Source organism: Gorilla gorilla, chromosome 4, assembly GCF_029281585.2.
Source record: "Gorilla gorilla gorilla isolate KB3781 chromosome 4, NHGRI_mGorGor1-v2.1_pri, whole genome shotgun sequence".
NCBI classification, from domain to species: Eukaryota; Metazoa; Chordata; class Mammalia; order Primates; family Hominidae; genus Gorilla; species Gorilla gorilla.
Window position 1 is genome coordinate 47,096,875 of NC_073228.2, and position 61,019 is coordinate 47,157,893.

General features: G+C 54.4%; 4 protein-coding genes across 34 annotated transcripts; 1 reads left to right on the forward strand and 3 right to left on the reverse strand.

Annotated features, from left to right (window-relative positions):
• Positions 1 to 2,503: 2,503 nt before the first annotated feature.
• Positions 2,504 to 12,391, reverse strand: HEXIM2 (HEXIM P-TEFb complex subunit 2). 8 transcript variants are annotated; one of them, XM_004041516.5, is made up of 4 exons: positions 11,315 to 12,391; positions 9,929 to 10,076; positions 9,702 to 9,811; positions 2,504 to 3,529 (listed from the first exon to the last, which is right to left on the reverse strand). In XM_004041516.5, the coding sequence occupies exons 3-4, from the start codon at positions 9,765 to 9,767 to the stop codon at positions 2,735 to 2,737; spliced, it is 861 nt and encodes a 286-aa protein (XP_004041564.1). In that variant the 5' UTR covers positions 9,768 to 9,811; positions 9,929 to 10,076; positions 11,315 to 12,391; the 3' UTR covers positions 2,504 to 2,734. The 8 variants fall into 8 exon arrangements, with proteins under 8 accessions (XP_004041564.1, XP_004041566.1, XP_004041563.1 ...); XM_004041518.5 differs by lacking the exon at positions 11,315 to 12,391 and adding an exon at positions 10,624 to 10,869; XM_004041515.5 differs by lacking the exon at positions 11,315 to 12,391 and adding an exon at positions 10,532 to 10,869.
• A 9,619-nt stretch (positions 12,392 to 22,010) lies between these two features.
• On the reverse strand, positions 22,011 to 26,459 carry HEXIM1 (HEXIM P-TEFb complex subunit 1). The gene has a single exon (XM_055387866.2). The coding sequence runs from the start codon at positions 23,473 to 23,475 to the stop codon at positions 22,396 to 22,398; it is 1,080 nt and encodes a 359-aa protein (XP_055243841.1). The 5' UTR covers positions 23,476 to 26,459; the 3' UTR covers positions 22,011 to 22,395.
• A 2,013-nt stretch (positions 26,460 to 28,472) lies between these two features.
• Positions 28,473 to 39,010, reverse strand: ACBD4 (acyl-CoA binding domain containing 4). Of its 23 annotated transcripts, none has more exons than XM_004041510.5 (12): positions 38,957 to 39,010; positions 36,342 to 36,593; positions 35,969 to 36,092; positions 35,690 to 35,814; positions 35,302 to 35,422; positions 35,146 to 35,230; positions 34,783 to 34,903; positions 34,468 to 34,554; positions 34,092 to 34,162; positions 33,934 to 34,009; positions 32,757 to 32,896; positions 28,473 to 29,208 (listed from the first exon to the last, which is right to left on the reverse strand). In XM_004041510.5, the coding sequence occupies exons 4-12, from the start codon at positions 35,775 to 35,777 to the stop codon at positions 29,080 to 29,082; spliced, it is 918 nt and encodes a 305-aa protein (XP_004041558.3). In that variant the 5' UTR covers positions 35,778 to 35,814; positions 35,969 to 36,092; positions 36,342 to 36,593; positions 38,957 to 39,010; the 3' UTR covers positions 28,473 to 29,079. The 23 variants fall into 23 exon arrangements, with proteins under 23 accessions (XP_004041558.3, XP_030866679.2, XP_063562404.1 ...); XM_031010819.3 differs by having other exon boundaries at positions 34,092 to 34,200; XM_063706334.1 differs by having other exon boundaries at positions 33,934 to 34,012; positions 36,338 to 36,593.
• A 72-nt stretch (positions 39,011 to 39,082) lies between these two features.
• On the forward strand, positions 39,083 to 59,918 carry PLCD3 (phospholipase C delta 3). 2 transcript variants are annotated; one of them, XM_031010821.3, is made up of 15 exons: positions 39,083 to 39,394; positions 50,246 to 50,407; positions 50,488 to 50,716; positions 51,109 to 51,238; positions 52,519 to 52,747; positions 53,073 to 53,274; positions 53,427 to 53,571; positions 54,781 to 54,933; positions 56,075 to 56,224; positions 56,324 to 56,474; positions 57,201 to 57,317; positions 57,962 to 58,128; positions 58,310 to 58,445; positions 58,555 to 58,704; positions 58,863 to 59,918. In XM_031010821.3, exons 1-15 carry the CDS (start codon positions 39,232 to 39,234, stop codon positions 58,949 to 58,951), a joined length of 2,373 nt encoding a protein of 790 aa, XP_030866681.1. In that variant the 5' UTR covers positions 39,083 to 39,231; the 3' UTR covers positions 58,952 to 59,918. The 2 variants fall into 2 exon arrangements, with proteins under 2 accessions (XP_030866681.1, XP_063562398.1); XM_063706328.1 differs by having other exon boundaries at positions 39,084 to 39,394; positions 58,796 to 59,918.
• The last annotated feature ends 1,101 nt before the right edge of the window (positions 59,919 to 61,019 follow it).

The window sequence follows — 61,019 nt, forward strand, 5'->3', positions numbered from 1 at the left end:
CCCACTCCCTGGCAGCTTCTTCCTGCCCCAGCCCACCAATCTCTGCCTACCCCTCCCCCTCATTCCCTGACCCTATTGCAGGCAGGGTCTGTCCACTGGGCACAGGAGTTTCCACCTGGGGTCGGGCAGTTCCTGCTGGGGAAGAAAGAGGGATCCTAAGACAGGCTGGGCAGGGGTGGTGGGAGGCTTCAACAGTCACTCCCATGAAACATATGTTCTCTGCGCTTCCCTCCCCCGGCCCAGTTGACCAAGAGGGTCCCAGAAAGCACAGGGCGTGAGGGCAGCTGTGGAAAGGCCCAGGGAGGCTGTGTCCAAGCCCAACTTCCCCAGCTAGGGCGTGTGATGTGGGGGTGGGGGTGTCTTGTAAACTGGAGCTTCCACCATTGCAGTAGGCAGAGTGGAGGCCCAGGCTTCAAGACCAAGCAGCAGGTGTGGGAACAACTGGAAGCAGCGAAGGGGGCGGGGCACCGAGGGACCCAGGCCTGGCTCCCACCCACAGCTGAGCCGGTTCTCTCCAGTGCTAAGCCCCAGCTCTGGCCCCAGGACGATCTCCTCCCTGCACACCCCTTACCCAGGAATCAGGGAGCCAGACAGGGGGAGGGGCAGACAGGGACCCTTTTCACGGACCCCTCCCATTTGGGTTCAGGCCCTCCCACACTCCCGGCTAGCATCCTCTCCTTTGTTCTCTTCTTGCCCCACCCGCCCTCCAGTGGGGTGAGGTGGGGGTGCGGGAATTAACCCACCGAGGTGCTGCCCTATTTGCGCCCTTCAGCCTTTTATGTGTAAGGGGGATGTTGGAGGAGCAGCTGGCAGCTTCCCTGCCTCCAGGCTCCTCAGCTTCTGGGCCAAGAAAGGCCAAACTCTTCACCTGCCCCTCCCTGGCATAACCAGCCCACAATGAGCCCCCAGCACCCTCACCCACACCCCTCCCCCGACACTCCAGCAGCCCTCTGGAATCTTCTCTCACCTCCTAGACACACACACACAGAGGCACCTCCGGGTAAACAACCTTTGTCCACCTTTGTCCCGGGCCTCCTCTCTCCCTTGGGCTCCATGCTGAGGAATGCAGCTGGGAGGCTGCCAGCAAATGCCAAGGGGCCTGTGGGTCCCAGGCTAGCACCCCACAGCACCCCACAGGGGCAGGCAGGCCTCCAGAGGCTCTCCTGGAATCCAAAAAGCCACTTCCTCGCTAAGCCTCCAGTTTCCCGTCTGCAAAGTGGCGATGATCATTCCTGCTGCCCTTCCTGACTGAGCTGTCTGAGGACCCAGGGTTCCAGGGGCAGGTCTCCCAGGATGGGATTTTGCTTTCTCTTGAAACCCATGCGTTCCTAGAATCTGTTCTGTGTTTCATTGTAGGAGGCTCTGGCCAGGCCTGGGTGTGGCAGGATAGAAATGAAAGTTGTCCTGGCAACACACAAGATTTCATCAACATTTCCATCCCCAGCAGCTCCTGGGCCAAGCCTCATCTTGCCCAATGTGGCCTGTCAAGATGAGGGCCTGGAAGAGAAGCCAGACTGGGCAGCCAGGCCTCTGCCCCTCCCCTTGCCTGGTGGCACAGCCAGCACTGGCTCACTGGTGAGTTGACTAATTTCCTCCGCCACCATTAGTTGTCCATGTTTATTGCTGCCTGACACCCAACACCAGTCTGCAAGGGCACCAGGAGGGGATGGAAGAGACAGGGTGTCTGGGGAAGGGTGGGTCTGAGTGCGAGGGGGTGGGTGAGCTTGTCTCAGAGCCTGACGCTGGCTGGTGGTATCTGCGTTACCCAGGCTGACCCAGCTCTCTCTGATGCAGACAGGCGAGGGCCTCACACACTTCAGAGAATTCACACCCACATGATGAGGCTGAGAGGAACAGGACGGACAGACACATGGCAGGCACCAGGAGAGCCAAGCTGCTCTGCTCTGCTCTGCTGGGGATCCATGTGCTGTCCCCCTCTGTCTCTTGACTTTATTTTCCATCAGGAGAGCGCCTCCCTTAGTACCCTTGGGAGGTAAGGGACAAACACAAACACATGATGACTAACCTCAGGCCCAACACCCTGCAGAGAGGGGTGAGGGTTGGGGGCTGTCAAGAACAAGGAGGCACAAGGCACCCAGCACCCATCTAGTCCAGCCTTTAAACTGTGGGGAGAATACAGGGAGCTCAGGAGCAAACTCTGAAGGAACCCCTGGGCCTGGGTCTTCTCCAAAAACCCCCGTTCTCTCCTCCAGGGAAAGCTCACAACTCCTCACAGCGATCTGCTATCTTGAGCGTCAGTTTCTGGCCGAAACTGGGGGCTCCTGACTGAACTCCCTCCCACCTAGAAAACCTTCTGTGCAGTCTGATTGCTCCAACACCCACAGAGCAGGATTCAGGTATCCTGGAGACCTTGGGAGGTCCCCATCCAGAGGTCTGCTGTCCTGCCAGGCTTGGGGCAGCAGGGACTGGGACCCCACTCAGACCTCTCTGGGGCAAATGTTTTGGTTCTCACAACAGCCCTAGTGAAATCAATCCTAGATACTCCCATTTGGTCCCACCAAGGCCATTTAATTTCTCTGTAAAGGGTAAGATGACACAAAAGAGCCAACTATGGAAATGGTGAGGTGGGAGTCTGAACCGATTTAGCTGTTCTCAGGGCGCACAGGGTGTTGACGGTGGTTTTCATCTGCCACCTGCCTCCTTGAGACCCAGCTGGCCTGAGTGTGCACGAAATGGGACCTTCTCCTTGGGTCCACCAGGCTGGGAGGCACCCCTAGGTACCCGGCTCCTCATCACAGCGGCAGCCCTCTCGGTTCCACATCTGGTTCTCCTGACGAAGCCGCTGGTTTTCGGTCCGGAGCCTCTGGACCTCGGCAGCCAGCTCCTCCACCTGGCGGCAGGACTGCTGGCCGGTGCACGCCTGCAGCTGCTGCAGCCTCCTAGTCTCCTCCTCCGCCTGCGACAGCCGCTTCTCCAGCTCCAGGTAGTCTCGCACCAGCTCCTGCTTGCTGCGGCCCTGCAGGCTCTCGGTGTGGAAGCGCTCGTAAGTCTCAGAGAAGTCCTTCCGCTGGAACTCACCGTGTGCTCGGCCCCGCCCATCACTGTCCCCGGCCTCACTCTCCCCACTGGAACCTGGGTGGGAGATCCCATGGGGCACATCCAAGTTGGGCTCCTCCGGGTCTCTGTCATTCATCAGGAACTGGGTGGTGTTGTAGGGGGCCACGGGCTGGCCTTTGGCGAACATCTCTTCGCGGACCCGGGAGGCCCTCTGGCTCTGCCTCTCATCCCGCTGTTGTTTCTCAGCCCAGCTCAGCTCCAGGTAGGGTCGCCAGTGCCTTTTGCGCTTCGATGGCCGCCGACGGTGTTTCTTCCGGGCCAGCACAGCCTCCGCTGAGCAGCCCCCTGGGCTCTGGGTCCGGGGACTCCTACTGTTCCAGCCCAGGCCACCGACAGCCCCAGCAAGATCTTCATCCTCTGAGTGGCTCTCCATCCGCGGTGTCAGGGGCAGGGAACCACCAGAGTCATGACGCTCAGGGGGTGTTTGGGGGCTCCCCGGGGCACCAGAGGTCTAAAGAGAGGGAGGAGGAAGAAGGATGGATCAGACAGCCTGTCCTTGGAGGTGGAACCTTTCCCTCTCTACCTAGCCTGAAGCCTACTTTCCCACACTCAGCTAACTTGGTCACTCTTAGCCCCTCAACCTTTTGCAACCATTTGTTTACAAAGAGACCTGTCTACTGTCTGTCCCCCAACCTTCCCCAAGTAAACTCATGGTGAGAGCAGGAATTTTGCCTGTGTGTTTCACTCTGTAATTTCAATGCCTAGAATAATACCTGGCACTGAGTAGGAGTTCCATAAATACTGTCCAAATGAGTAAAGTAGGAGAAGAAGAAAACTGGGATAGAAGATGGATCTTGATGCATTTGCTTGATCAGAAGCCCAAATGGCACCGGCTCTTCCCTCTTCCCAGAAAACCTGACTTTCAAACACCACTGGCTTCATGGGCAGGTGACCTGTGAAGTCCCACAGAGGCCCCACACCTGGCTTCATGCTGTCCTTGTCTTAAACATGTTATTCAAAAAAAAAAAAAACCTTATTTTTATTTTATTTCATTTTTTGAGATGGAGTCTCGCTCTGTCACCCAGGCTAGAGTGCAGTGGTGCAATCTCGGCTCACTGTAACCTCTGCCTCCGGAATTCTCCAGCCTCAGCCTCCCACGTAGCTGGTTGCACGTGCCACCACGCCTGGCTAATTTTTTGTATTTTTAGTAGAGACAGGGTTTCACCATGTTGGCCAGCCTAGTCTCAAACTCCTGACCTCAGGTGATCCACCCGCCTCAGCCTCCCAAAGTGCTGAGATTACAGGTGTGAGCCACCGCGCAAGGCCTAAAATAAGTTTTTTTAGGCTCAGCATGGTGGCTCAGGCCTGTAATCCCAGCACTTTGGGAGGCCGAGGTGGGCGGATCACCTGAGGTCAGGAGTTCGAGACTAGGATGGCCAACATGGTGAAACCCTATGTCTACGAAAAATACAAAAATAAGCCAGGCGTGGTGGCACGTGCCTGTGATCCCAGCTATGCAGGAGGCTGAGGCTGGAGAATGTGGGCGGCGGAAGTTGCAGTGAGCCAAGATTACACCACTGCACTCCAGCCTGGGTGACAGAACGAGACTCCATCTCAAAAACAAACAAACAGGCCGGGCGAGGTGGCTCACACCTGTAATCCCAGCACTTTGGGAGGCCAAGATGGGTGAATCACGAGGTCAGGAGATCAAGACTATCCTAGTTAATGTGGTGAAACCCCATCTCTACTAAAAATACAAAAAAATTAGCCGGGTGTGATGGCGGGCGCCTGTAGTCCCAGCTAGTCGGGACACGGAGCTTGCAGTGAGCTGAGATCGCGCCACTGCGCTTCAGCCTGGGCGACAGAGTGAGACTCCATCTCGAAACAAACAAACAAACAAACAAAAAAGACTCTTATTTTTAGAGACAGGGTCTTACTCTGTTGCCCAGGCAAGAATGCAGTGAGGTGCAATAATAACTCCCTGCAGCCTCAAACTCCTGGACTCAAGCAAGCAATCCTCTTGCCTTAGCCTCTCAAGTAACTGGATCTACAGGCATGCACCACCACACCTGGCCACTGTCTTTAACTTTTTAATAATTTTTGAATAAGGTGCCCTTTTGCACTGGGCCCCACAAATTATGCAGCTGATCCTGCTTCCAGCTATTTGCATGGCTTTTTTTTCATCTTTTTGTGTGTGTGTGTGTGAGTCTCACTCTGTTGCCCAGGCTGGAGTGCAGTGTTGCCATCTCGGCTCACTGCAACCTCCGCCTCCCGGGTTCAAGCGATTCTCCTGCCTCAGCCTCCTGAGTAGCTGGGACTACAGGTGTGTACCACCATGCCAGGCTAATTTTAGTATTTTTAGTACAGATGGGGTTTCACCATGTTGGCCAGGCTGGTGTGGAACTCCTGACCTCAAGTAATCTGCCCACCTTGGCCTCCCAAAGTGCTGGGATTATAGGCATGAGCCACTGCACCTGGGCTTTTTTTTTTTTTTTTTTTTTTGAGACAGAGTCTTGCTCTGTCACCCAGGCTGGAGTGCAGTGGCCTGACCTCAGCTCACTGCAACCTCCACCTCCCAGGTTCAAGCGATTCTCCTGCCTCAGCCTCCAGAGTAGCTGGGAATCACAGGTGCCCACTACCATGCCCAGCTAATTTTTTGTATTTTTAGTAGAGATGGGGTTTCACCATGTTGGCCAGGCTGGTCTCAAACTCCTGACATCAAGTGATCCACCCGCCTCGGCCTCCCAAAGTACTGGGATTACAGGCGTGAGCCACCACTGCCAGCTACCTTTTTTCATCTTTTAGAGCTTAGTTCCAATGTCACTTCCTTAGGGAGCCCCTCCTTGACCACCCTACCTAAAGTAGACTCCCCCATCTCGCCTCCCTAGTGATTCTATCACGTCACACAGTTAGCACATAGCATTTAGCATATGGCCATTTAACATCTGTCTTCCTCATGTGAGAACGCATCTCGTCTGTCTGTCCAAGTCACCACTATATTCCTATGCACAGCACAAGGGCAGTGCTCAGTAAATATCTGTTAAGTGGACTAAAGATTATAGGATAGGGAGATCCAAAAGATATTGGGAAATAAGACTTACGGCCGGGTGTAGTGGCTCACGCTGGTAATCCTAGCACTTTGGGAGGCCAAGGAGGGTGGATTGCTCAAGCCCAGGAGTTCAAGACCAGCCTGGGCAACATGGCGAAACCCCATCTCTACCAAAAATTACAAAAAATTAGCCAGGCATGGTGGTGAGCACCTGTAATCCCAGCTACTCGGGAGGCTGAAGTGGGAGGATCACTTGAGTCCAGAAGGTTGAGGCTGCAGTGAGCTGTGATCGCGCCACTGTGCTCCAGCCTGAGTGACAGAGCTGGAGTCTCCAAAAAAAAAAAAAAAAAAAAAAAAGACTCCCCTTCTCTATCCTTCTGGCATAAAGAAGATGCAGCGGGCCAGGCGTGGTGGCTCACGCCTGTAATCCCAGCACTTTGGGAGGCCAAGGCAGGTAGATCACCTGAGTTCAGGAGTTTGAGACCAGCCTGACCAACATGGCCAAACCCCATCTCTACTAAAAATACAAAAAAATTGGCCGGGCGTGGTGGCACGTACCTGTAATCCCAGCTACTTGGGAGGCTGAGGTAGGAGAATCGCTTGAACCTGGGAGGCGGAGGTTGCAGTGAGGCGAGATCATGCCACTGCACTCCAGCCTGGGCAACAGAGTAAGACTCTGGCTCAAAAAATAAAATAAAATAATTAAATTAAATTAAATTAAATTAAATTAAAAATAAAATAAAATAAAATGATGGAACATATTTATTCCAGGCAGAAGTTGGTAGGTGGTATCACTCTCCAATATGAATGGCAGGAAAGAGATCCTCTCCAAAGAGAGGGAGGGTCAGCCTCCAGTCTGCAGTGAGAGAGTTCCAGAACTTATCTAAGAGGTATAAAGGCTGTCAAGAGAGTGTATGTTCAGGGCATCTGTTTATCTCTGTTGTGGGAAGGGTGGGAGTACTGGGTGTGGGAGATGGGAAATGAATTGCTCTAAGTTTGTGGTTTGGGCAATTTCTAATAATAACCACTACCACTGGTATGTTGTTGAATAATATGCAACGCAGTTCAGAGACATGTGAGCATGGTCCATGCACACAGGGTGTGTACTGAGGAATGTGGTGTATGCGCGGCCCTTAAGAGCCAGGCATATGTCATGTGTGTTTTGCAGACCCTGAAGAGAATTTCAGGGAAAAGGAGGTATGTCAGGGTGTGTATGTGTGTGGGGTATGTATGTATGTGGAGTTTGTTGTGTTACTTCACCTGCAGGGAGATCACGAAATAAAAGCAATAGCCCTTGTTTCCACCAGTGGCTTGGGCCAAATGAGACAGAGCTGTTGCCCCAGCTGGGAGAGGCAAGGCCACTGGGATGCCAAGGCATGGTGGCTTGTTGGTGTGCACAATCAGTCACATGCTCCCAGCCCTCAGTAGAAGTACCCTATTGATCCTCCACCCTCACCCAAGCGAGCCCAGCCCCCAGCCCTACCTGCTGTCTCCCTCCTGAAGACTTGGCCCTCTACCACCATGACCACTACTGTAGATACACTGTGTGACCTGGCTGAACATTGCAGCCCTGACACGTCATGAATTCCGAATTCAGTCAATCCAGAAAACACGGAATAGGCTAGGCAGGGTGGGTCAGAAGCTCTCTGACCCCTGTCCTAAGCCCCCTGCTCATCTACAGGGAGTCGTGGACTAAAGAAGAATGGGTAAGGGCAGGTAGTGAGAGAACACGGGCTGAACAAGCATGGGTTCCTGTTGCCAGGTTGGGAAGTGCCATCCTCTGAGGGCCTGATATGATCTTTCTCTCTCCTCTTTCGTGGGTTATATCCTACCCCCACCTCCATTACAAATTATTATTATTTTTGAGAAAGTCTGACTTTGTCACCCAGGCTGGAGTGCAGTGGCGTGATCTCAGCTCAGTGCAACCTCTGCCTCCTGGGTTCAAGTGATTATCATGCCTCAGCCTCCCAAGCAGCTGGGATTACAGGCATGCACCACCACGCCGGGCTAATTTCAGGTTTTTTTGGTTTTTTGGTTTTTTTTTGAGACGGAGTCTCGCTCTGTTGCCCAGGCTGGAGTGCAGGGGCATGATCTCAGTTCACTGCAAACTCCGCCTCCCAGTTTCAAGCGATTCTCCTGCCTCAGCCTCCCAACTAGCTGGGATTATAGAAATGTGCCACCACGCCTGGCTAATTTTGTATTTTTAGTAGAGATGGGGTTTCTCCATGTTGGTCAGGCTGGTCTCGAACTCCTGACCTCAGGTGATCCGCCCACCTCGGCCTCCCAAAGTGCTGGGATTACAGGTGTGAGCCACTGCACCCACCTTCCAGCATTTTTTTTTTTTTTTTTGAGAGAGTTTTGTTCTTGTTGCCCAAGCTGGAGTGCAATGGCGCAATCTCAGCTCACTGCAACTTCTGCCTCATGGGTTCAAGTGATTCTCCTGCTTCAGCCTCCTGAGTCGCTGGGATTACAGCCGCCTGTCATTACGCCCATCTAATTTTTGTATTTTTAGTAGAGACAGAGTTTCACCATGTTGGCCAGGCTGGTCTTGAACTCTTGACCTCAGGTGATCCACCCACCTCAGCCTCCAAAAGTGCTAGGATTACAGGCATGAGCCACTGCGCCTGGCCTGTTTTTGTTTTTGTTTCTTTTTTGAGATGGAGTATCACTCTGTCGCCCAGGCTAAAGTGCAGTGGTGTGATCTCAGCTCACTGCAACCTCTGCATCCTGGGTTCAAGTGATTCTGGTGCATCAGCCTCCTGAGTAGCTGGTATTACAGGCAGGTGCCACCATGCCCAGCTAATTTTTGTATTTTTAGTAGAGATGAGGTTTCACCATGTTGGCCAGGCTGGTCTTGAACTTCTGGTCTCAAGTGAATTGCCTGCCTGGGTCCATTCCAAATTATGAACCAAAAACTCTTCTTCCTGCTTCAGACTTGGTTCTTAGCCTGGACAAAATGTAAACATTCAACCCAGTCCCTCCATGCCCTCTTGGACTTGAGGTCAAGGCAATGTTCTGTTGTCAGAAGGCCCTAAGTTTAAACCCTGGGTCTGTTGCTTGTAGACAGCATGATTCTGGAACAGGTATTTCAGGTCTCAGAACCTTAGCTTCTGGGAATTGGAAATAATTCCTACCTGAAAGGGTTACTAGGATTTTTTTTTTTTTTTTTGAGACGGAGTCTCGCTCTGACGCCCAGGCTGGAGTGCAATTGCGAGATCTTGGCTCACTGCAACCTCCACCCCTGGGTTCAAGCGATTCTCCTGCCTCAACCTCCCAAGTAGCTGGGATCACAGGCATGCGCCACCACTATGCCAGGCTAATTTTGCATTTTCAGTACAGCCAGGGTTTTGCCATGTTGGTCAGGCTGGTCTCGAACTCCTGACCTCACGTGATCCACCCACCTAGGCCTCCCAAAGTGCTGGTATTACAGGTGTGAGCCACCGCACCCGGCCAGTTACTAAGATTTCATAAGCTAGCATAGACTGGGATTCCGGCCTATTGCCTAGTGCATAGTACGGACTCGTCAAAATACTGGTTTTCCAAATCTACCAACACATCTGGGACAAGAAGTTTGGATCTCAGCTGTGGGACCCATGCTCGTGGTGCTCGGGTGGGCAGGAGGGCAGGGACTTACCTTGGCCTCCTCCAGGGCCACTGGTGACTCTGCATTACAGGCGGTCTGGTTCGGAGTGGCCATCATCTTCCGTTTCAAATCTTTCAGCAGACGCCTGGAACTAGTGACACCTGCTTTGAACAACAACAGAAACCTAAATCCTGAAGGAACGTTCTCAGGAATACTCTGGCTGCCCAGAATTGTTTGCCCAGGCAGTGGCAGCCATTTTGTACCCCAGCCCTTCATACCCTTATTCTCAAATGCAGGCCCCGAAGGCTGCCTCCACCGCTGGTTTTCACACCTCCAGCCAGCAAGGGGCCAAATGGGATTCAGGGGCCGTCTTCTCTGTCCTGCTCCTCGGGTCCCTCACCAGGACTCATGTCCTGTACTGTCCTCCTGGAAGTCACCGAGGTCCAGGTTGGCAGCCAGGAAGCCAGGTGTAAGTTTTGCTTCCCCAACCACCAAAGGGGCAAAGGAGGACTGCCTGGGGAGGCTGGGAGTGCAGCGGCGCTGCTGCTGCCACAGGAGAACATGGAGCAAGCTCACGAGTCCTTCCCCACTGTCTCCAGTGGCCCCAATCTTGATGCAGCCCTGCACCCCCAACCTTCTCCCCAAGCTGGGCTCCAAAGGCCAGAAGCACAGCTGGGACCTGGGCCAGCCTAGTGCTGAGGACTTTTCCTCTAAGGTCCTGGCCTACCTCCCTCCTTCCTCTCAGAAAGGGAAACAGGAGAAAGGGGAAAGAGGTCTTTGCACTACATGCAGCTGGGAGGGAAACCCAACTAGGATAAGGATGGATTTCTTGGAAGAGGGGAGATAGTCATGGAAAGAGGTTTTGCAAAGGTGGAACTGACCTATTCGCTGTCAAGGGCTATGCACACCACTACATCTGTGTGCCTTTCTGTGCGACTGCCTGTCGGTGCAATTCCCAACGCCTGAGCCCTACCTCTTGCTGCAGTTGCAGCAGCTCTGGTCAAGCCGCTCAGGCCACTAAGATGGGGGGGAGGAGAGAGCCTGACCGCGCGGTGCCTGCTGGGGATTGTAGTTCTTCTAGCCTGAAAAGCGATCCAAGGGCCTGTAACGTCAACAGCCACACCCGAGACTCCAAAACCCATCTACCCTTGCGCGGGGGCAGACCGCGCGCGCATCGCTGCCTTCTTTGATTGGTCAAGCCTTCTGCCAATATTCTCGCTTTTTTGGCAACGATTAGCTGTGAGGAGGCACAACTGGACCCGCCTTCTCCGAACTCAATCAAAGAGTTCATTGATGGCGTTAATCTTTACGGGGCAGAAAATAGATCCGGCTAAGATGGGCGGGGCAGTAGGCGCGGAGGGATCCTTGGCCTTTGAGGAAGGCGACGAGAAGCTCGGCGGCCATCGCCGCCATTTTGGGCTGGGAGGAGGCAGCGGAGGGACTCGCTGCGCAGTGAGAGCACCCCGTGGGGGGTGGTCCGGGCGCGGGGAGAGGCCGGGCCGAGTGGGCTGCCTGAAGTGGCGGCGCCGGGAGACGGCGGGAAGTGGGACCGGGGGCCAGGGAGGGTGAAGGTTGGAGTCTCCCCGGCCGAGCCCGGTCCTCAAACCGTCCCGGCAGCCCCGCAGCCTCGCCTCTCACAGAGTGCGGGGTTCTTCGGTAATTACCGCGTGTTTCCCGAGACCCCAGAAGGGGAGAGGCTGGTGAAACGGTTTCCCTCTGCCGTCCTTCCACAGGGGCGCGGATCCTGAGGCCGAGCTCTGCCAGCTTCCCTCCCCACCCCCATTCGGCCTGGGTATGGCGGCGAGGCCCCGCACAGAGGGACTCCCACTTCGACTGGAGAGGTGGGGGCGACGCCAGATTCCAGAGGCTGGCGCCGCGGGGGAGGGCGGAGGTCGCAGGTCTGGCCACAAGTCGGCGTGGCAGTCAGCTGGAGGCTCCGAGAGCGGAGATCCCAGTGCACCCACCTTACCTCGCTTACACCAAAGTGCCATCTCCCCGCCCGGGTTGCGAAAAACCACGGCCCTCTTAAACTATTGTAGCAACCACTAATTCCCCCTGGGAGCAGCTAGAGAGGGGCACGTGGAAACCTTCACGACCTCGGTGCCTGAAGGTCTCTGAGGCTCTTGCCCTCAAGATCTCTCCCATTCAGCCCCGATTCTCCGGACAACCTGACCTAGCATGTCGCCAGCCTCTTGGTGAAACGCCTAAAGTGTGCTGCCCCACTTCTCTTGAAAGTTTACACCGAAGGGATGAGGTTTTGCCCTTTACAGGGTTGGGGCACAAAGTCGGAGTCGCTGCGGCTCCGAAGTAGAAATGGAGTTGCCCATTTCGTATGCTTCATCAACATCTGCTTGCATTTTGAAATCCTAGTCTTAACTTTTACAAAACTTTTAGAGAAATGGCTGCCCTCCTAGAGGGAAAAACGAACTACAGTAATTCCAATTCCAATGTAATCTTTGTAAGACTACAAAATCTTTCCAGCTTAAAGATTTTTCTTTTCCCACAGACTAAACAAAATCAGAGTATTTTGTGTTCTACTGGTGCATTGTTACTAGGTAACCTCTATTTTTTGAAATTCCAAGTAATTGAAGGATCACTTTTGTAGATCCTAAATGCTACCAAAAAAGAAACTGCAGTTTTTATCTACTTCATATGTATAGCGTTTAAGAGATGAGGAGACCTGCTTTGAAAGAATAAACTCTTAACCTTACATTATAGCTGTAGCAGCTTCTTAAAGATTGAAGTTTGATGTGAAGTTCTTTTATTGAATTGCAGGTTAAACCATCTTACTTCCTACTGCTTGAAATCTAAATCCAGAGAGATTTGTGGCTCAAGGATATCTTCAAATAAAAGTTTTATTGCTAAAATGTCAGTTAAAATTATGCCTAGGTAGGTGCTGAAGTAGGAGAGGCTTTGACGTAGCAGGGTGACTGGCAGTGAATTTTGTGGGTACCTTGTGATGAGTCTCATTATCAGTTACAAATGGTCAAAACATGTCTAAGCCTTCAGCCTTACTAAAAGTTTAACAGAACTTGGCCTGGCGCGGTGGCTCACACCTGTAATCCCAGCCCTCTGGGAGGTGGAGGCGGGTGGCTCACCTGAGGTCAGGAGTTTGAGACCAACCTGGCCAACATGGTGAAGCCCCTTCTCTACTAAAAATACAAAATTAGCCGGGTGTGGTGTTGCGTGCCTGTAATCCCAGCTACTCGGGAGGCTGAGGCAGGAGAATTGCTTGAACCGGGGAGGCAGAGTTTGCCATGAGCCTCTCACCGTTGCACTCCAGCCTGGGTGACAGAGTAAGACTCTGTCTCAAAAAAAAAAAAAAAAGTTTTCCAGAACTGAAGTTCTGCTCCTCCTATTAATAATTTTTCTTCAGTTGGAGTGACAACTCCATAGCATTAACTTTTTTCCCTCTGCTCCCCAGATGTCTTACAACTGGATTACAAAATAGGATCATCATTGACTAGGGTCCTCAATCCAAAGGTGGAACCACTTACTCCTAACTGAAGCTTCAGTACACTTGATGCCTACTGTGGGTTGATTTTTTACCTACATATGACATGTTGGCTCTACACTGATCAAGAGATGTGAGTTTAAAAAAGCTAACTAACTTGGTAGGACTTAAGGCTTTTAAAGATGGTCTTTGTGGGTCTTCTGTCAAGAATTTAATGGGGGAGGATCCTAGACACTTGGGATTCATTCTCCATTATGAAGTAATCTAGTGAAATTTTTGGATGCTAGTGAGTGGCAAATACTGTACCAGCAGCAGAAATTTGTTACTCATTTGTAAATGAAACTTACTATCCTTAAGGTTGACCCACAAGCTTTTCCATTCTTTGCTAAGAAAAATTGGGAATAGGCCGGGCACAGTGGCTCACGCCTGTAATCCCAGCACTTTGGGAGGCCAAGGTGGGCAGATCACGAGGTCAAGAGATTGAGACCGTCCTGGCAGACATGGTGAAACCCCATCTCTACTAAAAATACAAAAATTAGCTGAGTGTGGTGGTGCGCACCTGTAGTCACAGCTACTTGGGAGGCTGAGGCAGGAGAATTGCTTGAACCCCGGGGCTGGAGGTTGCAGTGAGCCGAGATCGTGCCACTGCACTCCAGCCTGGGTGACAGAGCGAGATTCTGTCTCAAAAAAAAAAAAGAAAAGAAAAAGTGGGAATAAAACCAGCTTATTAGTGGCCTCCTGGTTATCTAAGGAAAACACAGGACTGTAGGACTGAAAATTAGGAACTCCGAGCTCTGTTTCTGTGTGTGCTGCCCTTGACTTGGCCAGAGGCCAAATACTGATAATGAGGCCAAACTGGTCATTTTGCTGCTTAGTCTATTGTTCATCTACTGTTCAACCAGACTTTCAACTTCCTTTTCAGCTCTCCCCTCTCAGATGAGTTGCATTATGCTTTTATGACAAATTCTACAAACTCTATATTCATTTGAAAATGGTATCAGCACTGTCTCCCTCATAAATACCTAGAGGAGTAACTAGTCTTAAGTCGCTATGTAAACACCTACTCCTTGTAACTTTGTTATATGAGAACTTCACAAGGAATGCTTCAAAGATCATTGGGGCAGTTGGAAAGCCTGCCTTACCACAGTGTGGCCTTAGTTGTCCATAGCATCACAAAAGAGCCATCCAAGTAGGCTGAATGAGGATCAATCTCTCAGGGCGCCCACTGGTTGTGGCTGTGAAGTCCTGGACACTCATTTTGCCTGATGGCCAAATCCTAGGGACCAGTGACTATGTGTGAGTAGGATTCGTTGACAGGTAGGAGGGTTTTTTTTGTTTTTTTTTTCCTGCTGCTTGTATAATTGCAGAAAAGGAGTGATTCTTTACAGTAATTCCCCCTCTTCGGGATGAAGATGCTTGCTTCTGTTTGGTTTCCACAGTTAAATCAATTTTTTTTCCTTTTCTTTTGAGATGGTATCTTGCTCTTTGCCCAGGCTGGAGTGCAGTGGCGCGATTTCGCCCACTGCAACCTCCACCTCCCAGGTTTAAGCAATTCTCCTGCCTCAGCCTCCCACGTAGCTAGGATTACAGGCACTCACCACCATGCCTGGCTAATTTTTGCATTTTATTTTTTTCTGGAATGGAGTTTCACCTGGTTGCCAAGGCTGGAGCGCGATGGCGTGATCTTGGCTCACCACAACCTCTGCCTCCTGGGTTCAAGCGATTCTCCTGCCTCAGCCTCCCGAGGAGCTGGGACTATAGGCATGCACCACCGTGCACGGCTAGTTTTGTATTTTTAGTAGAGACGGGGTTTCTCCATGTTGGTCAGGCTGGTCTTGAACTCCCAACCTCAGGTGATCCTCCCGCCTCGGCCTCCCAAAGTGCTGGGATTACAGTCAATGAGCCACTGTGCCTGGCCTGTATTTGTATTTTTAGTAGAGACAGGGTTTTACCATGTTGGCCAGGCTGGTCTCCAACTCCTGACCTCAGGTGGTCCGCCCACCTCGGCCTCCCAGTGTGCTAGGATTGCAGGCGTGAGCCATGGTGCCTGGCCAGTTAATCAATTTTTTATGCTCCTGTGTTTAGGCCCCAACATCCTGTTCTTGATCTTTTTTGGCAAAAATTTGGCCAAAGATTGAAATTTTGCCTCCTGGACCATATATTTTGCAAAGTATGACTTTTATCCTTTGGTCAGCAGTTCCCATGGCGTTTAGGGCCTGAATTTGACATTCTTTTTTTTTTTTTCTTTTTGAGATGGAGTCTAGCTCTGTTGCCCAGGCTGGAGTGCAGTGGCACGATATCGGCTTGCCGCAACCTCTGCCTCCCGGGTTCAAGCAATTCTCCCTGCCTCAGCCTCCCAAATATCTGGGATTACAGGCGCCCACCACCACACCTGGCTAATTTTTGTAGTTTTGTTTGTTTGTTTGTTTTTGAGAGAGTCTCACTCTGTCACCAGACTGGAGTGCAGTGGCACAGTCTCGGCTCACTGCAACCTCTGCCTCCTGGGTTCAAGCGATTCTCCTGCCTCAGCTTCCCAAGTAGCTGGGACTACAGGTGGGCACCACCATGCCTAGCTAATTTTTTTAATGTATTTTTAGTAGAGACGGAGTTTTACCATATTGGCCAGGATGGTCTCGATCTCTTGACCTTGTGATGCGCCTGCCTCGGCCTCCCAAAGTGCTGGGATTACAGGCGTGAGCCACCGTGCCTGGCCAATTTTTGTAGTTTTAGTAGAGACGGGGTTTCACCATGTTGGCCAGGCTGGTCTCCAACTCCTGACCTCAGGTGATCTGCCCACCTCGGCCTCCCAAAGTGCTGGGATTACAGGCATGAGCCACCGTACCTGGCAACATTCTCTTTTTTTAAAAAAATAACTTTTTATTTCTAGCCTCAACCATTTACACTTTGCTTGAGAAAGAATAATAAAGTGGAATTGTTATTCCAGTGATGTTGTGCAAATGTGAGAAATAGTACTTCCCCCAAAAAAACAAACCTCGAAACCCCACAAACTCAAGTGTACTTAAGTACTTAACGTTCAAGTACTTTTTAACTATAACCAACTTTTCCACCACACTGTTGTGAATATTTGTTGCTAGCTGTTATGGGTATAAGTGATCAAGGGAAGAACTGATGCATTACCTAATGCTTGACTAAATATAGCCAGCCCTTAAGTAGGTAGAGTATTTGGTTGTGGGTTTTGTTGTTTAAGTCTGTGGAGTCCCTCTTTGGTTTCTTTAACTTTTGCAGTCGTTAGGACAGAGTATATTTATTTACATTTCTCCAAGCAAAGTCTTGCTCTGTTGCCCAGGCTGGAGTACGGCGGCGCGATCTCGGCTCACTACAACCTCTGCCTCCCAGGTTCAAGCAATTGTCCCGCCTCAGCCTCCCGAGTAGCTAGCTGGGATTACAGATACCCGCCATGATGCCTGGCTTATTTTTGTATTTTTAATAGAGACGAGATTTTGCCATGTTGGCCAGGCTGGTTTCGAACTTTTGACCTCAAGTGATCCATCTGCCTTGGCCTCCCAAAGTGCTGGGATTACAGGCGTGAGCCACCATGCCTGGCCTAAATTTACTTTTTAATAGAGACGAGGCTGGTTATGTTGCCTGTGTTGGTAACTATGTTGCCTAGGCTAGTCTCAAGTGCCTGAGCTCAAGTGACCCTCCTGCCTTGGCTTCCCAAAGTGTTAGGATTACAGGCATGAAGCCACTGCGCCTGGCCTGTCTAATCTTTATTATGCTTCCCCTCTTTAGAGATACTTAGTCTGTTTTTCAGAACTAAACCAATCTGGAACTCCCTGGCTCTCTCTCCTAAAACTCTGAAGTCTAAAGGACCCTGTCTCCTGAGGGCTCTAAGAAAAGCTGTCCAGCTAGCTGTGTCAGTTTGAGAAGCAGTTTTTCCTGATTGAATACCTAGGCCCCAGTAGGAAAAAGGGAGCAAACTGAAATTGCTAATTTGTAAGCCTGGTCTTTTGAGCAGCTCAGTTAAAATGCTTGACAGAGGACTTAAGTGAAAGGCTAGAGTGGGCTTGGGGTTCATTTATCATCAAAGCCCCCTGTTCAATGTAGGTAAATCAGCGGGGTGTGTTGGTATCCACCTTTAGTCCCAGCTACTCAGGAACCTGAGGTGGGAGGATCACTCAAGCCCAGGAATTTGAGGCTGCAGTGAGATATGATAGCGCCACTGCAGTCTAGCTTGGGCAACTGAGGGAGACCCCAGCTTTTTTTTTTTTTTTCAACTTTTTTTTTTTTTTGAGACAGGGTTTCACTATGTTACCCAGGCTGGTCTCAAACTACTGAGCTCAAGGATTCTGCCCACCTTGGCCTTCCAAAGTGCTAGGGTTACAGGTGTGAGTCACCGGGCCTGCTGAAAAGTTTTTTTTTTTTTTTTTTTTTTTTTGAGACAGAGTCTTATTCTGCCGCCTAGGCTGGAGTGCAGTGTGGCGTGATGTTGGCTCACTGCAACCTTTGCCTCCCAGATTCAAGTGATTCTCCTGCCTCAGCCTCCCAAGTAGCTGGGATTACAGGCACCCACCACCATGCCCAGCTAATTTTTGTTTTTTTTGTTGTTGTTGTTGTTTTTGTTTTTGAGACGGAGTCTTGCTCTGTTTCCCAGGCTGGAGTGCAGTGGTGTGATCTCGGCTCACTGCAAGCCCTGCCTTCTGGGTTCATGCCATTCTCCTGTCTTAGCCTCCCGAGTAGCTGGGACTAAAGGCGCCCGCCACCACACCCAGCTAATTTTTTGTATTTTTAGTAGAGACAGGGTTTCACCGTGTTAGCCAGGATGGTCTCGATCTCCTGACCTCGTGATCCACCCGCCTTGGCCTCCCAAAGTGCTGGGATTACAGGCGTGAGCCACCGCACCTGGCCAATTTTTGTATTTTTAGTAGAGACAGGGTTTCACCATGTTGGCCAGGCTGGTCTGGAACTCTTGACCTCAGGTGATCTGCCTGCCTCGGCCTCCCAAAGTGCTGGGATTACAGGCGTGAACCACTGCGCCCGGCCTTTTTTTTTTTTTGAGGCTGAGTTTCACTCCTGTTGCCCAGGCTGGAGCACAATGGGGCGATCTCGGCTCACTGCAAACTCCGCATCCCGGGTTCATGCCATTCTCCTGCCTCAGCCTCTCAAGTAGCTGGGACTACAGGCACCCGCCACCATGCTCGGCTAATTTTGTATTTTGTATTTTTAGTAGAGATGAGGTTTCTCCATATTGGTCAGGCTGGTCTCTTAACTCCGGATCTCAAGAAATCCACCCACCTCAGCCTCCCAAAGTGCTGAGATTATAGGCATGAACCACCACGCCCGGCCCAACCTTTTTTTTTTAAATTAAAATATAGGTAACTAATTCTTCTCTCTGCCAGGAGAGCAATATGCTAGTTAAATGTTTCAATAGAAAGTGTAGAAATAGGAGGCCGGGTGTGGTGGCTCACACCCATCATCCCAGCACTTTGGGAGGCCGAGGCAGGTGGATCACGAGGTCAGGAGATCGAGATCATCCTGGCTAACACGGTGAAACCCCGTCTCTACTAAAAATACAAAAAAAAATTAGCTGAGCGTGGTGGCGGGTGCCTGTAGTCCCAGCTACTTGAGAGGCTGAGGCAGGAGAATGGCATGAACCTGAGAGGCGGAACTTGCAGTGAGCCGAGATTGTGCCACTGCACTCCAGCCTGGGCGACAGAGCAAGACTCCATTCCCCCGCCAAAAAAAAAAAAAGAAAAGTGTAGGAATAGGCTGGGCTTGGTGGCTCACAACTGTAATTTTGGGAGGCCGAGGAGGGCGCATTGCTTGAGCCCAGGAGTTTGAGACCAGCCTGTGCAACAGGGTGAAACCCTGTCTCTCCAAAAAAAAAAGAAAGAAAGAAAAAAACAGCCAGGCGTGGTGGCAAGTACCAGCTACTCAGGAGGCTGCAGTGGGAGGATCGCTTTAGCCTGGGAAGTGGAGGTTGCCATAAGTCCAGATCGCGACACTGCACTCCAGCCTAGGCAACAGAGCAAGACCCATCTCAAAAAAAAAAAAAAAAAAAAAAAAGCCAGGCGCGGTGGCTTATGCCTATATTCCCAACACTTTGGGAGGCTGAGAGGGGCGGATCACTTGAGGTCAGGAGTTCGAGACCAGCCTGGCAACCATGGCAAGACCCCGTCTCTACTAAAAGTAGAAAAATTAGCCAGTCGCAGTGGCGTGCACCTGTAATCCCAGCTACTCGGGAGGCTGAGGCAGGAGAATCGGTTGAACTCGGGAGGCTGAGGCAGGAGAATCGGTTGAACCCAGGAGGCTGAGGTTGCAGTGAGCTGAAATCATGCTACTGCACTCCAGCCTGGCGACAGAGTGAGACTCCGTCTCAAAAAAAAAAAAAGTATAGAAAGTGTTAATACAAAACTGAAATTTTGAATAAACCTCATCATTGTGAGAATATAAATGCAAAAAAAAAGGTAAAATGCTAGTGCCTTTGAAAGCAAAATTCAGACATACTTGCATAGCTTAAGGTAAATTGATGTATGAGAGTTATTTATAATTAGATATTTGTGTATATATATATTTTTGAGACAGTTTCGCTCCTCTTGCCTAGGCTGGAGTGCAATGGCGCGATCTCCTCTCACTGCAACCTCCACCTCCCGGGTTCAAATGATTCTCCTGCCTCAGCCTCCTGAGTAGCTGGGATTACAGGCATGCACCACCACACCCGGCTAATTTTTGTATTTTTAGTAGAGACGGGGCTTCTGTATGTTGGTCAGGCTGGTCTCTAACTCCCGACCTCAGGTGATCTGCCCACCTCAGCCTCCCAAAGTGCTGGGATTACAGGCATGAGCCACTGTGCCCAGCCTAGATATTTGTATATTTGAAGACTGGACTGAATTTGTCTTCTAAAACATACTTTTTCTGATGATAAATGCATTTATAGTCTTTCTAAGATTCATTTTCTAAATATCATTTTTCTAATAGTAGGGGAAATAAGATTTTCATAGATGAATCCCTCTTTAAGAAGAGGGTCTGGGCTGGGCGCGGTGGCTCATGCCTGTAATCCCAGCACTTTGGGAGGCCGAGGCGGGCGGATCACCTGAGGTCGTGAGTTCGAGAGCACCCTGACCAACATGGAGAAACTATGTCTCTACTAAAAATACAAAATTAGCTGGGTGTGGTGGCACATGCCTGTAATCCCAGCTACTAGGGAGGCTGAGGCAGGAGAATCGCTTGAACCTGGGAGGCAGAGGTTGCGGTGAGCCGAGATTGCGCCATTGCACTCCAGCCTGGGCAACAAGAGCAAAACTCCGTCTCAAAAAAAAAAAAAAAAGAAAAAGGGTCTTATGTCAGAGATAATCACTGCTGCACCTTACAGTTCAGTCAAAATGAGGCTTCAGCTCTGCACTGTAAAGCCAGAGGGCACTGTTGCTGCCTTTCCAAGCAGCTGTTTTTCTGGGGCTGCTGCATGACGTCATAGCAGAAGAAAAAAACACGAAGAAAACTATTTCAAAATAAATGTTTAATATAATTTTTAGACCAAAGAAAAACTCAATCATACATTGTCTCCAGTGGACCATATGTGCCAGAACAGGACCAACTCAGTCCAGCTTTGAAGGCCCTGATTCAGTCCTACTGGTATAATCTCCCTTGATTTATTGATTTGTGTATGCTTCTTATGCAATACAAGGTGCATTTTACTCTTGAAGTCCCTATCACCTCCACCATCGCCATTTAACTGCAAAAGCATGCTTCCTAATGGGAGGGTTTTCTTCCCCCTTCCCTGCAGAGGTTCTGAACCTTCAAGGAGTTTGACAATCTTATGAATCTCTTGAACCTTCTCCCCAGAAAAATGTACATACAAGTCTACAAATAATTTCATGGGGTTCATGGACCCCAAGGCCCACAATGGTTTCTAAGGCCCCAAATTAAGGAACCTCTGTGCTAGTGATTTGAGCAACGCAACTGCCCTCAGAAGACACTGACACAGGGCAGGTGAAGGACTGGGTTAACCAAAGTGACAGGAGGGAATCTCTTAATTTATATTTTTATTTTGGGGCAAAATTTAGTTCTCAGGGCCTCCCTACGTTTAAGAGCAGAACTACTCAAGAACCTAAGCAGCTATCAGCATAGTTTAAGCGATTTAGAATAGGGCTGTGCAAGGGAATGTACAGGGTTCCTCATTCAGCTGAGGACCTCATTTAGCTCCTTAACTGGAAGCTTTACATTTGATCTGCAGTGAGGGGACATTTCTAATTTTAGTTTGACCCACATGGAAAGGTGGATAGCTTTTTTTTTGGTTTTGGTATAGAGAGCATGTAGAATTGGACAATTAGGTAAATCCTTGGAATCCCCCAAACAGCCATTTGCTTTATAAATCCAGTATATCTTACCTCTGAACGTCTTAAAGAGCTGCCTCACAAATTAATCTAACCATTGCTTGCACTAAGAAGTTTGCCAAAAGCCTCTTCCAGCCTTACTGGGGGGAAGGAAGAGATTACTGAAAACCAACTTGTAGGAATGAAATGAGGCTGTCAGTTGTCTAACCTAACAAACTGCCAAATTAGGTTTACATTTTTTATTAGACTTTTGAATGGCCGAGGCAGAGTTAAATTTAAAATTTTGGATTGTAGCCACTTTCCACTCGCCTAAACACTCAATACCGGTTTGTTTATTTTTCCAGCATCAAGAAAGAAAACCAAGGCACTAGAAAGCAAGCACACTTAAGTATTGAAGATAATTACATCTTAAATTTTGCCTGAACTGTATATTGTAGCATACTTAAACCCATTCAAGGAAAAAATTGGCAAATTGAAAATTCTCCCATTAAAGATTGATATTTTTGTAAACTGACAAATTTAACGATTTCGGTACCCCTCCCCAAAAATGCAATCACATAAAATATATCAATACTATTTTGAATTAGCTCTAGAAATCACACTGAAACTATGTTACGTTTACAAATATTAAATTTATTATAACTAAAATGAATTTAATTGTTCTCAGATTTGGCCACCTTATAGCTCCGTTTAAGGAGGGGATTTGTTAAAAACAAAAATGCATTATAACTTGGTCAAATTACTTTCACATTAAGGAAAAAAACTTCTAAAAAGAAAAACAAGAAAAGCAACTCTTCAGTTTCACATAATTAAAAGAACAGGAGAAAGCACGCAAGCTACATATAGCTAAATTTACGAAACCAACCAAAGCCAGGGGGATTTCTCTTCTGATTATGTGTCATAAAAAGGTCCACTGTCTTATATACACATGTATATAATGTTACATTCCATCACTGTAAAAAGTCCCCTTTGCCCCCTCCCCCAAAAAAGTTTCAGTCTAGTCTCCAAACTTGGAAAGCGGCGCTCGCTCCTGCTGCCGGTGCAGTTCGTTCTCGGTCAGCAGCTGGAGGTTCTCGGCGCGCAGCCGGTCCAGCTCCAGCTCCAGCTCCCGCACACGCGCGTCGTCGCCACCCAGCCGCTTGCTCTCCAGCCGCAGCCGGTTGTTCTCGTCCTCCATGCGCGAGAGGCACTTCTCCAGTTCCAGGTACTCCTTGATGAGCTCCTGCTTGCTCATGTTCTGCAGGCTCTCCGTGTGGTACCGCTCGTACGTCTCCGAGAAGTCCCGCTGCAGAAACTCGCTGCCGTCCCCTCCCATCCCATCGCTGCCCCCATCCTCCTCACCCCCTTCTTCCATGAAGTCGTCATCGCTGGTGTCGTCGGATTTGGCGGCGGCCCGCTTGGAGTACAGGCCGGTTTTGAGATCCGGCTCCTCCTGGTCGTGATCATCCATGAGGAACTGCGTGGTGTTATAGGGCGCGACCGGCTGGCCCTTGGCGAACATCTCGGCTCGGATCCTTGAAGCTCGAAGGCTCTGTTTCTCGTCGAACTTTTTCTTCTCTTCCCAGGTCAGCTTGTAGTACGGTTTCCAATGCCGCTTCTTCTTGGACGGGCGTCTCCTATGTTTTTTCTTCCCCAGCTGTCTCTGCTGCTGTCCCCACTCCTCTTCGCCCCCTGCGGCAGGAGCCCCCAACTTACTGGCCTCGGAGTCATGACAAGGCTGGGCGAGCAGCTCGGCCTCGGGCGTCGGTTCCACTTCTGCCGGCGGCGGGAAGTCGCCGCCAGCGGACGAGTCGTCCCCATTCTGGCCCTTCTCGCCCTCTCTCAGGCAGCTAGATTCTGGACAGGCCTGGGTCTGCAAGGGAGGTGGTTGGGACTCCAGGCTCCCTTCCCCCTCCGGCCCCGGACGGCCACCCAACTGGGGGAACGCTCTCGATTGCCACCTACTGTCCTCCTCGGGCACCCGCTCCTCCGCGCCTGGAGGGCGCTCAGGGTTCAGCTCTTCCTGGACAGCAGCAGCACCTGTACAGTTGCTAGTTGGAGGCTGGTGTTGATATTCTGACAAGAATGGCTCGGCCATGGCTAGTAGAGTCCTCGAAGTTTAAGAAATTTTGGCTAGTAAGTCCTTAAGGAAAAAAATGGGTTTTTCTTAAAAAAAAAAAAAAAAAAAAAAGTCCAACAGAGTCCTCTTCAGTTTGTAATTCCTGCAGTGACGCCTTTAGCTAGTCCTTCTATCAGCAAACTCCAACTGCAATCTGGGGAGCTCAAGTCAGTAAAGGGTTAAGCGCCCACAGTGCGGCCAGCTAGCGGGTCCAAGGGGGTGCAGCGGCAGGAACAGTACGTAATGGGCGGAGGTGGGCCTCAAACCTCCAAGCGGAGCACCCCAATAAAGGAGTTGGTGAGCAAGGTGATGAGGGTAAGTCCAGTGCGTGAAACCCAGCCCCGAAGGGGTTAAAACTACCGATGACGCTGCCTCCGAGGGGCCAGATCCACAAAGGGTTAAATCCCCTGCCGCAGAGCCCACAAGGGGTTAAAGTCCCGGCGCCACCTCCTCCCACTTCCACGGGTGTCGCTTCCACCCAAGCTCCCAGTTCCCTAGGCCCGGCCGTAGCCTCAGCAGAGGACAGACAAACTCATCTCCCCTTTGGCTCGATGCTCTGCTCTGCTCAGTTCTCCTCCGCCTCCTCCTCTTTTCCTCCCTCCCTCCTCCCCCTTCCCACAGCTCCTCTTCCGCGTCCTCCCCCGACTTTCCCTCCCAACCTGCCTCTCCACCTGCCAACTTCCAACTGCTGTCTCCCAGTCCTCTGCGCCCCTTTTATATACAGGCTTGTTCGCCCCGCCCGTGCGCATGCGTAACGGAGTTCCCTTTGCGGGGCGCCGGGAGTCGTAGTTCTTTTCTTTCGGGCCCGCCGCCCTCGCGCGCCGTGCGACGTAGCCAATCCCGGGACGCGTTGGGGGCGTCTCCCTGGCCGACACCTTCCATCTCTTAGACCTCGCTAAAGAAACGCGAGCGGCCATTGGTGAAAAATCACACGACTCGCTGAGGAAGGACGGCCAATCGCAGAGAAGATGGGGCGGGTTCTGGACCGTACCATTCTGTTTCAGGAATACGAGAAGATTCGATGGCCTATGAGAGTCCACACAGAATATTTTTATGAAAAGGTGCGTTATAAAGGCTATTATCGTATTTTGTTCTCAGCGGAAGGGTTCCGAAGGTTATGAACCTTTATTAACTAACGCAAGAATGGTTTATTCCTAAAAAGTAGTCCCTAAAATGTAAAAGAATTAAATCCTATAAAGAGAGACGTCGGCCCACGGCTGCTAACTCGCGAGTCTTAAGATTATAGAAATGGCTTCAAAGCGGGTGGTGAGTGCCTGAGACTGACACTTGCGGAAGGATATGCGAGCACATTTTGTAAAGAACGAAAAGCGCATGAAGAAGTAAACAAATGAAGAATAAAAAGTGCCGCCTTAAAGGGACAGTGTGACTGCGTTTAGCGCCGCAGGCTCGCACTAGGCCTCGGAAGACGAAAAGGCGGGTTCGAGTCCCGGTGACGCCGACTCCCGGACTGAACTCGGTACCCTTAGCGGAAGGTGGCGGGGTCCCACCCCCAGCCTGGTCTCAGAAAGCCGCCCCCGCCCCAGGGGCAAATGCAAACTGGTGATTCGCGACCAAGGCTCTTCCCTGGGCCGAGATCGGAAAGCTGGGGCCGGGGGCGGGCGGGGGAGTGGAGGGGGAAGCGGGGGAAGGCCTTGCCCCCACGCCTCAGCTTCTGTCGAAGAAAATGGCCTCCTGGGGCCGATTTGGTCTTTTCACTTCCGAGCGAGATCATTTCCTGAGCCGGGACAGAGGAGGTCCGGGACAGCCATGAGGCTGTTTGTTGGGAAGAGTTCGGAATGATTAATGAGTTGAAATCATCAGCCCTGGCTATCCGAGAGGGAAGCAGGTCTCTCACCCGCAGAGGCCCTTCCTCATCAGTGGGCGCTGGGCAAGACTGGGAGGGAAGCATGGAGGAGGCCTTGCTCCGAAACTTGCGGCAGGGGATTCTGGCGCAGGGCTGGGGGGGCCGATTCCCCCGGGGGCTTAGTTTCTCAGAGAGAAATTATCTAGACCCAAGCCCCCAGCCCTCCATAAACAGGGACTGAGAGGACCCAGAGAACCCTCCATACCAGTCACTGAGGCCTAAAATCTTGGCGCCCTTTCCACTTCTCCTTCGCCACACACCCAGTGACCCTTTCTTCTTATTGCTTCCTTAATAGCATCCCTGACATTCCAGCACGTTTGCACTGTGCACCTTTTACGCACAGAACCATGTGACCTCACCACAGCCTGGCAAGTTAGACACGATAGGAATGAGTGTCTCCATTTTACAGATAAGACATCTCTAAGACACTGGAAAATAAGTGACTTGTCCAAGGTCACATGACAACCATGGGGCAGTTCTGGCTAGAGCGCTGGTCTTTGTGACCCCCCCCATGCCAGTTTTTTTTTTCTGTCACAAACACAAAACCCATTTTTTCTTAAAATCGGGGAAAACTCTGGATTTCGTTCTTTTTATTCCCAACAACTTCAACCTTATTCAGCCCCTATATCATTTGGCAAACAGGAGGGTACAAAGAGGGGTGGGATGCCATTCTTGCCTTCAAGTTGCTCCTGGACTGTGGAGAGGCCATCAGACCACAGCCAGCCTAAATGGCAAGTGAGGGAAATCCCGGTGGGAGCTGATGAGCCGAGTGCATGGGAGCTGGGAATTATGGACAAGCGTCAGGAGCAAGTGACTTCCTGGCTGGCTCTGAAGGATGAAGAGCTTTCACGCAAAGTGGCACGAAGAGGGGCATTTTAGGAAGACCAAGCATCATGTGCCAGGAAAGGGCTAGTCTGGGACTTCGGTGGCTCTGGGCAGTGTGAGATATCGGGGGTGGGGGCCAGTGGTGATGGGCATGGCCAATGTAGATGCCTCTAAGGGGAGCCGCAAGCACGCGGGCCTCTGGGCACAGCTATATGTTCTGAAAATGAACACCTTCGTTTGTTTTCTCTGGGCTTCCAAGAATTCGGGTCCACCTGAAAAGTTCCCCACTCCGTGTGGCTTCATCCCTTAGGAGGCTTCCTGAGAGCAACAGCTGCCCCTCAGAGCGCTCCTGGAGGAAAAAGGGATTTTGCAGAGAACTTGGTTATCACAGAGAGTTATCCCAGAGACCTCCAAATTGTTACCCCATCTTCAGACTCCAGAGGATTCTGGGGTACCCCCAGTCAGGGCATTTGGAAGGCACTGCTGAGCCTAGCCTCAGTGTCCTGGACTGGGCTCCACTGTATGGTTTCATGTGTTCTACTGGGGGAGAGGTGGACTGACGAATAGGTTGTGGAATTCTAGAATTCTGTCAAGGGGCCAGGCAACCTTACTGTTAGCTGGGTTCTAACCCTTTGCCAGGCATTTAACATGCCCCATCACTGGTAAACCCCAGGACTGCCTTATGAAAAAGAGATCAACTCTATTTCACAAAAGAGGCCACCCAAGCCCAGAGCAGTTAAGAATCTTCCCCAAGGGGGCCGGGCGCGGTGGCTCACGCCTGTAATCCTAGCACTTTGGGAGGCCGAGGCGGGCGGATCACGAGGTCAGGAGATCGAGACCACCCTGGCTAACATGGTGAAACCCCATCTCTACTAAAAATACAAAAAATTAGCCGGGCATGGTGGCGCCCGCCTGTAGTCCCAGCTACTTCCGGGAGGCTGAGGCAGGAGAATTGCTTGAACCTGGGAGGCAGAGGTTGCAATGAGCCGAGGTCGCGCCACTGCACTCCAGCCTGACAACAAAGCGAGACTCGGTCTCAAAAAAAAAAATCTTGCCCAAGTTCCACAGCTACTGTGCAAGTGGTGGAGCTGGCTTCAGCTCCAGGCCTGCATCCCCCACCAAGGTGGCCCTGCTGTTGTCTGTCCTGCTTGCTGCAGTCCAGCCTTATCACAGGGGCTATTCAGCCTGTGCTTGTGACCCTGGGCTGAGCCGTGCAGGTGCAGAGCGCACCGTCTAGCCTCAGGGATGCCTTCCCGGCTTTGAGAGGACTGACGACTAAAGAGTGACTGTGGCTTCCAGTGGGGCCAATGATGGCGAAGCCTGAGACGGTGGTCGAGACTAGAGGCTGACAGGGAACTCAGGAGTTTAAGGATCTCAGCCAGGGGCCTTCAGAACTGCCTCTTCCTTACCCAGGGGTAGGAAGGTCCTAGGGCCCAGGTGGTGGCAGCGGCGGGGGACTCCGGTAGGGACCCTGGCCAGTGGACTTGGAGGCGCTGGCACCAGGCGGCGCTCAGAGCGGCCAGTTTCGCCATTGAATACAGGCCGGACCGAGGCTTGAGCCAAGACGGCCCACGGACGACAGGGCTTGTGCTGACAGAGGGAGGCCAAGGCTTCTGGCCCGTGCCCCCGAAGGCGACTGCACGCGGGCGCTCGGCCCACCCCGACAGGGGCTTCCAGGCGCGCAGGGCCCTGCTCCCTACTCAGGGCGGGGCGAGGACGAGGCTCTCGCTGGGCCTTGGCCTCCCAGAAAATCCCCTGGGAAGGCCCAGGCCCGGAGGTCAAGGTGGGGCACCGGGAACTGAGGCAGCTGAGGAGGGGGCAGCGGACATTTCTGGGGCCGGGGGCTCGGAACCCCATCTCTACGCCCGGGGCGCGGAGCTGGAGCAGCTGCGGTCCGCTTTGGGCGGGGGCCAAACCAGCTCCTCGGCCCCGCCCAGCCGTGCTCCGCTCCTCCCCGCCACCCCCAGCTCGCTCGGACCCCGCGTCCCCGACGGGGCGGCAGGCAGGGCCGCGCCCTCGGCCCCCCGCATTGGCCCCGCCTTCCCAAGGGCGCCCCGCTCCCAGCCCGAGCCACCGTTGGTTCCCTCCCTCTCCCCTCCACACAGAGGCCTGTTTTCCCTTCGCTTGCCCGGGGAGGAGGGAAAATATTCCCCATTCAGAAACACCAACCGCTGGCTTCTTTCAGGGCCATCAGGGGGGCATTGGGTGGGGAGCAGGAAAGGGACTTGTGCCTCGCTCGCGCCGGGCCCCGCTCCCCGCTCCCTCCGTAGGGGACCAGACAGCAGAAGATTATGGTTTTCTTTTATTTAGTGAAACATTCGTTTGTAAGTGAATCTTCAATGAAGACGTCCCGAGTGTGTGTGGGGGCGGAGGGGGCCGGCAGGGGAGGAAAGCGAGAAAACTGCGCTCATCCCCCTCCCCCGGAGCCTGCTCACTCCTCCCAACTGGTCCGGGCCTCCTGGCCTCCCTCCCTCGGCCTCCCAGCCAATCATTCTTCCAGGCCCCGGCCCAAGTCCCAACTTGCTCAAGAGCTGAACCTCCTTGGGGAGAAGCAGGGGTGGGAAGAGTCAGGTGACCCAGAGACTGGGGAGGGCAGGGGCTGAGACCCGATAGCCCCGCCCCCGAGTCACGGCCAACCCAGCACCGGGGACGTGTACCACAACAGCAACCTCCCAGGGGAGCCTGGGGTGGTTGCGGGGAGGGAACGAAGCGTCCCTGTGAAGCTGCAGGGAGGGGTGGGGTCTTATTTGCCCCCCGCGCTGCTTTAGGGGAGGAGGTGCGAAGGCAAACACTGACAGGAGGGGGAATTTTGAATGCTGTTCTTCTAAACCCTAGGAAGGCTCAGGGCACAGCAAGATAGTCTCAGTTGGCTGCAGAGACCCCTCCACTGACAGTCACCTCTTTTGGGTCCGAAACATTCGGAAGAGCCACTGGACGACGAAGGGCCACAGGAGGAAGAAGAGCAGCGCGGGCCCCGGGAGCCCAAGGGGCCATGGCCGAGCACTGGGCCTGGGCTGCGGCCTCTGCAGCCAAGAGGGAGGGAGTCAGAGGCCAGTCCAGGCCTCAGCACAGCCTCCCTAGGAAACTGCTTCCAATTCAGTGAAAGATTGGAAAGACCCTGCCCCTAAGTCTGCACCACTAGAAGGGAAGTGGCCCCCAGGTGGTCCTGACAGGTTGAATGCCAACTCCCTCCCACATCTTCCTCCCCAGGGCAATCCCAGTATCAAGAGAGGCTGGAGGGGCTGCGGGTAGAGGGAGCAGCTTCCATGCCATCTTCTCTGGGCCACAAAGCAATGACCCTTGGTATGACCTGAAGACCTGTGTTGTTAAGGATGTGCCACATATGTCAAATGAGGACCCTGGGTACCTAGATTTTAGTTTCCAAGTATCATTCTCCACTAAAAAGGAGCCAAGGCTCCTTGGAGAAGTGGCTGATTCCAGGCCTGGGGCAGGGAAGGTGGGAGTGAATGTGGGGCGCCTTGTACCAGGAAAGCAAGGTCGCTTTTAAAGATTCATCAGGTCGTGTTATAAGAACATAAGATCCGGTATGAAAGGGTCTTGAATGGCCAAAGTTGTGACTGTCTGAGCATCAAAAAGAATGACTGTGGCAGACCGGGTGGGGTGGCTCACGCCTGTCATCCCAGCACTTTGGGAGACCGAGGCAGGTGGTCACGAGGTCAGGAGTTCAAGACCAGCGTGGCCAAGATGGTGAAACCCCGTCTCTACTAAAAATACAAAAAAAATTAGCCGGGCATGGTGGTGGGCGCCTGTAATCCCAGCTACTCGGGAGGCTGAGGCAGAGAATTGCTTGAACCCGGGGAGGCGGAGGTTGCAGTGAGCCGAGTTCACGCCACTGCACTCCAGTCTGACCGACAGAGTGAGACTGCATCTCAAAAAAAAAAAAAAAAGGAATTACTGTGGCTCCTGGGAATACTGAATCTGTGAAATCCATAAGCCCACAGTGATACTCAAGAGAAAACTGGAATTTTGTCACCATTTAGGTGGCTTTTAAATTAATTTCTTTCTTTTTCTTTCTTTCTTTTTTTTTTTTTTTTTTTTGAGGAGTCTTGCTCTGTCTCCCAGGCTAGAGTGCAATGGCGTGATCTCGGCTCAGTGCAACCTCCGCCTCCCGGGTTCAAGCGATTCTCCCGCATCAGCCTCCTGAGTAGCTGGGATTACAGAAACCTGCCACCATGCCTAGCTAATTTTTGTATTTTTAGAAGACACAGGGTTTCACCATGTTGGTCAGGCTGGTCTCGAACTCCTGACCTCGGGTGATCCACCCACCTCAGCCTCCCAAAGTGCTGGGATTACAGGCGTGAGCCACCGTGCCCAGCCCAAATGTTTAACGTGACTCTAATCTAGTGTTTAGATCTAACCCCCAGTTCACAGGAAATGTGTATCGAGGAACCACCCATGAGGATGTAATTAGACCCAAAAGGTGGAACATTCTACAGGACACCAGCCCAGACTGGTCAGCAAGTCAATAGCAAGGAGAAGGACTGGGCTAGATTAAAAGAGAATTGAAAGGGGAACAGATGCAATGTGTGGTCCTAGCCTGGAAAAACAGAGCAGCTGGAAAAGGCGGTTTCAGGATAACTGGAGAAACTGGAATTTAGATTGGATATTTGATGATATTAAGAAATTAATAATTGTGTGTTATAAAATGTTTGGGCTAGGTAGAATGTTCTTATTTTGAGAGATGTGGTTTTTTGTTTGTTTTTGAGACGGAGTCTTGCTCTATAGCTCAGGCTGGAGTGCAATGGCACCATCTCAGCTCACTGCAACCTCTGCCTGCCAGTTTCAAGTGATTCTCCTGCCTCAGCCTCCTGAGTAGCTGGGATTACAGGTGCCTGCCACCTCGCCCAGCTAAGTTTTGTATTTTTAGTAGAGACGAGGTTTTGCCATGTTGGCCAGGCTGGTCTGGAACTCCTGACCTCAGGTGATCCACACGCCTTGGCCTCCGAAAGTGCTAGGATTACAGGCGTGAGCCACCACGCCCAGCCTATTTTGAGAATATGAACCCAACTCTTTCGAGGTGGAACATCATGATGTTTAGAATCTTTTTTTTTTTGAGGCAGGATCTTCCTATGTTGCCTAGGCTGGTCTCGAACTCCCAGGCTCAAGAGATCCTCCCTCCTCAGCCTCCCAAAGTGCTGGGATTACAGGTGTGAGCCACTACGCTGGCCTGTAATCTACTTTAAAATCTTCAACATTTAAAAGTAGTAAATGGTAGGAAAAAAAGAAAAGGGGGCCAGGCGTGGTGGCTCACACCTGTAATCCCAGCACTTTGGGAGGCTGAGGCAGGTGGATTACGAGGTCAAGAGATTGATACCATCCTGGGGACCATGGTGAAACCCCGTCTCTACTAAAAATACAAAAAGTATCTGGGCATGGTGGTGCTGCCTGTAGTCCCAGCTACCCCGGAGGCTGAGGCAGGAGAATCACTTGAACCCGGGAGGCGGAGGTTGCAGTGAGCCGAGATCATGCCACTGTACTTCAGCCTGGGCGACAGAGCAAGACTCTATCTCAAAAACAAAAAACAAAACAAAACAAAAAAACAGAAAAAAAGAAAAGAAAGAAAGCCCTGTTGAGGGGGAGGGGCAGTGTTGAAAAGTTAGCCATCGTGGATCTGAGGAAATCCTGCCGCTGTGGGCTCACACCTGCTGTGCTGAGTGGGTTAGGGGTCACCCCAGAGATGCCTCACATCTGGGAACCCAGCCCTCTCTGCCCCCACCACCTCAGGCTTTTCAAGAACAGACCCACTCAGAGTTAATGGTGGGTATCAGCTTTGCAGGGAGACAGAATAGGGGCCACTGCCAACTCCATCGCTTAATGTTAATATTAACAGCAATAGTAGCAACAGAACCGACTGGAGAAGGATGTGTGGTGGGCACCACGGAAGCACCAACATGCATGGTTGAATCCTCACAGTAGCTCAGAGAGGCTCTCCCAGGCTGTGTGCCCTCAGGCAAATTAGCCCCTTGGAGCTTTAGTTTCCCTCTCTAAAAGGGAGGTGAAAAGAAACTCTATCTCATAGGGCTGTTGTGTGGATTCAGTGGGAAGATGCCCATGAGTGTTTGGCACCCAGCGGGGCTCCAGCAATGGCAGCTGTTATTTAGTTTGCAGGAGCCCAGGATCCCAAGTGTCAGAGGCAAGCAGAGCTAGGAGTTGAGGAGAGGGATGCAAGGGCTGAACCATTTGGGGCAAATCCTAATTCTGGGAATGGAAGTCCTGACTGAGGGGCAATAGGGACCCGCATCCTCAATGCCCAGAGCAGACACATCATGGCCCTTCCCACACGGGATTAGTCCTGAGGCTTAGCTTCTCTCCAGGCAGAGGGAGGGGAGAACGGCAAAGGGCCCCACCCACTGTGCCTTCAGAGTGGAAGCATGTCAGCCCTCTCCACCCTCACCCCCACCTCCTGCCTGTAGCAGGAGCCATGCCATTCTCTGGAGAGAGATGTGGGCAGGTGGAGGCGTGAGGACAAAAACAAAAGTGGCTGGAAGAGGAGCCCAGAATAAAGACCCGATTCTGCCATCATCTTGTCCTATGGGGTGGGGGACTCTACCTGCTCAGGGGGCCGGGGCATGCTCTCCAGGCTCTGCACCCTCGCCTGCACCTCCTGCATGCTCTCCTGTAGTGCTCGAACTGTCCCCAGCAGCCACACGTCCAACTCCTGGGGCCCCGGCGGGCTGCCCCGCAACCCCTCTGAGGAGCACAGACACACAGGGAAGGGGGCTCAGGAGGCAATTCAGCTCTGGGCAGGGTGGGGGCAGGCTGGGGCAAGCCCAGGAAAGTGTAGGAGTGGAACCCAATCCCTGTACCAAGCGTGATTCTTGCAAAGTCCATCTATGTAGCTGAGTAATGGGCTGCTATGGGTTTAATCCCAGCATGGCCGCTTATGACACAGATCAAGTCATTACCTTTTTTTTTTTTTTTTTTTTTTTAGACAGTCTTGCTCTGTCGCCCAGGCTGGAGTGCAGTGGCACAATGACCTTGGCTCACTGCAACCTCCGCCTCCTGGATTCAAGCGATTCTCCTGCCTCAGCCTCCCGAATACCTGGGATTATAGGTGCCCACCACACCCGGCTAATATTTGTATTTTTAATAGAGACAGGGTTTTACCATGTTGGCCAGGCTGGTCTCAAACTCCTGACCTCAGGTGATCTGCCTGCCTTGGCCTCCCAAAGTGCTGGGATTACAGGCGTGAGCCATCGTGCCCGGCCAAAGTATTAACTTCTCTGGGCATCATTTTGTCTTCTAAAAATTAGGAGAAGATGTCATTTCTCTCACAGGGCTGCTTGCTCAGAGGAAAAAAGGAGAAACTTTTCAAAATGTCCATACAGGACCTGACACACAACAGGAGTTCTAGAAGGGAAGAGGGCAGAACTCATTGTCTTCTGAGATTTCCAAACGGGGGAGTCCAGAGAATATGGATGACTTCCCAAGGCTGTGCAGCTGTAGGTGGGAGAACTGGGCTAGGACTCCCATCCCGCTGGCATTACTCAGCACCTGCAGAGGGTGCAGACTCCTGGGTGCCCTTTGGGGAGAGGAGGGAGGGCGGGGACTTTGCCCATCCAGGCAGGTATCTGGCTGGTTGGCAGCCCTTCCTGGACAGAGGCTTCTCGCTCAGTGCCCAGCAATGGACTTTCAACTCTGCCCTAGGAAGGCAGCCAAGAGAAAGCCTGGGGTGCCAGGACCACGGGAAAGGGCAGAAGTGGGTGAGAGGTTGGGTAGGAGCTCACCTTTCTCTGTGGGGGGCACGGGGCTGTTCCTGGGATCACGCTTTCCTCCAGATGCTGCCCGCTGCTCTGTCCAAACCTGCTGAGATGAGTCAGAGAGCTGAGGGTGGGAGTGGGAGCACAGTGGGGTGGGAAAAGGGGGGAATGGGGACTGGGCTCACCAGCTCAGGCTCCAGCTGCTCCAGGGAATCACAGAAAACCTCGGAGTCCAGGTCCCTGGGTGAATGGGACTCTGTGGAGGGGTTGGTAGAGTTACTGCCCAGAGGGAAGCTGTGGAGGGAGAGCAGGAGTATGCACTGGGCAGAAGCACCTGTTTAGGAGACACTAGAGATACGAGGCACTAGAGATATTAACACCTGAGGCACAGATGGGCGCCAGAAGCAAGGCCCTGGAACAGGAATCCTAGACCCCGGTCCCCACCTTTGGGAGCACAGGAAGTCTCAGTGTCTGTGGAGGGCACAGCGTGGCATCCAGCCTTCTCCCCTCCAGCCCTCCCCCAGCCTGAGTTTGGTCCACCCCTCCTGCTCAAGCACTAACCTGGGCTTGGGGATGCCGGTTCCTTGGGGAGGCAGGGAGGCTCTGAAACAGCCCCAACATCTCCATTCACAACCTGCTCTTTCCAACCTGCCAAGACACAGCACCCAGAGGTGGGCCTGGGGAGAGGCTGGCACCTCCCAGTGTGATCAAGCCCCTACTCGGGATGAGCCGTGGATGCTGCCTGGGATCCACCTCTCGGGGGCTTGGGGGTCCTAACAGGGATGTCCCCTGGAGCCCTCTGCCCCCAGCCCACCTCAGCCTAGACCTAAGACGGTTCACTCAGCACTTTTGGAGCTCCCAGCTTGGGAGTCTGACCTGTGACCCTTCTCAGGAAGGTCTCTGGGGGCCTCGGCATGTCAGGGATCACCTGGTACAGGGGCTCGAAGTAACCAAACATGTCCTCTGCCACCTCACCCAGGGGCACTGTGTCGATCACCTGTAGGGGAGGGGGTCTGTTGGGGACAGAGTGGCCTCCTGTCCCTTCCACCCTGCTCCTGCCCTGTCACACACCTCCACCCTGTGCCCAGTCAGGGGCCAAAGATAGGCAGGGCTGGGGGTAACATGAAGGTGGTGATTCCCATGAGGGGGTCCATGTGTAGGAAACGTAGTGGGGGTCAGAACTGGAAGGGTGAGGCCACCTGGCCAGGAGCCTGGGGACAGAGAACCTGCAGCCCTTACCTTCTGTGCCACCAGTTTCATTTCAGTGATGTAGGCAGACATGGCCTCCTCCCTGCTCATCTTGCCCAGACTGTTCCAGGCGTCCCTGGGGGCAGAGGGCTGTGAGAGGGCTGCTTGACAGCTGAGGCTTGTTTGCCCAGCCAGCAGGGAGCTCACCACTTATATCGTCCAATGGGGTCCCAGAACCCGGGCCGGGGGACCAGGCAGGGCCCCATGGTGGCCTGCTTGTAGTAACTGTAGAATCGCAGCATCTCTTCATAGGAGGGGCGGTAAGAGCCTGGGCAGAGAGTTGGGAAGCCAGGGCAAAGCATCACTCCCAGTTCCAAGGGGCGGAGGGGCGGGAGAACCCCGCTTGGAAAGGGCAGAAGTGGGGATGGGTCCCACCCAGGGCATCTGGACTAGGATAGGAAGCGGAGGGAACCCCCAGGACAGCCCAGGCAGGGGCTTGTCTGCAAAAACTGCAGTGATCAGGACCATTCTTTCTTCAGAGTCAGACCCCAGGCGTCCTGAATGCGAGTCCAAATGCGAGTCCCCGCAGCCTCACCGTTCTTGGGCAGGTTCTGGATGACGCTCACTGCAGCCTGGAACTGTTTCTGGCAGTCGGGCTCTGGGCTTTCTTTCTCGGTGCCCATGCTGCTGCGAGCCCTGGGGCCCTACTTTTGAGCGACTCTGCAAGAAGCAGCCTTCGTGTGAGGGGGCCTCCAGGGTCCCCCCGGCACCATAAGCCAAGGATTCACTTCTCAGAGGGGCAAACTAAGCTCTTTAGAGGCCTCAGACACCCTGGGAGGTCAGAAGTTGTGGTTGAGGAGCCTCCTTTTCCTACCTCAAGGCAGTGTTGTGGGGTCAGGGTCGCCAGGTGGCGAGGCAGGTGGCGAGGCAGGTGGCGAGGGCCTCAGTGCTAGATGTGTCCGTCCCCAGATGCGCCTCCTTTAGGTGCACATCTCCAACTCCCGAACAGGTGGAGAAGCAAGAGAGGAGGAGTCAGGGCGGGGCGAACAGTCTCCCACCCTGGCCGCCTGCACCTTGGCCCAGCCTGTGCCCCGCGGCGCCCACTGCCAGGACACCTGGTTCCTCTCTCGCCACCACCCCGCGGCTTCCTACTGACCCCGGGGTCCAGCAAGGCCGGGATGGCGACGCAGATCGAGGGGGGGGATTTAGGCCAATGAGAGAGCCTGTTTCACATTCGGCTTACCTACCTCAACCATTCAGCACGGCCCTTTCAAGATCATGCAAATAGTTTCTCAGAGCCTTTCCCAATCAGGCGGGGCTTAATCGAAGGGTCGGACTTCCCAGCCCGGGATGGCCAAGGCGGGCGGCAGCGCCCCCTGGTGCACATAGTGAAAGGTCGTGGCGTCCTAGCGCCCCCTGGTGGAAATCCGCATCTGTTCGCTGATATCCAGGCCTGGCCGATCCGAGGCAACCCACTCAGCTCTCTAGACACTTAGGCACTGGGGATTTAAAAAAGTCATGTCCTGTGGTCAGGTGTTCTAGAGGAAGGACATCACAGCTCAGTTTTGGAAGATGGTCGGGCACGGTGGCTTATGCCTGTAATCCCAGAACTTTGGGAGGCCAAGGCGGGCGGATCACCTGAGGTCAGGAGTTCGAGACCAGCCGGGCCAACATAGTGAAACCCCGTCTCTACTAAAAATACACAAATTAGCCGGGCGTGGTGGCGCGCGCCTGTAATCCCAGCTACACGGGAGGCTGAGGCAGGAGAATCGCTTGAACCCGGGAGGTGGAGATTGCAGTGAGCCAAGATTGCCCCACTGCACTCCAGCCTGGGCGACAGTGAGACTCCATCTCAAAAAAAAAAAAAAAAAAAAAAAGAGTACGCAAAATGGACATCGCAGAATGATGGTTACCAGAGGCTGGGAAGGGTACTGGGGAGGGGGGGAAATGGGTACAAAATACAGTTAGAATGAATGAGATCCGGTGTTCGGTAGCACAATACAACGATTATAGTTACCAATAATTTATTGTATCTTTTTATTTTGTTTATTTTATTTTATTTATTTATTTTTTTGAGACGGAGTCTCGCTCTCTCCCGGGCTGGAGTGCAGTGGCGTGATCTCAGCTCACTGCAAGCTCCGCCTCCCGGGTTCACGCCATTCTCCTGCCTCAGCCTCCCGAGCAACTGGGATTACAGGCGCCCGCCACCACGCCCAGCTAATTTTTTGTATTTTTTAGTAGAGACGGGGTTTCACCATATTAGCCAGGATGGTCTCGATCTCCTGACCTCGTGATCCGCCGACCTCGGCCTCCCAAAGTGCTGGGATTACAGGCGTGAGCCACCGCGCCCGGCCTATTGTATCTTTTTAAATTAATTATTTTAAAAACAATTTTTGTAGAGGCAGAAGTCTCATTATGTTGCCCAGGCTGATCTTCAATACCTGGACTCAAGTGATCATCCCACCTGTGCCTCCCAAAGTGCTGGGATTACAGGCGTGAGCCACCGCATCCGGCCAATTTATTGTATATTTCAAAATAACTGGGCGGAAAGTGGTGGCTCAGGCCTGTAGTCCCAACACTTTGGGAGGCCAAGGCAAGAGAATTGCTTTGAGGCTGCAGTGAGCTATGATCATGCCACTGCACTCCACCCTGGGCAACCAAGTAGTGAGACCTTGTCTCTAATAAACAAATAAAATACAAATACAAATAACTAAAAGCGGAATTGGAATGTTCCTAATACAAAGGAATGATAAATGCTTGAGGTGATGGTTACTTCAATTACCTTGATTTGATCATTACACATTTTATACCTGTATCAAAACATTACATGCCTCTCCATAATTCTCTGCAACTATTAAGTATCCATAACAATTAAAAGAAATGTAGACTTAGCCTATCCAACAACAAGAATAACAAAAGGGTAAACCAGGAGAATAAGGAAGGTTGTTTCTGGAGGAAGGAACGGCAGGATCAAAAGCACAAAGGCGAAGACGATAATCAAGAAGAAAATTCAGGACCCCAGAGTGGCGTAGGGACCCAAGCCAGTGTGCAGAATCTCTGGGCCTGGGAGATCTGAGAATGGGGTAGAGCAGGGCAAGTAGGTGGCAAATCCAGGCCCTGAGCACTAGCCTCTCTGTAGGATGCCACGCCGCTGGCCGCCGCAAAGTGGCGGTGTGCGCCCATGTCTCTGCCGGACCCAGGCCACCGGCTGCAGAAACGCTGCCACCTGGACGTCCCCCACTTCGCGCACGCACTCTGGTGCTTGCATATAAATAGTAAGTGCACACCCGACTCGGCCACCAGAACCTGCACACGGATGCCCACCCACGGGTTGACGTCGCGGACAACTACACCGCGGGTGCCGGGCTGGGGTGCCGGCCTGTCCGAGCCTCGAACCCAGAACCAGTTGCTGGGGACTCCAGGCTCGGCTCCGCCTCACGCTCCCCAGGTCCGTCAGCTCCGAGACTGTGGCTCTCCGAGGGGGCAGCACTTGGCCTGGCACAGGGAGGTTAATCCTATGACGTCACTGCCAACCTCCCCACCCCCGTGCCCATCCCTTCGGGTTCACGCTGCCCCGAGCGGCTCAGCTCCCCGGGTTCTGCCGTCGCTCCCGGCCCTGCGTCCCGTCCCGGCTCCGGTTCCCTGCTGAGGCCTGCGGCGCGACGGGGACGCGGAAGGGAAGGAGGAAGGGGTCCTGCGTCAGCCTCGAGTCAGGGCCCCCGGGAAGGAGAGGGTGTCTGTGCCAGAGGATGGCCCTCGTCCCCGGTGCCGGCTCCCACCCCCAGCCCCGCAGCATGGGGGCTCTAGTCACCCTTGCGGCCAAGATCAGAGGCTCGCCCGGACTAAGGGGAGACGGACTCACGAGCAGGGGCGAGCGCTGAGGCTCCGGGCTTCCAGGCCACCGCCTGGCCCCGCCCCCGCACCGCCCCGGCCCCGCCCCCGCACCGCCCCGGCCCCGCCCCCTTCCCTTCCCGCCCCGCCCCGCCCCACCTCCTGCTGCCTCCTCCGACTCCCTCCCGCGCCGCTAAGTTTCTTCGCTCGCCGCCTCGCTCAGAGCCGGGGCCGGGCCAGAGCGGCGCCCCGCTGCCCTGTACCCGCGTGCAGACCCCGGGCCCGGCCCCGGCCCCCCGCCAAGCCATGCTGTGCGGCCGCTGGAGGCGCTGCCGCCGCCCGCCCGAGGAGCCCCCGGTGGCCGCCCAGGTCGCAGCCCAAGTCGCGGCGCCGGTCGCTCTCCCGTCCCCGCCGACCCCCTCCGATGGCGGCACCAAGAGGCCCGGGCTGCGGGCGCTGAAGAAGATGGGTCAGTGACGGGCAGGGGGCGGTGGGGTGGGCGCGGACCGTTCCCAGAGGCCCAGTCTGGGGCGCTCCAGGGAGCAGTTCGTGGACTCCCCAGGCTGCACGGGGCTGGGAGGCTATGGCTAGGGGCGGAGGGCCAGCTCCCTCCAGCCGGGGGTCGCACCTGGGGTCATCCGAGGGTCCCGGGGCGAGCCGGGCGCCCAGGGTGTTCTTTGCTTCCCACCAGGGGGCGCTCGCGGGGCGTCTGGAGCGCGAATTCGGGCACGGGGCGCTGGTGGGGTCTCCAGGGAGAATGGAGTGGGAGAGGGAGGCTTGGGGTGTCCCTCGTCCGGCTCCCCAGCAGTATCTAGGTTCTGCCAGGGTGTCTCGGGGTCTTGGCAGCCCTTAGGAAGGATGCGAGTTTGCGGTTGGCCTCCGCAGAAGAGGCTGGCCTCCGCAGCAGCCCTCCAACCCACGGCCCCACAGAGGCGGCCACAGCCACACTGCTCTGGCAGGACTGGTCTAACAGCCTACGTCCGAAAGCCAAGGCTCTCACCTCAGATTTGGGGAAGTCAGTCGTGGAGAAGGAATGTAACTGTGGCTCATTGGAACATCACAGAGGCAGCTGGCACTGGGTGGGTTACACAGGTGGTGTCTTGCAATCTTCCTCGACTTCCTAGGTGGGAGGTGAATCCTCATTTCACAAGTGAGGAAACTGACTCAGAGACGGCAAGGAATTTGCCTGTGACCACACAGCCAACAAAGGGCAAAGTGTGACTGGCACCCTGGTGGTGCCCCACCACATGGGCCCTGGTACCCTCTCAGAGTCTGGGAAAAGTGGGACCCGCAGGGCGGTGGAGGGCTTGAATGAGAGGGTGTGTGTGAGAGTGTTGTCTGACGTGGAAAGGACCGCGCCACTGAAGTGCTGCGTTGGACCTGCCATTGGTAGAATAGTCAGTGATGGAGAGGCTAGGTGTGGAACTCCGGAACAGAAGGACAAGGCTGCCAGGGACCCCGTGTAGAACTTGGGGCAGAATTCAGGGGTCCTGATTGCCAGTTTTGCCTTCTTGTTACCTTCACTCATTCCACCTGAGTGCTGACTATGTCTGGGCGCTGTGCCTGGCACTCTGGTTAGTGAGACATAGGACACCATCTCTACCCTGCCATCCATTCAACTGTGCATGCATTGGACAAGCACTTATGCAGTGCCCATGGTATGGTACTATGGTACAAGCACTTGTGGAGTGCCTATGGTATGCTCCACCCTGGGGCTCTTGCATTAGAGAGCTGAGGTTCCAGCAGGGAGATCAGACAGTGAAACAAAGGAACAGGACCTTGGGGGTGGGGAAACAGGGGGCAGCACATGAGGGGCTGGGGAGCCAGCAGGCCCTGGCTGGCCCCAGCTGAGGAAGATGGGAGTGGCAAAGGGGAGAGGCTGGGGGTGGGAGGAGCTCCTCCAGGCCCTCCCTGGAGAGTCATGGACTTTATCTGGAGGGCATCAGGAGCCCCAGAAAGGGCTTGGGCAGGAGTGAGTGTGGAGAGTGGGGGGCAGGTTGGACGAAGGCAGGGGCGAAACAGGGAGACCCAAGGAGGGAGGCTGAGGAGTTAGTTGGGCAAGGGGTGGGGACCGGACTTGGGGGACACCCAGGATGGACCCCAGAACTCCCAGGAGATAGACTGGGCTGGACTCTGTGATCGACAAGTGTCATTCTCTGGGCTAAGAAATGGTGTGGTTTGGGGATGGCTGAGGGCAGCCCTGGGAGTCAGCCCTGGCAGGGTCATGGGTGCCGTGGAAGGGCTGAGGGGAGGCCCCGTGCCCATTGGCCTCTTCATCCCACACGTTTGCTGAGCGCCATTAGTGGGCCAGGGTGCTGTGCCAGGGGCTGGGGCTACAGAGATGAGTAGCACGGAGCTTTGCCCTCAGGGAGTGCACAGTTTAGTGGGCAGAGTCACATGCAGACAAATAATTACAGCTGAGCCCAGGCCTCGGTACTCATCAGCTGAGTAAGGCTGCATGGGAGCTCTGGGCACCTCATCAAGGTGACACTCTCGGGAACTACATAGATATCAGAATGTCATCTAGGTCACCCTCATTCCTCACCACTGCCCTGTCCTGCTGAGTGACTGCAGAGAGAGGAATGTTGAGTCCGAGTCTGTTGGGAATGTCCCTTCCCCAGGCCATAGGGAGTCCAGGGACAGGGTGGAGAAGGAAACCCAGTCTTGGGGCCCAGCCCCTTGGGCCATCAGAGGCCAAGGCCTAGGCCTGTCACCCAGGTAGCCTCCCCCGCCTCGCTCTGCCCCTGCCATCACCACACCCCTTAGCCTAACAGAGAATAGATTTTATATCAAATCAGGTCAAGGGACTAGGGCAGGGAGTGGCTCAGAGGGGCCTGAGGAAGGAAAATCCTTTAGGGCCACACTAGGGAGACCCAGATGAGCGGGGAAGGAGGAAGAAAACACCCCCACAGTGAGTGGGAGTCCTTTGTCCCCCCTCCAGTCCCCTGCTCCTGGGCTGGGCTGCTGACTTGCAGGGAATCATTGAAGAGAGAGGAGCGCTAGAGCCCAGTGAGCACCCGCCATGCGCGAGGCACTGTGCTGAGCTTGCATCAGACCTGATCCTGCTTAATCCTCAGGCATCCCTGTGCGGGAGGTGCTGTCCTCATGTCACATTACAGACGGGAAGCTCAAGGCGGAGGGGTGAAATCACCGCCCAAGGCCACATGCCTGCCTGCTGCCAGAGCCTAGTTTTCCATGATGGCTCCCAGTGAATACTTTTTGTTGTTGCTGTTGTTGTTAGTTGTTTATGAGACAGGGTCTCATTCTGTCACCCAGGCTGGAGTGCAGTGGCATGATCATGGCTCACTGCAACCTCAAATTCCTGACCTCAAATGATCCTCCCACCTCAGTCTCCCAAGTAGCTGGGACTCAGGAGACTGGGAGACTGGGTACCACCACATCCAGCTAATTTTGTTTCTGTTTTTGGTAGAGTTGGGGTCTCACTGTGTTGTCCAGGCTGCTCTTGAACTCCTGGGCTAAAAGAATCCTCCTGCCTTGGATTCCCAAAGTGCTGGGATTACAGGTGTAAGCCACCATTCTTGGCTAGCCTGATGAATACTAATGAACAATTTTGTCACTGTCCCAGGCGCTTTTCGCATATTATCTCATTTAATGCTCACACTAATATGAGGTAGGTGGTACCAGTAGCCTTCTCTTACAGATGACGAAACTAAGACTCAGAGAGATTTGGTAACTTGCCTAGGGTTCAAAGCTGGGAAGTAGCTGAGAGAAAATTTGAACCCAGGCAGTGTGGCCCAGAGTCCGTGCTTGTCACACAGTGACTGATAGAGAAGCTGATACCTGCAGGGGGCCTCCTGGCTGCTCCTCTCCCATGGGGGCCCTGCCAGCCCCCAGGAGTGTCCTCACAGGGCTGCCAAATAAAATACAGAACACCCGGTTAAGTTTGGAATTCCGCTAAACGCGCAATATGGAATGTATTTATACTAAAAAATTATTTTTTATCTGAATTTCACATTTAACGGGTGTCCTGGATTTTCTCTGGCCGCCCTGTGTCCCCAGAGCCCTGTGTGTGCCTGTGCCCTGATGCTCCGCCCCTGCCCCTCATCCTCCCCATGGGCGGAGGCCTGAGTGGGCAGAATCCTGCCCCCTTGCCTCCCCGGCCTACACACACTACCAAGTGCCCCTGAGCGAGAGGGCTCGGCCCATGGCCTGCCTGGGATGTCTTCCGCAGGGTGAGTGGGACTGCTGTGGGTGACTTGGCAGGTGAGGGTCTTCAGAACAACCCCCAGCCCTGGCAGGTGCCTGGCCTGGGTGGTGGGTAAGCTGGGTGGCCCTCCAGTCTAAGCAGGGGCATGCCAGGTGGGACTAGGGGGCTGGCTCTGCCAGGCCCTGTGGTCCCCCTCACATCTTTCCCTGTCCCCTACCCTGACTTCCACACCCAACCAGGTTTCATGCCTGTTCTGGCCCCAGAGAAAAGGGTGCTGCCACCCCCCCTTGCTGTGTCCGGCCCGGGGCCAAGGGAAGCACCGCCTGCCTTTCCTGACTTCGTTGATTCTCCAAGGAATGTTATGGACTCTGGCACCGAGCCCCCGCCAGGCTCCAGCCCTGGGTGTGGCAGCCAGCTAGGTCACGGGGGACATGCTTGGTGCCTGAGGTGTGGAGGCTGCCTGCTGGCTAAAGGATTAGGGTGGGAGGGTCTTTGGGACCCCTCGCCACTGTGTGTCCTCTCCTAGAGCCTCACAGCCCCGGCCACCTGGAAACGCTCTTTCTCTACTCCCTGCTCGGCCTTGGCCACAGCTGCTGGCTGTAGCAGTTCCCTGCATGACTCGCATTCCTGTGGAGCCCTGTGTGCACCTCCCGAGTGCGAGCCGCCTATTTCCCCCTGGCTGGCCCACCTTCCACCCTCTCCACCCATGAACCCTGTACACACACACACTCACACGCACACACTCACATTCACTCACACTCATACACACAGTCTCACGCACACACACACTCCCCACCTATGCACACACCCCACACACACCCTGCCCTGCCTGCATGCCACCCCTCCGGGACACGCCTGGACAGAACTCCCACCCTCCCTGCCAGCTGCCCTGGCGCCTGTCTCCACCGCACAGCCTCTATATCCATCCCTGCCTGGGGGCGACCTGCACTATCTTCAGCACACAGGGCTTGTCCTCTCTGAGCTCAGTGGTGCACCTGTGAAAAGGGTGGGATTTGGGGCCCCTTCCAGCTCTGACATGAGGTAGTTTCTGGTCCCTGGTCTTGGCTACCCTTACAGAACTGCTCAGGCCCCAGACCATCCACGCCCCAAACCTCCCGGGCTGCAGGTGGAAGTTGAGAAACTGGGCCTGCCCTTTCCTCAGCACGCCTGACCCCTCTCTGGAGGCTGAGATAAGCGGGCAGCTTGGGAAGGTGTCTGAGCCCCAGCTGACAACACTGAACTGGGCAGGAGGTGCCGCTGTCCTGGTCTGGGGAAGGTACCCCCTGGAGGCCATGGGACTAAGGGGACAGATGGATCAGAACACGTGGGTGCCTCTTTCCACCCGGGGCACTGACTCACTTCCCCAGAGCCCTGCCTCAGTTTCCTTCTTTGTGATCATTTACTGAGCACCCACTATGGGCCAGGCCTAAACCAGGTTCCATGTGCTTGTGCCTGTTGTGGCCACACACAGCCCTTTGGGGTCAGACTCCCCCAACTTCCACCACATTTCAGCCCCACCGGGTGCCAACCTGGCTGTCTGCCTCTTTAACAGCATTTTTGAGATATTCATTCACATACCTTATAATTTATCCATTGAAAGTACACAGTGCAGAGCACTTTGGGAGGCAGAGGCTGTTGAATCACTTGAGGCCAGGAGTTTGAGACCAGCCTGGGCATCATAGTGTGACCCCAACTCTACAAAAAAACTTAAAAATTATTCAGGCCTGGTAGTGCAAGTCTGTAGTCCCAGCTCCTCGGGAGGCTGAGGTAGGTGGATTGTTTGAGCCCAAGAGTTTGAGGCTGCTGCAGTGAGCCATTATTGTGCCACTGCACCCCAGCCTGGCTACAGAGCAAGACCCTGTCTCAGAAAAAAAAAAAAGTATACAATGGTTTCCAGCATATTATATCATTAAACTTTAAAAATTATGGTAAAATAGGCCGGGTGCTGTGGCTCACGCCTGTAATCCTAGCACTTTGGGAGGCCGAGGCGAGTGGATCACTTGAGGTCAGGAGTTCGAGACCAGCCTGGCCAACATGGTGAAACCCCATCTCTACTAAAAATACAACAATTAGCCGGAAATCACTTGAACCCGGGAGGTGAGGGTTGCAGTGAGCTGAGATCGTGCCACTGCACTCCAGCCTGGGCAACAGAATGAGATGCTGTCTCAAAAATATATATATATATATATAGGCTGGGCGCAGTGGCTCATGCCTGTAATCCCAGCACTTTGGGAGGCTGAGGTGGGCGGATCATGAGGTCAGGATATCAAGACCATCCTGGCTAACACGGTGAAACCCCGTCTCTACTAAAAAATACAAAAATAATTAGCCAGGTGTGGTGGCGGGCACCTGCAGTCCTAGCTACTCAGGAGGCTGAGGCAGGAGAATGGCGTGAACCCAGGAGGTGGAGCTTGCAGTGAGCCAAGTTCATGCCACTGCACTCCAGCCTGGGCAACAGAGCGAGACTCCATCTCAAAAAAAAAAAAAATATGGTAAAATATATATAATGAAATTGGCCATTGCAACCATTTTTAAGTGGTTAATTCACTGGCATTAATTACATTCACACTGTTGTGCAACTATTACTCTTGCCTATTTCCAAAACTTTTTCATCATCCAAACAGAAACTAACCATCAAGCAATAACTCTCCATTACCTCCCCATTCCAGCCCCTGGTACCCTCCCAGCTACTTTCTGTCTCTATGAACTTGCCGCTCTGGGTACCTCACATGGGTGGAATCACATAGTATTTGTCGTTTGGGGTCTGGCTTCTTTCACTTAGCATGATGTTTTCAAGGTTCATCCATGTTGTAGCGTGCATCAGATTTCACTCCTTTACATGGCTGAATACTATTCCATTGTATCGATAAACCATATTTTGCTTATGCACTCATCTGTCTCATATGTTTTTTGTTTGTTTTGTTTTGTTTTGTTTTTTTGAGACGGAGTCTCGCCCTGTCGCCCAGGCTGGAGTATAGTGGCACAATCTCAGCTCGCTGCAACCTCTGCCTTCCGGGTTCAAGCATTCTCCTGCCTTAGCCTCCCTAGTAGCTGAGATTACAGGCGTGGGCCACCATGCTCGGCTAATGTTTTCTATTTTTAGTAGAGACGGGGTTTCACCATGTTGGTCAGGGTGGTCTCGAACTCCTGACCTCAAATGATCTGCCTGCCTCGGCCTCCCAAAGTGCTGGGATTACAGGTGTGAGCCACCATGCCCAGCTAATGTTTTATGTTTTTAGTAGAGACAGGGTTTCACCATGTTGGTTAGGCTGGTCTCGAACTCCTTGCCTCAAATGATCCACATGCCTCAGCCTCCCAAAGTGCTGGGATTGCAGGTGTGAGCCACCATGCCTGGCTGATGTTTTATATTTTAAATAGAAACAGGGTTTCACCATGTTGGTCAGGCTGGTCTCGAACTCCTGACCTCAAATGATCTGCCTGCTTCGGCCTTCCAAAGTACTGGGATTACAGGTGTGAGCCACCATGCCCAGCTAATGTTTTTTATTTTTTGTAGAGACAGGGTTTCACCATGTTGGTCAGGCTGGTCTCGAACTCCTGACCTCAAATGACCCACCTGCCTTGGCCTCCCAAAGTGCTGGGATTACAGGCTCATCTGTTGATGAGCACTCAGGTTGTTTCCACCTTTTGGCTTTCATTTGCCCTCATTTTCACTGCTATTATTTTGTGATTGTCTCCACCCACTCAGTCACTGGCCCAGCAGCTGCAGGATCAAGGCAGAGACGGTTCAAGTAGATACAAATCCCACAGGAACAGTAGGAGGTGGGCGGCTTGTGCACCTGCTCAGAGCAGGTAGGAACAAGGTCAAGGCGACATCTGTGGGTTTGGGCCTGGCAGGACCTATAAATGTCTACTGGGTGGCTGGATGGAGAGCCACGGTCCTCGCAGCATCACTGCCCTGGCCCTGAGCCCTCCCTCTGACCTTGCCTCCTTACCTCTGTTGGTCCTGCCCTTCCTGCTGGACACCCCAGTCCTCTCACTGCCCCAGGGTTCAGAAGCACGAGCAGTGGGGAAACAGAAGCACCCAACCAGGGACTCAGCACCTGGCCCCGCCTGGGACTGCACCCTCCTTCTGTTTGGCTTTTCCATTGGGTGTGTGTTTGGGGGGCAGTGCCAGTTTGCGGGGCAGCCTGGAATGTCACCCCTTCCCCCAACAGGTTCCTGGGGAGCTGAGGGTAAGGGGCCAGAAATAGGGGCCCCCTCCACTGGGAGCCTGCCCAAGTGGGGGCCCAGTCAGGCATTCAGGCTGCCTGTGTTGATGGCCTGTTTGCAGAAGGCTCTGGACAGAGCAGGCCCCGGTGACTCACCCCCATTTCCGGCCTTAGTCACTCATCTCCCCCACACCCATGGGCTTGGCATCAGAGAGGGCTGGCCTAGGTAGAGGAGGCAGCCCCAGCTGCAGAGCCTGGTTGTCATGGCAATGAGCAGTCCCCTTTCCCATGGCCAAGGGGGTGTAGGAGGATGTGCCTAAGTGTAGTGGCACTGCAGGCTCCCCTCTGCCCTCACCCTGTCATTGCTCAGGATGGGACCATTTAGAGGCTACCTGGACCTGGTGGGTGGGGGGGTCTGGTGAGCCCCTCGGCCTGGCACGTGCCGTGTACGCCCAGCTCTTTGTCTGGAAAGAGGAGGGTTCCACTTTCCCCTTCCTGACCAGGGGGTACCGAGTGGGCATTCACTCAGAGGGCCACAGTCTAGACCCTGAGGGACCCTCTGGAGCTGTTAGGGCCACAGGCTGGCCCCAGAGGGGTCATGGCCTCTTAAGGAGGTGGATTTCTCCTCTTGCCCCTGAGACCCTGATTTTCAGTCATGGTCAAAGTGGGTTTTAAAAATACAGATGCCCAGGCCCCATCCCACACCAGCTGGGTGAGATGCCCTGGGCTGTGGTGTCTGCAGCCTCCCCTGGGTAATTCCGATGCACAGCTAAGGTTGAGAAACCCTGACCTGCGAGGCCTCTGCCCTGAACTCTGGACAAATGGGACAGAGCTGGGGATAGAATTCACTTAGTCCCCCCATCTGTCCGTCTACCTGTCTGCCCCTTCAGTCAACACTAGCTGGTATCCTGGCTCTGGGATGAGCACTGTGGTGAGGAGATAAGACCTCATTCCGCCCTCAGATTTATTAAAGTATATAGGTGGGTTTTGTGTTTTATTTTAATTAAAGCAAAAAGTGCTGTTAGTGGTCAGAGAGGGAGAAAGTCCACTTGAGGACAAATCAAGGAAGGCTTCCTGGAGGAGGTGATATCTGAACTGGTCCTTCAAGGACTCAGATAGGAGGAAGAGAAGGGAGAAGGATCCTACAAAAGGGTCCAAGAGAGGGTGAGAGGAGATGGTCCAGAGATATAGACTCAATTCCTTAGGTCAGAATTTGCAATTGGGCAAGCCAGGGCCTTGGGGTCACAAAGCCAAACCCAGTATTAGGGGCTTGTCGAAATAAAGGGAGGAAGAGAGGCCCTCTGTCTTACTTCTTTTGGCCCACACAGGGGTTATTGGTTTTTATTTTTTTTCAATTTGATTTCGTTGTCAACATTAGAATATCTGGAGGCTTCACACACAGATCTATATTCCGGTTCTCTGGAAACTCTGGGCCCTCATTCACTCCGGGCTGTGCCCCACCTCCAAAGGCCATGGACTCTCCGTTTACCCAGTTCCCACCTCCTCTATTGTTCTCTGACTCAAAAATGTTTGGTTGTGACTCTCGTTGAGGCATTGTAGAGCAGGGTGTGGCACTGTTTGGGCTGGGTATCACGTGTTCCAGGGGGCCAGAGCCAGGAGAGGGCCGAACCTCTCCGGGGCACAGTGTCGGTCACGCTGTAGAAACCTCTGAATTTTGGATTTTGCAGCAGGTATGATTGTGGTCTCCATTTTATGGATGGAGAACATGAGGCTTAGTGACAGGTTAGTGCCACTGGGGCCATGTATTAAATAACTGGGAAGTGACAGCGTTGAGACTTACTCCCCAGACTTCTGAATTTAGAAGCACTAGAAGAGCCCTGCAGTGCAGGGCCAAAGGTCAGAGGCGCTGGACTCCGACCTCCAGAGCCCAAAGTGGCTTCTACCAGTATGGAATTCTGACAACTTAAGCTTCCCTGAGCCTCAGTTTCCTTGTCTGTGAGTACATGAGCAGGGCCTGCACACAGGAGATGCTTTTATTTATTTATTTTTTAGAGACAGAGTCTCACTCTGTTGCCCAAGCTGGAGTGCAGTGGCGCAATCTTGGCTCACTGCAACCTCTGCCTCCCGGATTCAAGTGATTCTCATGCCTCAGCCTCCCATGCCTGGAGATCAGCTGGGCAGGGCTGATCCTGGAGTCCTTGGCCTGTGACCCTGGAGCCAGGGTGGCCTCTGCTGTCCTCCTTGTCTTTGGGAAAGCAGAGGCAAGGTGCTTCGGTTACAGCAAGAGAGATCTAGGTTAGATGGTGAGACCTTCCTGATGGCTACGGTTTCACATCAAGGGAAAAAGGCTGTTGGTGGCAAATTCTGGACTTGAAGGCTGGAAGCCATGTGGTGGGGGATAGTGGCAGAAAAGGCAACTTTTTTTTTGTTGTTAAGACGCAGTCTCACTCTGTCGCTTAGGCTGCAGTGCAGTGGCACGATCTTGGCTCATGGCAACCTCAGCCTCCCGAGTAGCTGGGATTACAAGCATGTGCCACCACACCCAGCTAATTTTGTATTTTTAGTAGAGGTGGGGTTGCACCATGTTGGCCAGGCTGGTCTCGAACTCCCGACCTCAAGTGATCCACCCACCTCGGCCTCCCAAGTGCTGAGATTACAGGCGTGAGCCACCGCACCCTGCCAGAAAGGGCAACCTTTAGTGAGGCCTGAGTCCCAGACATTGTCCGAGGGCAGTTCCACACAGGGACTGCAGAGGCCGCTGCTTGGAAGGAAGGAGGGAGATGGGGTACGGGTTGGGGGTTGGGGGGCGCTTAGGGCTCCAAAGCCTAAAGCCAAACCCAGTGCAGGAGGCTTCTTACAATCGGGGAGGAGGGGAGTCCTGCGAGGGGGAGGGAAGCTTACTGTGGGGCGAAGGCCTGGGTTTGGAGAGGCTGGAGGAAGGGGCAGCAGGTCCTAGCGGGGGAGGGCAGGGGAGCCTCTGGGCAGGGACGGCCTGACGCCCCGGGTCCTCCCGCCCCGGCAGGCCTGACGGAGGACGAGGACGTGCGCGCCATGCTGCGGGGCTCCCGGCTCCGCAAGATCCGCTCGCGCACGTGGCACAAGGAGCGGCTGTACCGGCTGCAGGAGGACGGCCTGAGTGTGTGGTTCCAGCGGCGCATCCCGCGTGCGCCATCGCAGCACATCTGTGAGAGGCCGGGGAGCGCCGGGCGGACAGGGAGGTGGGGACAGGCCCGGTCCTCCGCCCTGACCCGGCCCTCCTCTCAGTCTTCGTGCAGCACATCGAGGCGGTCCGCGAGGGCCACCAGTCCGAGGGCCTGCGGCGCTTCGGGGGCGCCTTCGCGCCGGCGCGCTGCCTCACCATCGCCTTCAAGGGCCGCCGCAAGAACCTGGACCTGGCGGCGCCCACGGCTGAGGAAGCGCAGCGCTGGGTGCGCGGTCTGACCAAGCTCCGCGCGCGCCTGGACGCCATGAGCCAGCGCGAGCGGCTAGACCAATATCCTGCCGGGGCTGGGAGGGAGGGCCCCATCCTTGGAGAGCCCCCACGCCCAGGGAAGGCAGGGCCCCTGTCCTGAGGGCGCACGGTCTGGGTCGGAGCCCTTGGTCTTCGAAACTGAGGGTGGGGACACGCGCCCTGGCTAGGCCCAAGCTCCCACCTCAGGGAGGCCTGAGGCCTTCTGAGGGTGAAGACAGGGCCTCCTGTCTTTGGTAAGCCCCAGTCCTGCGGAGGAGACACTGCTACCGTGCTCGGGGAGTGCACAGGCCAAGGGGAAAGTACAGCCCCTAAACTGGGGATCCCCCAGACCCAGGTGGGCGTGACTTACCAGCCAGTTACCTGAGGGCTGGGGGCAGCCTGGCGTGTTGCTGTTATTTCCTGAGCACCCACACCTGGATCCACTCCTATCTGCACCGGGCTGACTCCAACCAGGACAGCAAGATGAGTTTCAAGGAGATCAAGAGCCTGCTGAGAATGGTCAACGTGGACATGAACGACATGTACGCCTACCTCCTCTTCAAGGTGGGCTTCCACCCTGAACCCCAGCCCCTGGCTCTGCCATCACTTTGACCTCTGCCTGCCCCCAGCCATCTGAATCATCAGCTCCCCTGCCCTCTCCACCTGCAGCTTTTTTGGAGCGAGCAGCCTTTCCCTGCACAAAGGCAACATCTGGGGTTAGTTAGCCTTTTGCCTCCCCTGAGGCCACTGGGCCAGGAAGGGAGTGGGGAGCCGGGGCCCAGAATTTTCCTCATCCTCAGTTCCTACCCCTCCAAAGTGAGCAGCAAAGCTGTTTTCATTTCCCTGAGTCTGCAGGGCACCTTTTGCACGTGGGGGCACAGGCAGGAGCCAGCCTACAGGCGTGCATGTGCACAGATACACGTGTGCACCCTTCTCCACGCAGACCCTCCACTGTGGCACGTGTTGGCACCTCATGCATGGGAGCACAGGGGCACACAGGAGTGGGCTCTGCAGCTATGGCCCAGCTGGAGCCCATGGCAGACCTCTGTGTGCATGTGGACGGTGGGACCCACCTGTGACCCCGAAAGACAGGAGAGCCCATGGCAGCTGGACCCCTGGGCCACAGCTTCACAGGGATGCTCCATGAATTCTCATTGACTTGTTCAATGACCCTGGGTATGAATATGTGCATGTCAGGATAGTAACGTGTCCACCTAGGGGAGTGTGAGGGCCCAAGGGCCCTGTCTTGGCCCAGGGTCACCATTTTTCCTTCCACATCTTGATTCTTGGGGTAGGTCATGGTGCAGAGGGGCAGGCACTGAACCAGAGAGACCTTTAAAGTCCAGCCCTGCCGGCCGGGCTCAGTGGCTCACCCCTGTCATCCCAGCACTTTGGGAGGCCTAGGCGGGAGGATTGCTTGAAGCCAGGAGTTTGAGATCAGCTTGGGCAACATAGCAAGACCCCATCTCTACAAAAATACAAAAATTAGCCAGGTGCAGTGGTGCACACCAGTGGTCCCAGCTGTCCAGCTATTTGGAAGGCTGAGGTGGGAGGATCACTTGGGATTACGCGTTGGAAGCTGCAGTGAGCTATGATCATGCCACTGCGCTCCAGCCTGGGTAACAGAGCAAGACCAAACAAACAAACAAACCTAAAAAACAAACCAAAAAATCCTGCCCTGTAATTTACCAGCTGTGTGAGCTAGAGTCACAAGTCTTACTCCGTTTTTCCACCTGTGAAATGGGGACCATTGCCTTCTCAGATGTGGTAGATGACAGATGGGTCAAAGGGGCCAGGTTTCCTGGAGTGTCTGCCTCCTCTGAGCTTCTCCTGCTGCTCCCCAGGAGTGTGACCACTCCAACAACGACCGTCTAGAGGGGGCTGAGATCGAGGAGTTCCTGCGGCAGCTGCTGAAACGGCCGGAGCTGGAGGAGATCTTCCATCAGTACTCGGGCGAGGACCGCGTGCTGAGTGCCCCCGAGCTGCTGGAGTTCCTGGAGGACCAGGGCGAGGAGGGCGCCACACTGGCCCGCGCCCAGCAGCTCATTCAGACCTATGAGCTCAACGAGACAGGTGGGGGGGGCGGTGGCACGGCCAGGTCGTGGCCCCTGAAAGGGCTGTGTTCCCAGCTAAGCGGGTTCTGCTGCGGGCTGGCGTGGGCATCATCTCGGGCAGGTTACCTCGCCTCCTCCAGACTCAGCTTCCACATGTGTAAAATGGCACAACAGTTTGTCTTCCTCCCAGGGTCTGGTTGAAGGTTAAGTGGCATGACTTACGTGGAGTCTAGTCAGTAGATTGTCTAGTCATTATTCCTAAGTTGAGTGGGCCTTGGGGGCATTGGAAGCTGGACATGGGGGATCCCCATGTGGCCTGATGCCCTCTCCTGCCACCCCTGCAGCCAAGCAGCATGAGCTGATGACACTGGATGGCTTCATGATGTACCTGTTGTCGCCGGAGGGGGCTGCCTTGGACAACACCCACACGTGTGTGTTCCAGGACATGAACCAGCCCCTCGCCCACTACTTCATCTCTTCCTCCCACAACACCTATCTGACTGACTCCCAGATCGGGGGGCCCAGCAGCACCGAGGCCTACGTTAGGTACTGTAGCAGGGGGTGAATGTTTCTGGGAGCCCCACCTGGGGAGAGACATGGGCTGGCTTCCTGGGGCCTTCCTGGCCCAGCCTGCCTGCTGCCCTGCTCTGTGGCACCCTGGCAACACCTTGCCCGTCCACCTATCTGTCCACGCACAGGGCCTTTGCCCAGGGATGCCGCTGCGTGGAGCTGGACTGCTGGGAGGGGCCAGGAGGGGAGCCCGTCATCTATCATGGCCATACCCTCACCTCCAAGATTCTCTTCCGGGACGTGGTCCAAGCCGTGCGCGACCATGCCTTCACGGTGAGCCCCTGGGATGCCCAGCCCCAGCCCCACAGCCTTCCCAATGACCTCCGTCCGCACTCACATGCCAGCTGCCCTCTGTCCTTCCAGAGGAAACCCTTGCCCAGAGAATCATTCATTCACCAAGTGCTGCTGGGATAAGTGGCCAATGGGGTGGCATAAAGCTGAATGAGATGCCACCCTCATATTTGGGAAATATGTTCCCTCTCTCATATTTGGGAAATGTCCTAAGAATCACAGAGTTTCCAGAAGAAAACCTTTGGGGGAGGGAAGGACATTTTAATCATGACTTCCAAAGAATAAATAAGCTATAAGAGAAGCTTACCAGTGGCATCTGCATAAACACTGCAACTTTGGTCACAGTGTGCAAATCTTCCCATCAGCAAATGATGGGAGGAGAGTTTTCACATCACTGACATGGTCAATGTCATTCACATGTAAAAAGCATTTATGGGACCAGGTGCGGTGGCTCACACCCGTATTCCCAGCACTCTGGGAGGCTGACGCGAGGATCACTTGAGGCCAGGAATTCCAGACCAGCCTGAGCAAATAGCTACATCCTGTCTCAACAAAAATAAAAATTAGCTGAGTGTGGGGGCATGTGCCTGTAGGCTGAGTTACTCAGGAGGCTGAGGTGGGAGGATCACTTGAGCCCAGGACTGGAGAACACAGGGAGACTGACTGCGCCACTGCACTTCAGCCTGGGTGATGGAGAGAGACCAAAGCATAAACAACAACAACAAAAAATCGGCCGGGCGTGGTGGCTCACACCTGTAATCCCAGCACTTTGGGAGGCTGAGGTGGGCAGATCACCTGAGGTCAGGAGTTTGAGACCAGCCTGGCCAACATGGTGAAACCTCATCTCTACTAAAAATACAAAAATTAGCCGGGTGTGGTGGCGGGCGCCTGTAATCCCAGCTACTTAGGAGGCTGAGGCAGGGAGAATCGCTTGAACCCGGGAGATGGAGTTGTAGTGAGCTGAGATTGCACCACTGTGCTCCAGCATGGGCGACAGAGCAACACTACATCTCAAAGAAAAAAAAAATCATTCCTGCAGCCGCCCTCAGCCTCCTGGACAGTCTGCTGCTTCCCTGGGTTCTCCAGAGCCCTGCCTTTGCCTGCCTGTCCTGAAGGGTCTGGGAGCCAGATGTTGGGAGATACTGGCAGAGGGAGGGGAGTGGCTCTGAGCTGCTGCCCTTCCACCTACAGCTGTCCCCTTACCCTGTCATCCTATCCCTGGAGAACCACTGCGGGCTGGAGCAGCAGGCTGCCATGGCCCACCACCTCTGCACCATCCTGGGGGACATGCTGGTGACACAGGCGCTGGACTCCCCAAATCCCGAGGAGCTGCCATCCCCAGAGGTGACGCCCCCCAGCCCCTAGCCTGGGTGGAGGGAAGTCTGGTGGGAGTCCGCCTCCCCGCACTGCTCGTGCCACCTCTGTGGCTCAGGACCCCTCACCTCTTGCTGCCTTAACTTTTCTCTGTTCCTCCGTTCATCTGAGGTCTGCCATCCCCTGGTCTTGTCCTTCTGCTGCCCTCTGGCTCTCCATTCTTGACTAGACCCCCCCACACACACACCCTCCTCTGTAACCTGGCTTTGCCCTGCTGGCCCTGTGTCCCTGCCCGTAGAGTCCTGCAGGCTCTGCCATTCCCACCTGCAAGGCCCCGCTTGACGCTTTCTCCACCTGGAAGTCCCTTCTCGGCCATCCACACTTGCCAAGCGTCACCTGCTTAGAATTCAACTCAACTTCAGCCGCCTCTTCCTGTGGCCTTATCCACCTCCCCAACTCTCGGGCCTGAGGCGGCCTCCTGCTCTCCCCCAGACACTAGAGCGCGTCCTCGGCTCTCTCCAGACATTTATCCTGTCGGGCTCCTTGAGAAAACTCTCCTCCTACTTCCAATCCCCAACATGCAGGCAGGGTTGACTCACCCTCGTGTGTGTGTGAGATGTGATTTTTGTTATTACTGTGAAAATCACACCCATATGGTAAAAGAAAACTGAGCTGTACTAAGGGACGCGATGAACAGTGCTCCCCTCCCTCCACTGACCTGTCCTCTTTCACAAGAAGTAACCATCTCTAACTTTCTTGCGTGTCCTTCAAGAATTTCCCCACACACATTACCTGTGTACATATGTGTACTGTCTTCTCTTTTAAATGGTACCAGAAAAGGACATGCGATTCCAGGTTGTAGCCTCACTTCTTCCACGTAAGATCTTCTTTGAAGAGGGCCCCTTTCCTTTCAGTCCTGAGCTGTCACGTGCATTGTGGTGGCTGCTGTGTATATTCTGATGTTGAGGGACCTTATTAAGCATCCCTTCCTGATGGCCTCCTAGGCCATTCTCCATTCTTTCCTATCAGAAACATCACTCATCTCTGTGTCTCCTTTCCTGCCTCCCACCCCTAGCCAGCCCCTCACAAGGCGGTGGTTGAATAACTGACTGACTGGCTGCCACAGGGGCGAGAAGGCCTAATCCTTCATCCTCCACGTTGGCCCCCACAGCAGCTAAAGGGCCGGGTCCTGGTGAAGGGAAAGAAGCTGCCCGCTGCTCGGAGCGAGGATGGCCGGGCTCTGTCAGATCGGGAGGAGGAGGAGGAGGAGGATGACGAGGAGGAAGAAGAGGAGGTGGAGGCTGCAGTGCAGAGGCGGCTGGTGAGAGCTGGGATGGGTGGGGTGGGGAAGCGGGGGAAGGTGGGAGGACGGGTGTGGGAAGCGGGGGCCAGCTGAGCCCCGCTGAGCCTGGTCTCCTAGGCCAAGCAGATCTCCCCGGAGCTGTCGGCCCTGGCTGTGTACTGCCACGCCACCCGCCTGCGGACCCTGCACCCTGCCCCCAACGCCCTGCAACCCTGCCAGGTCAGCTCCCTCAGCGAGCGCAAAGCCAAGAAACTCATTCGGGAGGCAGGTAGGAGCTGGGGCACTGGGTGTCTGGGGGTGAGAGGGTGAGAGACCTCTTGAAGGGAGTCTGGAAAGGAGTTGAGGGGGCTTTGGGGGACAGTAAAGAGCTCAAGAGGACCCCAAAGAGGGGCTGGGCTGAGGGAATGAGGGCCCCGCACATGCCAGGGTGGATGGAGGGGAGTGGCACGCTGAGGGCGGCCTGCTGTCGGCCTTCAGAGCCCTGTGGTGGGGCCGGCCATAGAGGGTGATGGGTCAGGCTGGGCTGGGGGCTGGGGGAGCCCAGCAGCTGCTGCGACACTGGGGAGGAATTCCTGGGGCAGGTGATGCTGAGAGGACACATCACCTGGAGGACTAGGAAGCAGCCAGGTGAAGAGGGGAGAGCGCTTTCCAGACAGGAGGAACAGGTTGTTGAAGGCCTGGGGGCTTGGCCTGGAGGAGAATTCCGGGAACCACGGTGGAGCTGGAGGGCTGTGGGCATTCAGTGTACTTGGTTGGAACTTTGTCAGGAGCGGGGAATTGGGGGCTGGGGATGCGGGGCCAGGCTGTGTGGCTGGAGGGGTCCCTGCAGCCTCCTCAGTGAGCTCCCCTCTCACTCTAGGTCAGAAGAGAGTGAGGAGCAGGGGCAGGGCGACCTGGGGACGGGCTTGGGCTCTGTTCCCTGGAGGTTACAGGCCGGGGCTTTGGGTGAGGGACCCCCGGAGTCTGTCACAGTCTCACCCCAACTCTGCCCCAGGGAACAGCTTTGTCAGGCACAATGCCCGCCAGCTGACCCGCGTGTACCCGCTGGGGCTGCGGATGAACTCAGCCAACTACAGTCCCCAGGAGATGTGGAACTCGGGCTGTCAGCTGGGTAAGTGGGGGCCACAGGAATGGGAGCAGGCGGGGTGCCACAGTGTGGGGGAGGCCTCAGCAGTGAGGGGCCCACACAGCCTTCCAGACAGTGGAAACACGCATTTTGTTGATTATTTTTAAAGTTGCCAGCAATGTAGGTGGGAAAATCAAATCAGGCTCGTTTGTTCTTGACAGTGTACAGGTCTTGCATTTTTATCATGGTAGAAATTAAAACCTCCACTCCCATGTCCCCCGGACACACACAACCCCCACACACCTGGCAGTCCCACTAAGTCAACACTGACAAGGGTGGGCTCTGGGGGACGCTGAGCCCCACCGAAGGAGGGCTGTATCGTCTCCTTGGGGTAAGGATGGAAACCCCGGGCTTCCTCAGACCCCTGGCTCTGACCCAAGCCTGGCCCTGAGGGTGGGGGCTTTTTCAGTACCTCCCACCCCAGTCTTGAGGGATCCCAGGGCAGAAGTACAGGTGACAGTGGGGGCTGGGTCCATGACCCCCTCCCCTAAAGTCATGGTGGGGGCAGAGCAGCACTAAGCAGACAGTGGGACCCCAGGCCCTTTGTAGAGAGGAATGCAGTCCCCTGAAACTGAGTAGTGAGCACAGGGCCGCTAAGAGCCCCTGCTCTGACCCTGCTGTGTCCACAGTGGCCTTGAACTTCCAGACGCCAGGCTACGAGATGGACCTCAATGCCGGGCGCTTCCTAGTCAATGGGCAGTGTGGCTATGTCCTAAAACCTGCCTGCCTGCGGCAACCTGACTCGACCTTTGACCCTGAGTACCCGGGACCTCCCAGAACCACTCTCAGCATCCAGGTCAGCAGGCTGGAACGGGCCCCAATGTGGGGTCAGACTGGTTCTGGAAAGGCTCTTTGTGAGGTGGGGGAGGCAAGGGAGGCTGGGGACATGTTGGAAGTGAGGGTGGTGTGAGCTTGAGGCCCATGAGGGGATGGCCAAGGTGGGCGTGGGCCCCAGCCACTCCCTCCCTCACCCACAGGTGCTGACTGCACAGCAGCTGCCCAAGCTGAATGCCGAGAAGCCACACTCCATTGTGGACCCCCTGGTGCGCGTTGAGATCCATGGGGTGCCCGCAGACTGTGCCCGGCAGGAGACTGACTACGTGCTCAACAATGGTGGGCAGCCACTGGTGGAAGTGGGGTTGGGGGAGACTGCAGAGAGCGAAGGGTGGTGCAGGGTGGGTCCTGGGGCCCCTGGGCTCTGACTGCCATCCTTGTGCCCTAGGCTTCAACCCCCGCTGGGGGCAGACCCTGCAGTTCCAGCTGCGGGCTCCGGAGCTGGCACTGGTCCGGTTTGTGGTGGAAGATTATGACGCCACCTCCCCCAATGACTTTGTGGGCCAGTTTACACTGCCTCTTAGCAGCCTAAAGCAAGGTTGGTGGAGGCTGGTGGGGATGGAGAGGGATGTGGGTCCAGGTCCTGCAAACCCTGTTCACCTTTGTGCCTCGAATTTCCTGCCCTGAAGCAGGCCCGGGCTGAGCCAGACCCCCAGGGTGCACAGAGGACCTGAGGCCTGGCTGTCCTCCCTACAGGGTACCGCCACATACACCTGCTTTCCAAGGACGGGGCCTCACTGTCACCAGCCACGCTCTTCATCCAAATCCGCATCCAGCGCTCCTGAGGGCCCAGCTCACTCGCCTTGGGGTTCTGCGAGTGCCAGTCCATATCCCCTGCAGAGCCCTCTCCTCCTCTGGAGTCAGGTGGTGGGAGTACCAGCCCCCCAGCCCACCCACTTGGCCCACTCAGCCCATTCACCAGGCGCTGGTCTCACCTGGGTGCTGAGGGCTGCCTGGGCCCCTCCTGAAGAACAGAAAGGTGTTCATGTGACTTCAGTGAGCTCCAACCCTGGGGCCCTGAGATGGCCCCAGCTCCTCTTGTCCTGAGCCCACCCCTCATTGTGACTTATGAGGAGCAAGCCTGTTGCTGCCAGGAGACTTGGGGAGCAGGACACTTGTGGGCCCTCAGTTCCCCTCTGTCCTCCCGTGGGCCATCCCAGCCTCCTTCCCCCAGAGGAGCGCAGTCACTCCACTTGGCCCCAACCCCGAGCTTAGCCCCTAAGCCCTCCTTTACCCCAGGCCTTCCTGGACTCCTCCCTCCAGCTCCGGAACCTGAGCTCCCCTTCCCTTCTCAAAGCAAGAAGGGAGCGCTGAGGCATGAAGCCCTGGGGAAACTGGCAGTAGGTTTTGGTTTTTATTTTTTGAGACAGGGTCTCACTCCGTCCCCCAGGTTGGAGTGCAATGTTGCAATCATGGCTCACTGCAGCTTTGAACTCCCAGGCTCAAGCGATCCTCCCATCTCAGCCTCCTGAGTAGCTGGGACTACAGGCACAGGCCACCAAACCTGGCTAATGTTTAAATTTTATGTAGAGATGGCGGGGGGGGCAGGGGTCTCCCTATGTTGCCCAGGCTGGTCTCGAGCTCCTGACCTCAAGTGATCCTCCTGCCCCAGCATTCCAAAGTGCTGGGATTACAGGTGTGAGCCACTGCCCGGCCTGGCCGTAGGTTTGTAACTGTTTCATAGAAGAGCCCTGGAGAAGACAGTAGAATGAGCCTATCTAGTTTAAAAAATAAAGAAGCACGTTGATTTCACCACCGCCACTCCCTGAGCACCTCTATGCTGCCACCCCCACAGGCCCATGAGGAGGGACAGGGCTGGATGAGTTCCTTGGGCCTCTCCCCTCAACAGGGCATGGACTTGTCTAAGACAGCCAGCGGGTGGCAGCAGGAGATGCCACAGCTCTAAATAGCCCGATCCCTGCTCCTGGCTTAAAGCTGCTGCGAGTATCACAAGACTGTCTGAGGATGCCAATTCAGAAGGTCAGCGCCTCCCCACAACACACACACACACACACACACTCACACATACACAGAGGGGCCTTGAATGAGGAGGAGACAGGAGTCTGAGGGACCCTCAGACTGCCACTCTCCAGGCTTGGCTGGGCTCAAGGCCCCTGTCTGCTCAGTAGGGCAAATCCCAAGGACACGGGCTTCCCTTCCTCCAGCCAGCCAGCCTTTTACACAAAGGCTGGAAACGCTGCTTGGGCTGCCTCTATAGAAATGCTGGGAGAGCGCACTGGACACTAGGCGACAGAATCTGGAGAAAATCCTGCACCCGCCCCTGCCAGCAGGGTGAAATGTGGAGGCCTGGTGTTTTAGGTTCTGCCAGCCAACAGTGCCGGCACTGGACAAGGGCAGAACTTGACATTAGTCCCCAGAGGGTGGCCTGGAACTGGGCTGGGATAGGTCTTGAACTGGCCCCAAGCCCCACAGAAACCAAAACACAGGGCTGGGGCAGACTCCACCTTCTAGCAACTCCAAGAACTAATGCAGAAAGTGGCAGTGTCCCCGGCTCCTTCATGTTGGGAGTGGCGTTTGGCTGTGGTTAATTTGTGTGTCTGAAAGAGGATAATCAGAATCAAAAGGGCCCAGAAGGAATGGGCCGGGCCAGGCAGCCCGGGCATCTGGCACTCAGGGCTGTCAGAGGGTCAGGCTGCCAAACTGCAGCCTCAGGATGGGAGGCACAGTGAGGCTAAGTCCAGTTTTAGCAAATGAAGAGCTATTAGCATTGCCCACCCCCTGCAGAGCCAGGTCTGGCCAGGGGCTGGCTGGGGGGTCTGGGTCAGGTGAGCACCAGACCCAGGGCTGAGTGCCCATCCTGCTTGGCTTCTCTGGTACCAAGAGGAAGGGGTG

Bases quoted from the DNA above. Each gene is read 5' to 3' on its own strand.
- HEXIM2 (XM_055387867.2), bottom strand. From the start codon at position 10,792: ATGGGTTTTGGAGTCTCGGGTGTGGCTGTTGACGTTACAGGCCCTTGG. The intron at 9,815-10,623 runs GTAGGGCTCAGG...TGTTGTTCAAAG, and splicing joins TGCTGCAACTGCAGCAAGAG to CAGGTGTCACTAGTTCCAGG. The intron at 3,530-9,701 runs GTAAGTCCCTGC...CCCTCTCTTTAG, and splicing joins TGGCCCTGGAGGAGGCCAAG to ACCTCTGGTGCCCCGGGGAG.
- HEXIM1 (XM_055387866.2), bottom strand. From the start codon at position 23,475: ATGGCCGAGCCATTCTTGTCAGAATATCAACACCAGCCTCCAACTAGC.
- ACBD4 (XM_063706330.1), bottom strand. From the start codon at position 35,777: ATGGGCACCGAGAAAGAAAGCCCAGAGCCCGACTGCCAGAAACAGTTC. The intron at 34,904-35,145 runs GTAAGGGCTGCA...CCTCCCCTACAG, and splicing joins TGAAACTGGTGGCACAGAAG to GTGATCGACACAGTGCCCCT. The intron at 34,031-34,091 runs GTGAGCCCAGTC...TCCCACCCTCAG, and splicing joins AGCAGCTGGAGCCTGAGCTG to CTCTCTGACTCATCTCAGCA.
- PLCD3 (XM_031010821.3), top strand. From the start codon at position 39,232: ATGCTGTGCGGCCGCTGGAGGCGCTGCCGCCGCCCGCCCGAGGAGCCC. The intron at 39,395-50,245 runs GTCAGTGACGGG...CCGCCCCGGCAG, and splicing joins GCGGGCGCTGAAGAAGATGG to GCCTGACGGAGGACGAGGAC. The intron at 56,225-56,323 runs GTGAGAGCTGGG...CTGGTCTCCTAG, and splicing joins CTGCAGTGCAGAGGCGGCTG to GCCAAGCAGATCTCCCCGGA.